We start from the raw sequence: 72,089 nt of genomic DNA on the forward strand, positions 1-72,089 counted from the left end.
TTCTCAAACGAGTTGTAACATAGAATGTCTCTTTTATTTAACATACATTGTAGTATTATAAAAAATAAACAGAATAAAATGTTCCAGAGCATCAAATATTATGCAGTTATTTTAAGTAAGATTTTAACTGTTAAGCAATAAATTCTTGCATGTGCCATAAAATACTTTTTCAAAATCAAACAATAGGTTTTAAAAGCAGCATGCCTTATGATTCATGCTAATTTTCATGAACATTTTGAAAATGTATTTTGAAGTAAAATATTGGTAAGTGAAGAAAGTAATTTACAAATTGCAAACACCACTTAAACTCCATATGAATTAATTGCTAAAAGGAGGATGAAATATGGGGAAAAAAACCTATGATGATAAATACTGTAAAATCAGTCATTAATCGTACATAATATGTAAATTATTATGTGAACCTTGAATCTTTTTTTAAAATCTTAAGTTTGATTATCTTGAAATATTATGTCTCACATGGAGGCATGCAGCTTTAACTACAGGCAGCAGACTAATACACTTTAAGAGATCTAATAAACCTAACAGTATAAAAATCAACAGTACAGAAAAGGGCAGGGGAGGTCTAGTGGTTAGGGTGTTTGCCTCTCAACCCAGGAATCAGGGGTTCAAGCCCAAATTGGGTTACACTGGTTTTTATTCCAAGAAGCGGACTTGAAAGTAATTAATATAAGTTGCAATAACTTGTTTCGCAATCGAACTTAAATAAAAATGTTTAAACTACCAACCTTGTAATTATCAGGCAGAGGTCCTTTATTAACAAGTGGGGGTTGATAAGTCCTAATGGTGGATATTAATTGATAACAACTATGTTTCTGCTTTAATCGTGTTTACTAAGGTTCCATGTTTTTCCGGAAGTCCCCGTATCATATTACATACAACATACATATATACTATGGTGGTCTCACATACATTATAACATTAGTCTATATAGGACATCACATCCCTCCTCAAGTTAGATATAAAACATCAGTTTTTAAATTGAACAATCAAAATGCTTAAATCATTAAGATATGAATTATGAAAATATTGCATTATAGCTATGTAAACTGATATTACTAAACATGATAAACTATTCTTAAAATTTATTTGATTACGATGGAATACATATAATGAATCTAACTGTAAAGTTCATCCTAACTTTTTTTTTTTTTTTTTTTTTTTTTTTTTTTTTTTTAAATGTTCACTCATGGCTGTTAACACATTCCAATCGTTTATAGGTCAGTTCTAGGTCAGTTTTACTATAGTCTGCAGTATCTAAATATATCCACTACATGAGCAATATCGAACATTTACACTATACAAACATGAATATTTATTTTGTTCTAAATCTGATAATTTGTTTATTTTTCTCTTAAACATTTGTTGTTAAATACATTGTTAATGTCCACACTATATTAGAACTTCAATGTACTTTAAAAATTGTCATTTAAATCATGTTGCCGTATATAAGGTGTCATGTTACTATTGCGCTATTACGTATTAATTTTTCTATTGAGAATCTAATTACATAAAATATATCCATGATGTATACACTTATTAAACTAGCATGGCAGATCGCGTGATCTGCTTGTTCCACTGGGTTTATTATACCCATTTTCACTGTGGAACCAATAATCTAACTTACAAAATCTTTTAAATATGCGGGCGGACGACTATCTCGTGCTGGCCTTGCCGCATAACTCGTGTTTTGTCTTTCAGCGAGTTCCTCCCCTGATAGTCCTCAATATCGCTTTCCCCGTGCTGTTTAGGCGTATTCCCATTAAGTCTGGATCTACTGTTTTCATAACAGATGAGTTCCTGGTGACACAATGTCCTTCATCATTTCGAACACTTATCATTGGTCCCTTTTTGTTTATAACTTTATATGGGACTGGATTATACATTGTACTTGACTTTCTTGGTGTTTCGTTTCTAAGTAAAACTCTGTCTCCGACGTTAATGTTTCGTTCTCGTGCGTTCATTCGCTGGTCCTCGTATTGTTTTGATTTTGCTTTTGATAACTCATCATTTCTTCGTGCTATTTCGTCTGCACGCGTGTCCTCATTTTGGTGTTGATTAATGTCTGGCATACGCGTTACCGGTTCCCTTCCGAACATTAGCCGAAATGGCGTAAATCCAGTTGACACGTGCGGTGTAGCTCTGTACTGGCGGAGAATCTGAACAGTTCTTGTTTGAAATTCCTTCCCTCCATGAATGCCGATTTAACACTCTTCATCAACGGTTTGTTGAATGCTTCTGCCTGAGCATTAGCCCTTGGCCACCTAGGCGTGATTTTTCTGTGTATAAAACCGTAAAATTTTGCAAAGTCCGCAAATGCCGTACTATTAAATGGCGATCCATTATCTGTTTTAATCACTTTGGGGACACCAAACATTGAAATTATTTTGTCCATAACCGGTATGACCATATTTGCTGAAACACTCTTTACTATTTCCACTATTGGATATCGCGAGTACTCATCTACTGCAACCAATAGGTAATCACCGTTTTCTAGAGGTCCACAAAAATCTGCACTTATATTTTTCCAAGGTCCAGATGGCAAATCTGACATTTTCAGTGGTTCTCGCGGTCTTGGTTCCCTTGAGTTGGCTTGACAGGCTAGACATTTTTGTATTGCTGTTTCAATTTCTGCATTCATGTTCGGAAACCATACCTTTGATCGTATATAGCTTTTAGTTTTAACATTCCCTGGTGCCCTTCATGTCCCAGTTTTATCGCACGATTTCGGAGTGTTTTCGGTATCACTAATTTGTCATTTCTTAATAAGACCGTGTCATTGTGAACCGTCAATTCATCTTTTACGCTTCTGAGTACCACCAGCTCTTCCATGTCGATTTTAAAATCTGTCACTGTTTTCATTTCATGCCATTTTCCATTCTTTGCGTATTCAATCGCTTTCTGTATAGTTTTATCTTTGACTGATTCTATTTTTACTTCATCTAGTGTCATTGCATTTGGCACTGCCTGTGCGGAAACGAATGCTACATATTCCTCGGCTATATTTCTCTGCTCGTCACATTTCAACGGATGACGAGACATGTAATCAGACGGGTTATCCTTTCCAGGCCTGTATTCAATTTTTACATTAAATGGTTGTAGACGTAATCCCCATCGTTCAATTCGTAGTGGTGGCTGTTTCTTCTGCCATATTTTCGTCAGTGGCATGTGATCTGTGAAGCACGTGAAAGTTGGAGCACCTCTTAAGTACATCGAATAGTGCTCACACGGACCATACTACTGCCAGAGCCTCTCTTTCTGTTTGTGAGTAACGTGATTCTGTCTGTGTCAGTGCACGAGACGCGTACGCGATAATTTTTCCTTCCTGTGTGAGTATCCCAGATATATCGACTGGTGAAGCATCTACTATTAGCTCAATTTCTTTTAATGGACTAAAGTATGTGATAACCGTATCACTACTTAATTCTCTTTTCAGTTTCTCGAACGCGACTTGCTGATCATTTTCCCATGACCAGGGTGTGTCCTTTTTTGTTAAACGCCTCAATGGTTCCGTTGTTGTCGCATAATCCTTTATAAATCTCGAGCAATACGATGTCATTCCGAGAAAACTCCTCAATTCAGATACGTTTGTGGGCTGTTGCATGTCTCTCACTGCTCGAACCTTCACTGGATCTGGTGAAATGCCGTCTCCTCTGAATACAACTCCAAAGAATGTGATTTCAAGCTTGTTAAATTCACATTTTTCTCTATTTAATGTCAGCCCGTTACGATGCAATGCATGAAAAACTTGATCAAGTGCCTTGTCGTGATCTTTTTGACTGTTTCCATACACTATTATATCATCCGAAATATTCTTGGCACCAGCTATGTCTTGAATGATAGAACTGAATGTTTTCTGAAACACTTCACTTGCAGAGTTAGTACCGAAATTCAAACTTTTATATCTGTATAAGCCCATGTGTGTAAAGAATGTAGTGATTGATCTCGATTCTTCATCTAATTCCAGCTGATTATATCCAGCTTTTAAATCTAGTTTGCTGAACACTTTTGCACCGTTCATGTCGTGTATAAGTTCATCTATTGTTGGCATTGGATGCCGTTCTCTTTCAATAGCTTTGTTTGCCTCTCTCATGTCTATGCATAATCTTACATCTCCATTTTTCTTCGGTGGGGTGACAATCGGTGACACCCATGGTGTTGATTCATTTTTAACTTCTTCTATGATGTCATTTTCAAGTAGCTTTTCAATTTCCTTTTGAACTTTCTTTCTTAAATGAAATGGCGTACGTCGATTTCTCTGCGCTACAGGTTTTACATCACGGTTTATGTGTAATTTGACTTTTTGTCCTTTTAATTTCCCAATACCGTCATAAATTCCTTGATATTTATCTTCCATATTGGTCGTTATCCCTTGGTTTATTTTTTATTATTTCTAATTCACATGATGTTTCACACCTAATAGAGCTCCATGGTTTCCTTTCACAATATAAAATGGTGTTACTGTGTATTTTCTGTTCTTTTCGACCGTTAAATTCACACAGCCCTTTACGTTTAATGCACTTCCCCCTCCGTATGGAAGTAAATTTGGCAGCCCTTTTGTTTTTATTTTAGGTTTTCCTAAGTAATCATACGTGGTTTCATCTAGTATATTCACACTTGATCCTGTGTCTATTGTAGCCGTAATCGTTTTATCGTTGACTTTTATCTGTGTTTTGGGCGTTTTTTGATCCTTTTTGTTTACCGACATTTTTCACTGTGATGTTTATAGAGGTACTCCTCTTCCGAATCGAACTGTAGCGAACTGCTGGCGTTATCGCTGACCTCTTTGACATGCTGATATTTCGGCGCTAAACAGCAGCGCGCGAAATGATTAGGTTTCTTGCATACATTGCAGGTTTTACCTGTGGCTGGGCACGGCTTATCTCTGTGCGGGAATTCATAACCACATTTTCTGCAAGTATTGGCTGACGCACCATCACGTGGTCTACTTCGTTGATTCGATTGGTTCTTCGGACCATATTTCCCACGACCTCCAAAATTTGCATACGACCCTCTACTGTTCCACGGCCATGAGGCATCGGCGCTCGTCCTCGTGTTCTACTATTGAACTTTGAAACCTTGTGTACAGATCTAGAATTTTCTGAATTTTCCATTGCGGATGCTTGCATATCTGATTGTTCAAACATACGTCCCATTGTAATAATGTCATCGAGCTTTTTATCTGGTTCACGTAACGCTCTTCTTCTGAGTTGATTTGAGCGGCCATGTTGTATCACTTGTTGTAAAATTTCATTGTCAATGTCTGCGAATGCACAGTTCTTTGCCAAAGTTCTTAACTCAGTCACATATTCATCAATCGTTTGTGCTTCTAATTGCTTGTATGATCTAAAGTTGTAAATTTCAATTTGAACGTTCTTTCTGGGAGCAAAATAGTCGCTAAGTACCTTTTTTGTTGCGTCATAAGTCGCTGCACTGTCCTTTTTCTCTACGTCATAGATGTCGTACACTTTTTCTCCGGCGTAATGTAGTAATAATGCTCTTCTCTGGTCAGCGTTTGATATTTTCATCCCCACAAATAAATTTTCGAGGCGCCCAATCCATTTCTCTCCAACGCGTGCCTGCATTGGATTTATCCGTTTCAAGATCAAAACTTGGAAATGCTGGTAAATTGTTCATGGTTAACGTCTTAATCCATCAATTAACACATGAAAAATATATCCAAATATTATATAAGTAATTCCGTTTTGTTTGTTTTTATCCTCGTCGCCAGATGATAAGTCCTAATGGTGGATATTAATTGATAACAACTATGTTTCTGCTTTAATCGTGTTTACTAAGGTTCCATGTTTTTCCGGAAGTCCCCGTATCATATTACATACAACATACATATATACTATGGTGGTCTCACATACATTATAACATTAGTCTATAGGACATCACAGGGGTACTTTATAGCTCATTTCTCCACCGTTGTATGATATATGACCCAACCATTTCCTATCCTTAAATACCTGTAAGAAAATAGCAGGGCATCTATTAGTCATTTACTTCTTGATTTTTGCTTTTGACTTACAAATTATAATGCTTTTCCTTCTCTACCTATATTATGTGATTTCCTATGTCAGACATTTTCGAAACTCTGACTTCCAAATTTTGGAACTTAATGGAAGCCCTGAAAATCACCGTAGGGAACGTGTTACAGTATCGCGTTTTTCGGTTACAGTATAGAATTTTCAAGATGGAGGATTATTTGTTGGGAAGAGAGGTAGGTGATTTTTATTCCGGTCCATACTACAAGTAGTTTAGTTTCTAAAAGATGTTTTTGTGCTTTGCTTGTAAGGAACAGAATCCGGTATCTAGTCATATATTTCTTCAGACCCTGCACCGCAGATTTATCGCTATATTGTCTCATTAATATGCATATTTGACAGTTTGAAAATTTGAATCGAGAGACCAACGCATTTTTCTGCAATTTCGACATTATTTATGCATGCCTAGAAAAAGTAAATCTGCAAAACGTTAGTCCTTTATGTTAGGAAACGTTTATAAAAGTAAATGACCAGTTGAACTTATTTTCCTGTTGGTAAAATGCGTTTGAAAAAATAAACAATGTTACAGAATAGAGCGACGTAATTTGTGCAGGGTTACAGCATAGACCTAGCGATTTGTATCCGATTTTGTTACAGTTTATACCCAGATTTCGGTTAAAGTTTAGGCTTCGATATTTTCTATATAATTATACTAGGTAAAATGTATGAATGTTACATAGACTTTTAAATCTCTGTGAGCTAATTGGCCCGATGGCTATTCGTCCGTCTGTCGTACACATGTGTGTGCAATCTCATCCGCTCATTAACTACTTGACTAAATGTGATGAAATTTACATGACTTTCTACCAATTAAGTTGTTCAAATGGTTTCGGTTGCAATCGGGGATACGAAAACCCAAAACATAGATTTTGTCAAAAGGCAATGTTTAATTAAAGACCCTTCTCATCTCGAACCAAAAGCATTCAAATCAAATCATGATCATGGCGTAATTTCGAATGCTTCTTTGTTGAAGTTACGATTATATTGTCTTTATTAAATTAAAAGTCGTTTTTTTTTCATTTCAGACATCCTGTATAGCAGATTTCATGTTTCTGAAAAAGAAAATAATATTGAAAATTATAGAGTATAAATTAAGGTCAGATAATTACAATATCTTCTCTAGTGAGCCTGATGGAGGTACATAATAGTGGCAGAGTCGGGATAAGGCCGTCGACTTCAAATTATGGAACGCCGTGACTGTCTTATGTGATCAATGTTTTTGCTATTTTGTGAAAGGATGATACTATTTTGTCGTTTAAGCATGTTAACATGTGCAATTTACATCATATCTTTTCAAAATACCACGCTCACTTGTTCAGCATGATTCTTTGACAAGACATGATGCAAATTGCACATGTTAACATGCTCAAACGACAAAATAATATCATCGTTTCACATGATAGCAAAAACAATGGTCACGTAAGACAGTCACGGCGTTCCATATCAAATCATCTTTCATTTACTGCTGTAGTCTAAATCCAATCATGACTTTGGATTCTTTGTATGTGAGGAATCTATCAAACTAATTTACGGAAGGTCGGTGGTTCTAGTCAGGCGCTCGTGTCTGAAATGTTTCACAAAGGGTATCTGGGGTCTTTCTTTACACTAAAGCAGGAATGTTTTTACATAACCTCAGTGTCGTTGAAACTTAAAATCCAAGAAAGCCAAACGTAACAAAATAGAGTTAAACAGAATTCCTAAAGAAATTCCAACACAACAAAATTGAAAATGTTCATAAACCCTTAAATTTTAAATACTTACAAAATACATTATGATAGATTGAAATTCCAACTTAAAATAGAATTTAAGGTTGCAGTTTTGCTCAGTTAAATACTGTTTAATCATCTTAGGGTATTGCCTGCTTGTTAATTGTGTCTTTTGACAGCTTATCTATGGTATGCAGGCTTCATAACCTCTGATACCCTCTCAAAATTTCATTTTGTTTAGTTTCACTCATTGTATTCTCGTTTAGGGCACACGCAATTTCTAACCTGGGGGGGGGGGGGGTGTAATATGCCGCATTTCATAGAATGGCAATAATGGTGTTTTCTTTTTGGTATTTTGTGTATCGGATGGTGTTTGAATTGTTCTTTAAATTATAATTTTTTCAACATTTTAGTATAATATAAGGTATCCACACAAGGCAGCACCGGTCTTCATGGGTCGTTGTAGAGTTTTAGTTCACTAACTGAAAGTTTAATTAAAGATTTTTCATCAATCTAATATAGAATTCTCTTTAAAACTGTTTAGATGACAACATTAATACAAAGCCGGAAGACTTAATGCGTTTTTTGTATTTTTACCTACCATTAACCTCTAAGGTGAAACCCCCACAGTTTCCATTTCTTGAAGCATTTATATTTAGGGTCATGTCCAAAACGGTATGTTGAGTGGTGTACAACTACTTAAGATCTTTGCTTCTATGACATGTCAGAAAATTCAGGCCCCCGGGATTTTTTTCCACTTAAACTATTAATTCTAAGGTTTGATTTATTTAGGACATGATTTAAAGCGGACAGGTTTAATTTTTAATACCACTGTTTCATTTAATTTAATGTTTTCTGTTTACTTCTTATTGTCATTATACCACTGCAGATGATAGCTGATTTATTTTCCGACTGTGCCCGCATATCAAACCTATTAAATTTTAAACGGATTTTTAAGAAACTATGCATATATGTTTACATATAAAACATGTATTGATTGTTCAAGACATTTGATAATGTATGTTTGGTCTGGTTGACATCGTCTTTTAACTTAGCATGTTATCATACAGGCTGAAGACATGTTTAAAATCCAGCTCCTTAATATAGCTACTGGTATCATCGTTTCTTAAGTTTATCAAACACGATGTCATCCTCAGCTATAATTGTAACATACACATTCATATTTAGTTTGCTAATTGCCACCACCAGTTAGAAACCGTCGTTCACTGTAAGAAGAATGGTCAATTTCATCCTACATATAAACTCACTAATGGGCCCCACAGAGAAGACGCAGCTATCAGCAGCCAGTGGTCATAACGAGGCATTAGCAGCTACGGTCAAGACGTATAATTGTTCTTAATTAAAGTAAAGCCTGTCGTATTTTTCACAAGTTTAAATTATTATAGTGTAATTATTTAGGACTAACAAGTGTTTCATTTGTGGATATTAATTAAGCAGTTAAGAAAGTGTGATAAGAGGTATGTTTTAATTTATTTGTATATATTTATTTTAAGTTTATACTTAAAATCGTTTAATTTTTTGTCAAAAAAAAAAAAAAAAAAAAAAAAAAAAAAAAAAAAAAAAAAAAAAAAACCTCGTATATGTTTGATGTCTGAACACCACAGGACAATATATACATTTGTAGTTATACATTTTATAAACAACAATATTTATTAGCCAATTTTGTCTGAACACTGCTGCCAAATACGAAAAAAAAAAAGAAAAAAATGTCTGAACACCACAGGCAAAACAAGATACAGTGTTCGTAATCATGCTTATCCAAACACCATGGAAAAGCAAAAATTGTCTGAACACCACAGACAAAAGACTCATTTGTTCGTAATGAAATCCATCCTTATCCAAACACCATGGAAAAGCTAAAACTGTCTGAACACCACAGACAAAAGATACATTTGTTCGTAATTATGCTTATCCAAACACCATGGAAAAGCTAAAACTGTCTGAACACCACAGACAAAAGATGCATTTGTTCGTAATTATGCTTATCCAAACACCATGGAAAAGCTAAAACTGTCTGAACACCACAGACAAAAGATACATTTGTTCGTAATTATGCTTATCCAAACACTATGGAAAAGCTAAAAACTGTCTGAACACCACAGACAAAAGATACATTTGTTCGTAATTATGCTTATCCAAACACCATGGAAAAGCTAAAATGGTCTGAACATTACAGACAAATTATATATTTGTTTGCAATAGGGCGTGTTCATGCAACATGACATACATAATAATAATAATAATAATAATAATAATGATAATAATAATAAAAAAAAAATCAGGCGTCTTGCATATCACAGAGGGACGAATTAATGATTTATGTAGATATCTATTTCACGGCGTTATTTACGCCTGACTGCGATTAAATTCTAATCGTTTATATATGTTTCTTCTTCATTTTATTGCTTAAATGGACTGCTGCTAGAAATGTTTTAAAAAACATTTTTCAGGATCATGGCCGACGATCAAGAGGTCGGAAACAACCAGTCCAATATTCCAATATATTTGAAAAATTCGGGACACTTGCAGGATCTTCTAGTCAGTTAGAAGACATCCAAAATGCAATAAAAGGTTTAACGGATTCTCTGACTGAAATGAGGTCTGACGTAAATTCTTTGAAAAGAACTGCAGTTACCTGCGAAGAAACATCAACTTCGAAACGTTTTTGCACGAGGGATGATTCAGGCTCAGATCACGAAAGCGTGGGAGATTTTTTCACCGAATCTGGGGTCACCGACGGAAATGATGATGATGATGATGATGAATTCTGCATGGTGGATTTCTTCGAGGATGCCTCAGAAACAGGAGCGGCGATAAGTTACAAACTAGCCACTTTGAGCAATAAAGCTTTGCAGGTACAACCGAAAGAAGAAAAAATAAAGGAACTTTTGGACACACACAAGAGGCCTAACAATGTAGAATTTCTACAAGTACCTTTGGTGAATGAGCAGTTGTGGCGACAGTTGCCATCTCGAGTTAAAGCACAGGATTTTCTGTTGCAGAGGACACAAAAAATTTTTTCGTCTGCTTTGGTACCGGTATTGAAGACCATGGATGAGTTAAAGACAGATGGACGACCAAAAATGAAAGAGTTGATTGGGGATACTTTCAAACTGTTAAACAATGCTTTTGTCACTACTTCTCAGATGAGACGTGACAGGATAAAGAAAGAACTTCTCCCGCTTTATAGGCCAATTTGTTCAGCAAACCAATCTGCCACTCATCTGTTTGGCGATAAAGTAGATGAAGAACTTAAAAAGTTAAGGGACAATAAGCAGCAACTTACATGTACTTCCAGGCGTTTCTTTTTTAGGGAAACGCCAGGGCATGGCGACCCTGGTACCTCAGCACAAACGGAAACATGCGCTCAATTCACAGGGCAACATGAATTTCAATCTACAGCGACGACGTCAAAATCACAATTACAGGACAAAACAGCAGAAAAAGAATACTTTCCAATCAAGAGCACAGAAAAATTAATATCCGAAGTAAGTAATCATAATATGAAATATTCCTCTACTATTATAAATACTTCACAGAATTTTCGGGCGGCGAAGACCAGAATGGCGTTGAATGAGTGGAGAAAAATAACCAAAGATAAATGGATACTAGAAACTGTAGACGGTTATCGGGTACAGCTGTCAGCAACTCCTTTTCAGTATAAAATTCCAAAACCATTTAATTTTAAAGAAAACGAAAAACATGCAATACAGTTTGAAATTACACGGTTTTTAAATCAAGGAATAATAGAACTTGCAGACGAAAACTTGGACGGAGAATACATTTCGAATATATTCACAAGACCAAAATCAGACGGACGGATTAGAATTATTTTGAATTTAAAATCTTTCAAATAGCAACTACGTCAGCAAAATACATTTTAAAAATGGAAACTTTGGGTCAGTGACCACAGCAATGAGGAAAAATTGTTATTTCGGCAAGGTCGACATTTTCTGATGCTTTTTACACTATACCTATATACGAACGGGACAGACGGTATTTTTGTTTCTTTTTCGAAGGTGTAAAATATCAATTTACAGCGCTTGTGATGGGATTTGCAAAAAGCCCTATGATATTCACTAAACTGATGAAGCCAGTTTTTTCTCATTTAAGAGCGCGGGGTCATTTAAGTTCAATTTACATCGACGACGCATGTTTGCAAGGTCAGTCATACTCCGCCTGTGCTCGAAATATCAGCGAAACAATTGATTTATTAGACAAGTTAGGATTTACAATTTCAATGGGTAAATCTGTCCTGGTTCCGTCGAAAAAGATTGTATTTTTGGGATTTGTGCTGTGCTCTAAAACAATGACAATAAGATTAACAAAGGAAAAATGTGATGATATCACAGAGCTTTGCAATAACATAATAACATGCCGGCGAATAACAATTCAAAAATTTTCAAAGATTATTGGAAAACTGGTTGCAGCATCACCGGGGGTTATGCATGCTCCGTTGTACATAAAACCTTTAGAACGACATAAGGAAAGGGAACTGAAAAACCATAAGGGTAATTTTAATATTTTTTTTACAATCACGCCAGATATTTTGGAAAATTTGCGATGGTGGATCACTCATATACATTCATGTTTCAAAAGTATTACATCGCCTGACCCGAATAACATTATGTTTACTGATTCTTCGGGACATATGTGGGGCGCGTATGATAAAACAGAAAATAGACGAACAAATGGTTTTTGGTCGGCGGAAGAACAAAATCAACATATCAATGTGTTAGAATTAAAAGCGTGTCAAGTTGGGCTATTGTCGCTTTTTAAACACAACAGAAATATCTATATAAAAATTTATATGGATAACACTACGAGTGTATCATACATAAATAATTACGGGGGAAGAATAGATTCATTGAATAAAATTGCGCGCGATATCTGGCATTGGTGTATTCAAAGAAACATTTTGTTGTCAGCACATCATATATCGGGGTCATTGAACCGCACGGCAGACAAACTGAGCCGTCCTGGAAATGAAGATTTAGAATGGAGTATATCACCTGAGATGTTCACAGCAATTTGTCGGTCTTTCCCGTCCTTAAATATAGATTTATTTGCATCTCGCTTAAATAACAAGTTTCCGACGTATGTTTCAAGACAACCTGACCCAAATGCTTTTGCTATAGCACTTTTTCATTCTCATGGCATGATAATTGTTATTATTGTTTTCCACCTTTCAGTGTAATAGGCAGGGTCCTGCAAAAAGTAGAAATAGATCAAACAGAACTACTGTGTTTAGTAGCACCAATATGGCCTGCACAGACATGGTGGCCGACATTAATACAACTTATTGTTGCACCATGCCTTCTACTTCAGCACCCTCAGGACATCCTTACGTTGTGCCATCGACCGGGAAAGAAACACCCATTAAAAAAGATGAGGCTAGCGCTTTTTCCCTTATCAGGAAAGCGCTTGAAGATAGAGGGATTTCAAATGAAGCTCAGCAGATATCATTAATTCGTGGCGGAGAACAACCAGGAGACAGTATCAAACATATCTTAAACAATGGTTTCATTTCTGTGAAAGGAAACACGATCCCTTTAAACCCCTTGTAGCAACAGTGATAGCATTTTTGTCTCACCTATATTCAAAAGGGATAACCTACAGTGCGATTGGTATTGCCAGATCAGCAATTTGTGGGTTTGTTAAGATAACTTCAAACGTAGATCTCAGCAATAATAACCTGATATCACGGTTCATGAAAGGTGTATTTAACACAAGGCCGGCACTTCCGAGATATAAAGAGATATTGGATGTGCGAACAGTTTTTAGATTTTTTATCAAAAACAGAAAATGATACATTATTATTTTTGGCTGGAAAATTAAGCATGTTGTTTTTATTGTTCTCAGCTCAGCGGTGTCAAACACTCCATCTCATTTGTTTGGAAGACATTAATATTTCAGACGAAAGATTGATAATAAACACTCCACATTTATTAAAAACATCGAAACCTGGTCGGCAGCAGACACCCTTTTTGTTTGACAGTTTTAAATCAGATAAACGCTTGTGTATTGTCAGCGTCATTAGTGAGTATTTACAGAGAACGAAAGACCTCAGAAATACCAATAAATTACTGATATCAACGGTCAAGCCTCATGGGGCCGTTTCAAAACAAACAATTTGTCGCTGGATTAAGCTAATTATGCACAGAGCTGGGGTGCATAAATCATTCAAACCACATAGCACGCGCGCTGCTGCGTCTTCAATCGCACACATGCGTGGAGTCCCGTTACAGACGATAATTGAATCAGCGGGATGGAGCAATGCTCAGACATTCGCTAAATATTATGATAAACCAGTATCAAATACCAATGGAAAATCTATGCAGGCTATCATAGATATTGCTAATTAGAGTGTATAATAATGGGACAAAAAAAAAAAAAAAAAACTGTAGTGATAATAATAATTATAGCTATATTTAATTACTTTCTATATAGTTGTGCGTGGCATTTATATTCTGTAAAAATATGAAAAACATGTGTTTTTACCGAATTGCAGAATACATAAAGACCTTTATGTCTTGAAATTAAATCGTTGTTCTTCATAATAACATGAAAGATAAATATTTACTATGGCGTTGGATGGCACGTAATGTCCTTTCCAAAATATCGCAAAAAGGACTCTAAAATCTCTGTGGGGCCCATTAGTGAGTTTATATGTAGGATGAAATTAAATGATTAAGCTAGACTTACCTGTAAGGTGAAGGTTAATCATGATTTCATCCACATAAAACTCACTAAGGGCTCACACACCCAACCCGCTACCTCCCCGTTTAAACTGATATTTTTGCGATATTATTCGGCATTACTTACTCTAAAATATGACCACTGGCTGCTGATAGCTGCGTCTTCTCTGTGTGAGCCCTTAGTGAGTTTTATGTGGATGAAATCATGATTAACCTTCACCTTACAGGTAAGTCTAGCTTAATCATTTAATTTATCTGAATTTGTAAATTTACCACTGGTAGGCATGTCAGTCGTTGAAGTCTATGATTTTGCATCGATTTCCAATGACATTTTGTCCCATATATTAGCATTCGGTCTTGTATTGTTTCTCATGGCCATGTCAAACGTTGTGCCGCTGCAGACAGCTGCTTTATGACTTTTTGTTGTTTTTTTTGTTGCTTGTCTTTTGCTTTTCATTATGCCTTTTTTCTAGACATACCAGTACTTTAACCAGTTTCTGATTGCTACTTCAAGTAACATATTGTTAGTTTGTTACCTCTTTCATCATCAGATATACTACTATGTACTGAATCTGTATGATTTGTAACGTTGGCGTTAGTGTGTTTTTTAAGTGAAACGTTAAAATACAAATGTACTGGACAAAAAGATCATTCTCACAAATAAAATATTGCCGGAATGATAACACAAAGTCCAAGGTTTCATTACAAAATAACATTTGAGCCACGCCATGACAAAACAATCATAGTGCGTCTGCGACCAGCATGGATCCAGACCAGTCTGCGCCAGGCTTAATTCTGTTCGCGTACAAAATCCTTTTACACGTAGAGAAACTGATAGCACTATGTTTGTTTTGTCATGGCGCGGTTCAAATATTATTTTGTAATGAAAGGAATTTGTTTTATCATTTCGTCAATGTTTGTTACAATGTGTTTTGTTTTGTCATGGCGCGGCTCATTTGTTTTCAGATTTTTTTTATTCCAAATGAAATATGATGTGTAATGCTTTAAAACACAGATTTAACTTTCCAAAGCTCTGTTCCATACTAATTTTTTTCTCTTGACATGCTTCACATTATTATACAACTATTTTCATGATTTTTCCGCATCAAATGTTAAATTGGTTTCCTAGTGGTTTTGCAATTCAAATGTATCGTGTAAAGGCCGGTTGATGTTAATAAAATTTAATGCGCATCCATTACAAAGCCTGAAGGGGGTTTGATTACTAGTATTTCTGTTATGCTCATTAAATATTTGTCACACCATTGTTATGTTCTGATCGTATTTCACAAATATTTGTCACACCATTGTTATGTTTTGATCGTATTTCACAAATATATAAGATTCGTATAGAGTGGCATTTTGCGTCGTGACAATAGCAAGACAAATTGTTATAGTTCGGTAAAAAAAAAAAAGAAACCAATATGTTATAAATTGTTTACAGATTGCACAGATTTAGCTGCTCAAAACATATTTGATTTGGTCTGAAGAGAGTTTCTAAAATATTCATATGAAATTATGAAACTAATAATAAAACAAATACGAGCTCGTATTTCATTATAGAATGATAACAATTATCTCTGCATTTAGTCAAGCACTTTGCATATATGGGGCGTTTTATTAGCTCACCTGAGCACAAAGATCTCAGAAGTGAGCTTTTTGGTTGGTACTGTGTCCGTCGTTCGTTGTCCGTCGTTGTCCACAACCACTTGATGGAATTTTGTCAAACTTTACTTACAGGAATGATCATTAGTTGGTCCTCTCAGAAACTACAATGCCAAGAATATAGATGTTTGGCATGTAGCATCACCTTATGGTCATGTACAATAAAGATCTTGCCCCTGGGGTAAAAAATGGCCCCGCCTTAGGGTCACATTTTTGCAAAGACTTGTATAATAAATAAATTGTCTCAAATATCTTCTCTCTGAATGAAAATTCCAAGAGCTTAGATATTTTACATGAATCATCACCTTGTGTTCCTGTACAAAAGTTATATTAATCATGCCCTTTCGGTTAAATTGGTCCCGCTCTGGAGGTCTCTTAGTTAAAATAGACTTGTAAAGGAAATACTTGTAAGTCTTCTTTTTGAAAATACAATGTCAATAGCTTAGATATTTAGAAAGTAGCATTGCCTAGTGGATCTCTACAAAGATTGTATTAGTAATGCCCCTGGGGTCAAAATTTGACGCGTTCTGGGTGTAACTTATTTTACATAGACTTGTAAAGTAAAACTGTCTGAAAATTTTCTTATTTGAAATGGCAATGCCAATATCAGATATTTTGCTTGTAGAATCACTTTGTGGTGTTCTACTAAGGCTATATAAATCATGCCCCTTGGGTCAAAATTGGCCCTGTCCCGGTGTTACTTAATTCATTTTGACTTGTTTAGGGAATTACCTTTAAGTCTTCTTTTGTGAAAAAAAAACACTTCCAAGACCTTAGAAATTTAACATGTAGCATTGCCAAGTAGACAGCTACAAATGTTGTTTATGTCATGCCCCTTTGGTTAAAAATGACAACTCAATGGGGATCACTTATTTTACAATTATGTAGTCAGGAGAAAAAAAGACAAACCCAATATGTCTTCATTACTGGCTTTATCCTTTCTAGCAATGTATCTCAGGTGAAAGATTCAGTGCCATCATGACCCTCTTGTCAAATTTTATGAACTGAAAGACTAAACACATTCACATTGCTTTGCCGGTAATAACTTGATAGTTTGTGCAAAGGCAACATGAAGAAATATTGCTTAAATATCTGTTTGTTTCTTTTAGAAGGCTTTGTTATACTTATAGCCAGTCAAAACATACAGTTTACAAAGTTTACGAAAAAAACCGATTTGGAAGGGTTTACTTGTCCCACAATGAATAAGGATTTTAAAGAAGATAAGTTGAATAAAAAGCAGTGTCTTATAACATGTGCAGATAGCTCGTCGTGTTTGGGCGTTTTCCACGATGAAGCTAATATGCACTGTGTGGGGTGCAATCACAAATTTCTTACCAATTCATCCGCCCCATCTCTGGATGGAATGAAGTACCACTTTAAGCAAAGTAAGTAATTATTAGATTTAAGTTACTTAGTGTAAGGAAGAATAAGTTTGATATTTCTAGAACTTGTAGTTGTATTCTGTAAGTTGAGTTAATGCTGACATCGTATCGTGATAAAAACGGTTATTGGAATTAGAAATTGTTCGTTGACTTTTGGTCCAAATTATTTCTTACTTAATTATAGGGGTGCACACTTACTTATTTGGGGGCATCCATGGCAGAGTGGTTAAGGTCGTTGACTTCAAACCACTTGCCCCTCACCGCTGTGGGTTCGAATCCCGACAGGGACTTTGGATTCTTTCATGTGAGGAAGCTATCCAGCTAGCTTACGGAACGTCGGTGGTTCTACTCAGGTGCCCGTTCGTGCCTGAAATAATGCACGGAAGGGCACCTGAGGTCTTTCTCCACCAGTAAAGCTGGAACGTCGCGATATGACCTATACTGTGTCGATGTGACGTAAAAACCAAAAACAAACAAAACTTAATATTTATTTATGCATTTATTTATTTATAATTTAATAAATATGTCATTTTGCAGGCTATTACAGGCAGATTTAATTAAAATCCATATCTGTCATACCAGACTGTTAAACATTTGTACGTGTTTTGAAGATTTCATTCTTATTATTATTATACCCCCGCACAACGAAGTTGTAAGGGGGGGTATACTGGAATCAGCTTGTCCGTCCGGCAATCCGGACGTCTCCCCGTCCGTCCGTCGGTTTTTCCTTGTCAGCCCAATAACTTGAGATTCCTTTGGCCCACCATCTTCATATTTGGCATGGAGGTTAGTCATGATTAGTAGATGGCCCCTAGTGATTTTGGGGTCACTGGTTCAACGGTAAAGGTCACAGGCGCCTTGACTTTAAAAAGCTTGTCAGCCCAAAAACTTGAGATTCCTTTAACCCACAGTCTTCATATTTGGCATGGAGGTTAGTCATAATTAGTAGATTCCTATTGGTTTTGAGGTCACTTGGTCAAAGTGCAAGGTCACAGGGACCTTGATTTAAAAAAAGCTTGTCTGCCCAATAACTTGAGATTCCTTTGACCCACAGTCTTCATATTTGGCATGGAGGTTAGTCATGATTAGTAAATGACCCCTATTGATTTTGAGGTCACTGGGTCAAAGGTCAAGGTCACAGAGGCCTTGACTAAAAAAACATGATTTTCACATTTGAAGCATGGATAATACATATCTTAGCAATGCACTAGCTTAGTAACCTCAGATTTGGCAGAGTGGTTGTCCTTACTTCTAAATGGCCACTGTTGATTCTGACAAAGTGGTATTCGGGGGTATTCACGCCATGACAGTGGCACTTCTAGTTCATTCAAGAAACGGTTGAAAACTTTTCTTAATCAACCATGCGTTAACTGTAACTTCCGTTGTGCGCATTTTCTTAAAAACATATTTTGTTCAATCAACCATGCGTAAATTGTAACTTCCGTTGTGCGCATTTTCTTTTCAACAAATTGCCTTCAATCAACCATGCGTAAATTGTTATTTCCGTTGTGCGCAATTTCGTTTAAACATATCTTCTTCAATCAACCATGCATTAATTGTAGTTCCGTTGTGCGCATTTCCGTTTAAACATATATGCGCTTTTTTGTTAAAATATAGTTTATTTCAAACAAGTTCACAGCACATATACAAATGATAACTTACATTATCTTATTTTATAGTTTTATTCTGCTAAATGTCTATGCCTATAGAATACGCTTTTAAAAATGAGATAGAATAAGAATAACAATTCATATTTGCTATTTACATGTCAATATAATTAAGGTGATTTTCCGGAAATTCGGTATACCCATGTCGGACCGTATATGTCACGGAACGTATATGTCACACGTGTGGGACATATTCGGCCGAATTAATAACAGATGTTTTTAATTTATGTGCCATATACGTTTCTGAAATTTGGTAGTAAATGCCTGACCGTATATGTCACACATTCTACACAGTAAACTAACATTATCATCACCGTTTTAACCTAGCTTCAACAACGTTAATAATACATCATCATCATCATCAACAACAACAACATCATCATCATTATCACCAATGATACATCATCATCGTCATCGTAAGTTTGTAATATATTTGTTTAAAACCATGCCGCCTTGTTTATCATTTTACCAGTGAGACGACACTGTGTCAATACACAGTGACTGGCTTTGTCGAAAATATGTTCGAAATATTTTGGACATTAATATTTATCGACTTGAAGATAAAATACAGTAAAGTTCCGCTTAACGACCGGTCCGAAAATACGACCAATTCGATAATACGGGCAGTTTTTGAAATAACCAATTTTTTCTCTGCATATTTCAATGGTCGGAAGGTCCGATTATACGACCGGTCCGCTATTATTCCGTATTACGACCACTTTCAAAAGAACCGACAGGTTAAATATTGTTGATTAATGTCCCCTAAATGCGACCACGTGTCGAGTGTTTCAAGTTTCAAGTTTTTATTTCAACTAGGCCCATATGGGCATCAGTTTTATAAACAGTAAAATTTCACAAACAAATGAGCATTAACAAAATAATACAGATGTGTAAATAAAGCTTGAGACAAAATAATTTGCATGATAAATACAAAAATAAGACTAGAGATACTTAAATTATGAATGACTTTACAAATGAGTGACTAGAATGAGACATAATGCAACCGCACAATGAAAGTTCCTGACCAAAACGCAAATGAAGTGATGCAGCGACATGGTGTAACCACAACATGGGGCCCATGAAGCCCCACACTGCAACCACACCACGCCGGTACAATTAGTTCCACAAAAATTAAAAAGGAAGTGTCACAATGCGATTACAAATGTCATGAGACCTTAAAGATGAAAAAATAACAAAAAATTAAATAAAATACATAAAAATAGATGATAAACACCGACCGTTATATTTTACGGCATTAGCTGTGAACGGTTTTCGACACCCGGAAGAGAATGTGTGAATTACAATTTTGGCAATTTGCACACTTACAATTTAATTGCTATCGATTATTCGTTTAATGTGGATTAAATTATTGGAAAATCAGATGGAGCTGGTTGATGTGTTGAATCGGCACAGGTGCAAATTGATAGATAACTGGAGTAACAGCAATTTGTTTTTGTTTGAAGCAATTCAAACCATTGAAAACATTAGAATGTACTGTTTAAGTAAAGAACTTACAGATGTTGTTAACTTGTTCGAAAAGGATTCAGTGAAAACTTTAGGGTACTCTTAACAAACAACAATTGACAGATTTTTTAAGTAAGGTGATGTGTCTATGACTCACATGAAATGTATAGTGATATGTAAAAGGACTGATATGAGATAAAAAGAGACTTCTGACTTTCACATGTATAATGTATATTTTCCATTTTGAATAATGTACCAGTTTTAATGGTGTTTATGTAAAATTAAAATACATCAAATAGCTTTAATTAGTTATTTATACAATGTGTCATTTATCTGCCAGTAAAACAGTTTAAAACAGTGACAAACATGTCTGCCTATCATTCTTATGTATTAACCACTGATATTGAAGGTATATGTGCCTTACTAGTGTGCTATAACCTAGGGTCTCAATAAAGAGACCGACTCGATAATAAGACCACCTTTTGCTAGACCCACAAGTGGTCTTAATAGCGGAACTTTACTGTATTGACTTTTCATGCCCCTGCTCTGAGGGGGAGGGGACGGAGGGGCTGGATTTAAACGATTTAATTGTCCGTACGCCTGTGCCTGAGTACGTGCGTCTTTGGTGTTGCCCCATTAATAATTTAGTTAGGGGTCGAACGTTGATTCAGGCAGTCATTCCAGAGTTATTGCCCTTGACTTTGTCAAATAGGAAACAGTCAACTTGTGTCGTGTGTAGCATCAACAGTATTTGAACTAGAGGCATGGTCATGAAACTTGTAAGTCTATCTTACGCGCACAAAGCGCGATTTTGACATATTCTTTACAAATGGCGTTATACCACTAAATAAAATTTATTATTTTACGCTGTGACTTAGATATGAGCAACATCAAAACTTTTTAATCACGAAAACACGATTTTTGAACATTTTCATAAATCATTTTCTTCACGCTGCAAACCAGATGTGAAATTTTACAGCGGAGATAGTATGATTGGCGTTCTGTTCACTCCACATTTATAACTTGCTCCTTAAAAAGTTATGTTTTGCCTAAAACAATCATGGCCATTTTCGAAATGACGATTGAACGCGTTGAAGTTGTTTGACATACTTTAACAAGCATTTCACCGTAACAAGTTTAAAGGGAAAGGCAATGTTAGAATCAAAACTTGATATCAGAAACAGAATACTATCAATAGTAAATCTGCAAATTTTCTGCCTTCAAATAATAATATTAAACGAATAATACAAAATTTAAATCGCTAAATCACCGATTTCTACAAATCAGTAGGCGCGGCAACAACTCAACGGTCTACCGGTCGCACCACTTCAGAACAGTGATGCCTGTTACTCCAAACAATTCTACGTTCATTAAATTCTCATCTTAATGTGATTAAACAATATTTCACATATTTAGTAAATACACATGTTATTATTTAACAAAGTTTCACAATCAAATAATGCAATTAAACAAACAAACAAACAAACGCACAATGGAATAATTTGAAAAAAGAAGATTCACAAAGTAAAACGATTTAAGTCATGCATGACGCCATGCCCCTCTTTGAGTTTTTACGAACTTCTATTTCGGAGAGGTCTAAACCCGGTGCACCGTGATTTTCTTGCCGAATATGTGTGATTTTTTAAGATAGAGGGAAAAAACTAAACAACGAGAAGTTTGAAAGAAAATTTTTAATATTTTTACCTAATTAATTTTTATTTGTGATACCAAAATTATTATACCCCCAAAAACGAAGTTTGGGGGGGGGTATATAGGAGTCACCCGGTGGTCGGTCGGTCGGTCGGTTGGTCGGTCGGTCGGTCGGTCGGTCCAGACGTCCGTTGCATTTTCCTTGTCCGGAGCATAACTTGAAAACTAATGATTGGAATTCAATATAACTACATACAATGGTCAAGCACATTGAGAGGAAGTGCAGTGCACAAGAACCAAAACTCTATCTTGACTAATTACAGAGTTATTGCCCTTTGTTACTTTTCCTTGTCCGGGGCATAACTTGAAAACTACTGGTTGGAATTCAAAACAACTTCATACAATTGTCAAACACAATAAGGGGAAGTGCAGTGCACAAGAACCATAACTCTATCTAAAGTAATTACAGAGTTATTGCCCTTTGTTGCTTTTCCATTGCTTTTTTTTTGTCCGTTGCATTTTCCTTGTCCGGAGCATAACTTGAAGACTAATGGTTGGAATTCAATATAACTACATACAATGGTCAGGCACATTGAGAGGAAGTGCAGTGCGTAAGAAACATAACTCTATCTTGACTAATTACAGAGTTATTGCCCTTTGTTACTTTTCCTTGTCCGTGGCATAACTTGAAAACTATTGTTTGGAATTCAAAACAACTTCATACAATTGTCAAACACAATAAGGGGAAGTGCAGTGCACAAGAACCATAACTCTATCTAAAGTAATTACAGAGTTATTGCCCTTTGTTGCTTTTCAATTGCCTTCTTTTTTTGTCCGGAACATAACTTGAAGACTAATGGTTGGAATTCAATATAACTACATACAATGGTCAAGCACATTGAGAGGAAGTGCAGGGCATAAGAACCATAACTCTATCTAAAGTAATTACAGAGTTATTGCCCTTTATTACTTTTCCATTGCTTTCTTTTGTCCGGACCATAACTTGTGAAATAATTGTTGGAATTCATTATAACTTCATACAATGGTCCAGCACATTGAGAGGAAGTGCAGTGCACAAGAACCATAACTCCATTTTGACTTATTACAGAGTTACTGCCCTTTGTTTCTTTTCCTTGTCCAGAGCATGACTTTGAAACTACTGGTTGGAATTCAAAACAACTTCATACAATGGTCAAGCACAATAAGGGGAAGTGCAGTGCACAAGAACCATAACTCCATCTTGACTAATTACAGAGTTATTGCCCTTTGTTACTTTTCCATTGCTTTCTTTTGTCCGGACCATAACTTGAAGACTTATTGTTGGAATTCATTATAACTTCATACAATGGTCAAGCACAATAAGGGGAAGTGCAGTGCACAAGAACCATAACTCCATCTTGACTTATTACAGAGTTATTGCCCTTTGTTACTTTTCCTTGTCTAGAGCATAACTTGAAAACTACTGTTTGGAATTCAGTACAACTTCATACAGTTGTCAAGGACATTCAAAGGAAGTGCAGTGCACAAGAGCCATAACTCCATTTTGACAAAATACAGAGTTACTGCCCTTTGATACTTTTCCTTGTCCGGAGCATAACTTAAAACGTACTGGTTGGAATTCAAAACAACTTCATACAATGGTCAAGCACAATAAGAGGAAGTGCAGTGCACAAGAACTATAACTGTATCTTCAGTATTTATAGAGTGTTTGCCCTTTGTTCTTTTTCTTTGTCTTTCTGGACTTATTACAAATTAATTCAATTAAACTTCATCAATGGCCAACCACATTGAAAGGAAATGCAACATACATGAACCACAATTATCTTTAATTGCCCACAACCATAACTCTATGTTTCAATTCTTTTACAAGGTATTCTGTTACTAGTAACATTCTCATTTCCGAAGCAGACTTGTGGGGGTATTAATCACATTTGGTGATAGTTCTAGTTATTATTATTTTTTTAAAATATAAGTTAGAATTATTATTATTATTATTATTTTAAATATAAGTTAGAAGGGACGCCGTGATTTCCTTCACTTTATTGAGAAATACGGGAGAGAGAGAGAGAGGGTTTTATACATGTCCGTACATTTCCGTAACAGAAGTTCGTAAATACTCAAAAGAGATGAGGGAGCGTCATGCATGACTTAAAATCGTTTAACTTTGTGAATCTACTTTTGTCATATTGATAAACATGCTACTGTTTTAACGTACTGTTGTATTCTACAAATGGAAACACGTTTTCTTAAACTCTATTTTCTGTATTCGAGTTTTTCATTTCTTTTATAAATATATCACAGGTACAGATAGATATCAGATAAGTGTGCAAACGTGCTTATGTATTGTATGCAATGGAAGATACGAACTTGTAAATTTGTTGTTGTTTTCCATGTTTAGTCGGTTGTTAAGATCTACGTGTAAACGTGTTATTTAAAAGAGGGTGCCTTCAATTAAAAGATTGGATTAAGAGGCATATCATTTGCTGTGCACGAATACAATTAAAAAAGCTAGACAAACATGTTCGCATTTTCAAAAGTAGATTTCAAAAGGAACACTTTACATATCTGGAATATTGGCAACGAACGCCCTCCATAGGGTAGTGGTGATCAAATGGTTAAGATGTTTGCCCAAGGATTGTGGGTTCGAGCCTTGCTCAGGTCATGCCTATGCTTCCTAATTTGATACCAGTACTGTTTTGTTCCAGGAAGCGGTCTCAAAAGTGATTAATATAAGTTGCAAAAACATGTTTCGCAACCGAGCATAAATAAATGTGTTTAAACAAATAGCTTGTAGATTTGTTAAGGGCCCTTGACTCTTTTTTTTTTGGTCAGGCAGCTAGAAATAAAAAAAAACAGCATTTTTATGCAAGACGAATGCTCTTGTTTACAGGGATATTGAAGTACGATACTCACAAAATATGTTTTGCGCTTATTTGGTGTATATTTGTTTATTTTGTATTTTTTTAAAAATTCGATGAAATATTTGTTTATTATACGCTTTTAAAATATTCTGTGAAATGTTTGTTTATTAAACACTTGTGATGATGATAATGATAATGCTGCTGCTGATGATTGTGATGAAGATGGCGGTTGTGGTATTTACGATTCCGTCATTAGGTATTTTTAAAATAAACAGTATTGTGCAAAACGGATTTATTTAAGTAAAGAAAATGCTCATGTGACGTATACGTTCGTATTTTCATTTTTATGTTCATTTTTGATGAGTGACAAATACGTTTTGGTGAGCATAGAAAAACTCAATCCAACCGAATAAGGCACATTTAATGTTCCATATTTGGCTCAAGAGTGTGCCATATTTGACCGAATATGTCACACGTCTGACAGATTGGAACCGAACATGTCACACGTGTGCCATTATTCGGTCCGTGACATATACGATCCGACACACCCACACAGGAATGTTTCATATGTACGTGTATATTTTATTTCAGGGTACTTGCTAGTCACTGAAGGGAAAACACGGGGCAATGCAAGTGTAAGCATAACTTCTCTAACTTTGTATTCTTAAACGATTACTAAATTATGTTCGCTTGTTGAACGATTTCAACCATGTCTGACTGACTTCAGATTTGGATTATTCAGTTTCGGCCCTTTTTACAAGAAAGTAGCTAGCTCCCATTGTCTCTTTATTTTTTTTAGGTAATTTAGAAATGGGCCTTAAGGTCATTCTTGAAAATCGGGCCACAAAACATGAAGTGTCTAGGCGACTGTGTAATACCGCACTTTGGGGTCAAACGCACTTTGGGGTCCAACCCCAGAGTGCGATACGCACTCTGGGGTCCAATTTCGACCCCAAAGTGCGTTAAACAGGTTCATACGCATTATTTTACATCAGATAAACGACAGCACTTTGGGGTCATACAAATTATTTTTCATTATGTTTTAAATAATATATTGTAGTCAAATCCAATGGTAAACAAACTTCAAGGTATTAAATAGACGCAAAACATGTGTCCTGAATTATAGTAGAATCAATAGGGATTTAAATGGTCTTGATCAGTAAGTGAAGAACTTTCATCAATTATAGAATTTGTATCAATTATAAAGCTCAAAATATATTTTTCCCATTTTTTCCATTTATTTTAAAAGAATGTACACCTTTCATTAACTCCATTGTTTTTAGTTAATTGCATCATTTTCCCGTTTTTATATTTACACATTTTATAGAAATATGATAGAGTTAGCATAGACAAAAGTATAAATTCTGGAAAATGTTAGAAAGACATTTCAGTAAAAAATGTGTCTGATAATATGTTAAAAGAGCCATTTATTTAGCTAAATGTAACATATAAGAAACTTGACTAGATGTAGATGCGGCTTTAAGTAGAAGTCCGCACAGGCAGTACTAAAAATATAAACTATTTTAGAAGTCGCATATTAAGAGCGGAGCTTCAGAATAATGTAAAATTCTCACTGGGGATATAGAAGGGATTGTGGGGTATCGATCCCCCGGAGGGTTAAAAATAAAAACTCATTATGCTTTTATTTGGTTTTCTTAAAAGCTTTTTTATTTTGAAGATCTTCTATAATATCCAAAAAATACGCATTGGCCAATTACCTGAACCATCGTTTTCATCTGTTGCTTTTTGGCAAGGATGAGTACAGTTATAGTGAATTAGTATTTAATATAGAAGTCTAATACTACATTGTTTTGACTACTTTATGACAAATAATTTCACATTTATTTCGCTACTTTATTCAGGTAACGAGCATCTTACATTCTCTGATACCATTATTTTAAAATGATAAAATTCATGTTTGCTCTTTCTAAAGAAGTATGTAAGATTTCCCATTTAAAAAAGCCTCTGGCGAACGGTTGTTACGGAGCTTACACAAAAAAACCTTAAGTTTGTTGATAAGCTTAATAATGTATGTGTAAAAATAACTATTTATATTTCCGATCGAAAAAACTTGATATTTAACCAGAACATTGCAATAGAGTATATTTATAGTTCTTTAGAAAAAAATTACTGCATTTTATTTCATTCCCGTCATATCTAAAATGGGCACCAAAAGTTATCAAGTAAATGACTGACAGAACGGGATATTTTTCTTTAAACCGTTACGTCAAAATGTCAAAATATTGTCAAGGAAATGGCGCCAAGATCAAACAAAAGTGCTACAAAACACTGCAAAATAGTATATTTATCATAATTTGTGTACAATTTGTATACGTTTTATCTACCGCGTTCTACAAAAAAGAAAGAAAGAAATAGTCCTCAAAGTATCTCCGCTTCGGTTTGTTTAATGTTTCTGCTCTGATGGGTCAGTAAACTAAAAAAAATAGTGGTAGGAGATATGGGAAAGTATTGTGTACAATTCTTAAACAATAAAAGGAGTTTTGTAGAGAAAAATCAATTGTTCAAAATATAAATCTAAAAATAGTCTGTTGGTGTCATGCTCGTTCTGTAAAATGTACGTCACGGTTATATTTATCACTTATATTCATTGGGCCGATAAAAAACCCATAATAAAGCCTTCATTGGTGGTATCCTAAAAATGTGTATTATTTTAAGGTCAGCTGACACTGACATCAAAAAAGAAGAAATATATTTGTTTATATTATAATACCAATGCCAATATGGATACTTAAATAAAAGTGTACTTTGCAAGACTGCTTTTGCTATACTGTATGTTTTAAATCACCGTTATATACTTATAACTTGGGTGTAGCATTGCATTTAAATAGCATACATAGAGGATATTGAATGAGTGTAGTTAAATAAATTTAGTATTGATTCTACACGAATATAATATTCCATGATATTCTATTTATCACATATATAAAATAAGAACAGTGTAACGCTAACATTAGCGTGCTTAAGCGCTATGTTTCTATATAGCGCAACTGACGTCACTTCAAAGTGTTATTACACTAGTGTAATATCGTTTTTATTTAATGGTATTATTACACTCCGCGCGCGCGGTTTATGTGATAAACGTATATACGTATCTATTTGTTAAAAAATAAGATTTTTTATCCCCTTTCGCATAGCGGTGAGGGAGAGGATTGTAGGAATGGCCTCCGACTGTCAGTCCGTCTGCCTGTCCGTCCGTCTGTCAGTCTGTCTGTAACACTTTCGTGTCCGCTCCATAACTTTTAAACTATTGAATTTTTTTATTACTTGGCACAAGTGATCACCATTATGAGACGTTGTGCGGAGCGCAATAATTGGGTTGCTACCTCCAAGGTCAAGGTCAATTGTTAAAAAGTCTACATTTCATGATTATTCATAACATTTAAACCTTTGTAATGTTTTTAAGACTATTTGGCAGAAATGATCACTATAATGACATGATGTGCAGAACCCAACTTCCAGGTTGCTATCCGCAAGGTCAAGGTTAAATGTTTTCCATAACTTTTTTACTTTATGGAAGACTTCCGTAAACATGATCTAAACATCCATTTCTTCGCAGATGACTCACAACTCTATCTATCCTTCAGACCAGTGACTAATATTTCAATTCAGGAGAATATAAACCGTATTGAAAGATGTCTTGAAGATATTGTAAGTTGGATGAATGCCAACATGCTGAAGCTAAACGGCGACAAAACAGAGTTGATCATCTTCTCATCTGAACATAACGCACAACCTGTTTCAGATGTTACAGTAACAGTCGACGGTTCGAGAATTAGCCAATCATCTAGTGTGCGCAATCTTGGTGCATTTCTTGACTCGAACATGAGGATGGAACAACATGTAAATAATGTCTGTAGGAACTGTTATGCACAATTAAGACAAATCGGTCACATCAGACCCTATCTTACTGTTAAAGCAACCAAATCTCTAGTAAATTCACTTGTTACTTCTAGGTTAGACTACTGTAATGCACTGTTATATGGAGTCTCTAAGCAGTCAATGACCAAGTTACAACATGTTCAAAATACAGCAGCTAGAATTGTGACCAAAACACTCAAATATGACCACATAACACCTATCTTACGTGAACTTCACTGGCTTCCGGTAGAGTATCGGGTCGAATATAAAATTTTGACTTATACATATAAATCCCTCATCGATCAATCACCAGCCTATATAAAAGACATGATAGACGTGTACATCCCAGTCAGAAATCTGAGGTCCCAGAATAACTCAATGACATTAGTTGTGCCTAAATCTCGGACAGTACGATATGGTGACAGGTGCTTCCAGACAGCCACAGCGAAATTATGGAACGCGTTACCACCTGACATTAGAGATTGTAATACCTTGCCATGTTTTAAGAGAGCTCTCAAAATACATTATTTCATAAAGTTCTATTGACGTTAGTTCATAAATCATCATACATGTACTACTTTTGCTATATTATCAGTGATAATTTTAATTGAGCCTTGATTTTAAACTAAATGTGTCTGTATTTCTTACCATCCTTTACTGGTTTTAGATTATCATTATTGTTTAATAGGTTTACTTAATTAATGTTGTACATTATGTCTTATATATATATATATGATTGTGTTTTATCGGATTTATGTAAAGCACCCTTGAACATTTATTATTTATGAAAAGAGTGCTATAGAAATGTGGTATATAATAATAATAATAATAACTTCAAATAACTTGGCACAAATAATTACTTGCTTATAATGTGCATGGTATACATCAATGTTATGGTTGGCTAAAAGTCAAGATCATTTCAGCTGCAGAAGGGGATTTAGCTGCCTTTCAGAGTACCTTGTTTTATTTAGTCGTCACTAAATGTGCATGTGTTAAGGGGAAAGTTGTATTAAATTGCTCAAACATTGAAAATTAAACAATAAAGATTTGTATTAACACGAGTATTGTTTTTTTTGTGATGGACTTCAAATGCATGGTATTCTTCTCTTATTTAAAAATCATTTTATCAAAATACTAGTAATTCTATTAAAATTAAAAATGCTCTTTGGGGTTTTGCGAGTGGCAATGAAAAACGTATCTTTGTAGGTAAATGTTCATTGCAGTTTCAGTAAACAAAGGCATATAATTAGCCTGGGATTCAGGCGTTGATATTTTTTGCTTATTTATAAAACACGCGCTATTTCATACTCGATCGTCATAGATAACGCACAACATCTCTGGTTTTGATAGTATCAACGTCGATTTGCCGAACAGAAGCACATAAAAAATCGACAGACTGGAACCCAGGCTAGCATATAATATGCAACTGGTTATAACAAACAAACGGCCGGGACACAAGAGAATTGATCGGGACACAATTCAATTTATTATTTATGTAAACGCTTTATTTACGCGAACTTTCATCTCCAGTTAAATGAATCAAATCATTAGATTAAAGTGGAGTAAGTCATGCGTTTGAAACACGAAACGTTTCTTTCTTTCTGTATATGTTCATATTTTGCTGGTTTTATTGCCTGCATGCATACTATCATACGGGTTACTTGTCTAGCAAAGTAAACTCAACTACATCGTCGGCTTACTCTTAAAATGTCCTAACTGCCAAAATGCTATTTTGAGAAAAACGACTTTAAACATTTTGCATCTTAATATTTTTTTCCACGTGACCCCACTGAATTGAAAATTTTCACACATCTATACTTAGGATTTTAATGCGCAAAAAAAGTGTTTATTTTTCTTTCTGGAGAAAGACTGAGAGTAAATATGAAAAAAACAACAAATTTGAGATAGAGCAAAAGGTCAAAATATTTCTTAAAAAGTCACTCTAAAAGTGCGTCATTGGAGATAGAGCAAAGTAATGCCAAAATTAAACGAAGGAGCCAGAGATACGATACTTTAATGGTAGAAATTATTACATACACAGGCTGTTTTAACATTTAAAATGCACTTATTATGCTTGTCCGTATGTGCAATTAGATTTTATTGTAAATCATTACAAGCCGTCGCAATAATTTTTCAACGCAAATGAGCGACTGGATGTTTCTTTGTATAATAGTATAAAACTTGCTGTATAAGTTATGGGAAAATAAATTCAGAAAACCGACCTAAACGTAACGTAATGCATCAAACTTAAAGTGTTACGCCTTTATGATATTGGTCCCCAGATATTTAGTCACAACAAGATAAACAATTTATAACTGTTTATCATAACTTTTGTATCATTTATAAATATGACTTCTTGTCATGACAAAAAGAAATTGATATCTTAAACATAAATACGTACTGATCGTAAGTTGCGTAACAAAGAAACATATCTTAATTATAGACAAATACAAATATAGTATTATCTAACATTTTTTCAATGGACTAAGGTTAACATTATTAAATTGTTATTTACTTTCTTTAACAATGTAAGAAAACCTGTTGCCAAGGTACTTCATTAAATCTGCCATGTAGTAGTCATTAATATTAAACGTAAATCAGCTATTCATGTGGCTTGCAGTTTTAAACATAAATGCATCAATAACATGATTCCAAAGTACAACATCAAAAAAGAAAATATATTCCAATGTCTCTTCATAACATTGAGTTTAGTAAATTTCTCAAACATAATATTAATCACCTGTAGATGTAGATGAGTATTTGATAAATTGTGTTATAGAATAATACCATGATCAAATTCCTATGATGTCTGTTTACGTAATACTATAGCACTTGCACTTATAAAGGTTTATATTTTGCACAGACTATTCATGAACATGCGATCCACTGTCGGTATAAATCGTAGCATGGTTTCTGTATCTTTTTTCTTGTCATCAGACAAACCCTTTCCACATTTTAGAATTTTAGGCAAAGGAAGTAGGTCTGCTTTAAAAGATAATTTGTTGTCCTTAGCATTGTCGCCTCTGTGTACTGGACATCAAATGACTCTTTAAAAACACTTGAAACGGCAATCCGTTCACATATTTCAATGCTTTAACTCTTATTAATGGGACAGAGTTTAATGTGAATTTCTCTGCAACCGTTTGATAGTCAAAAATCACGTCATTTTTAGTTGTATAATTACGGTTTTATCCGGACGGACTTGATTATGTTTTCTAATTAGACTTCGAGGAGTGTAAATTTCAGAAACTTTCAGCTTTTTCTCTGTATGTGAGTGAATGTTATCAATTTCCTGAAGACTGGAATGTCCACGAGTACAAAATTTCTGAACAATTTCAACCACTTCAGGATAATTTTGTTGAAATAGTTATAAAGCAGGTTGGTCATCATGCTGTTCCGGTTTTGTGGTACACAACTATCAGACCACAACGTTATTTTCTTAACAATGAGCAATGAGCCTTCAAAGCGTTTTTCTAAATAACAGTTACGGCACTAGCAAGTTCATTAGATCCTCGTCCAGCGACTTGTTCATATCATTTAACATTATATCCAACTTTTGTCCAGAGAGCAGTGACACAATAGGATAATCAATCTCAAAATCACACCAAAGTCTTGACAATTGCTTATCAAATCGTTAAATTTTCTACAAACTTTGTTCACTTTTGTCAACAGATCTTGAATGCCGATATAGCCCAAAATGTGTTATAAGGACGCGTCGGGCAACACCACGAGGTTAACTATAATGAAATTTAAATTTAAGTAGATTATAATATCAATGATTTTAGCATAGCTCACGATAAAAATGAAAAGGTAAAGTTTAACTTTAATTTACTAATTTATGTATCCGAAATATTGTTTATCCGAATTATATTTACTAGGTTTTGCAAAACTTCTTAAAATTCTGAGATTACAGTGCATTCGACATTAAAAAAGCAAATTGCAGTTACACATTCGGAGATTTTAGTTTAATATACTCACATATTATTACTTTATCTTGCTTGGAAACACAATCAATGGCATTACAAAAAATATTGACAAGAAAATTCTCTACCGGAAGTTTTGACTTAGCGCACTATTATCGCGAAAACGACCAAGGTCACCTGACCATCAGTTTGTGTTTTGATTGGCTTATTTCAGGTTTCACTATAAAATTGTCCTAAGTAACGTACATACCCTACTATAAGAATAAAACAATCATGCGAAATGTGGACATAGAGCAAAGTTCATACTCGATAACTGCGTTCCTAGGTCATCATAACCTTGAACCCAAAGCTTAAAAGATAGAGCAATGTAAGGTAAAAAGAATGGTACATTTATCTCAAATTTTGCAAAAATGGACATAGGACACTTTAAGAGTTAGGCGACGACATGTCTAGATTAAGATCTTATAATAACACTAATTCATTGAATCACACACACACCGTGTACATAACACAATTGTTCATAATTATTTAGATAGTCCATTAAAGTGTAAACTTTATAAACTGTCGTATTTTTCCGGTCTGAAATGATTACATGAATCGAGCATACAAGTGTGTTTTTATCTGTTCTACTGAGTTGACTACAGTCATAATCAATTGTTCCTAGTCATTATGTCATTTCTCTTATCTCAAAATCGGCTGATTGTTTTTTTCTTTTTATAAATTGATTTGATGGATATGTTTATAATTATTGTATTTATTTAGCATTGACGACAATAATTAATCAAAATTTAATGCTGGTAATGACTTGTATGGTATTATTTTCTAGTTACACTGTCAGACTTTAGGTGGACATTTAGCAGACATAACATCAGAAGAGGAAGAAATATATATAGAGGATCAAGTGTTCGACAGTGGTAAGTTCTTTTTAATATCATGCATGTTTTTATTATTCATGTAATTGACCAGTTAAAGTTTTAATATCTTGGCTCCACATTTTAACACACGTGAACCAATGGTCAGGGTCACAGGCCGTGAGTCATTTGCTCATTTCCAATATGGGCTCGTATTTCACTTTAGACATTGAATCTCTTCAGTAATGAAACCATTCAGCTACCCTAGAGAGTGTGAATGGATCCACCAAAAGAGCTTGCCTGGGAGTAAGCATGGAGTGGCTTTCAAATCATACAACCATGCGTAAAAGATCAGTTATATGGAAGAAATAATAACTAATTAACGCATTAAATTCAAGTAATCTTTCCGAACAACGTTCTCCAGTTCTGCATTAAACATCGGTATTTTGTGATGTTTTGGCTGTAACCTAAAAGCCCATTATGCCCCAGAAATTATACCATTTTTATTTCTCAAAGGCTTTGTACTTTTTATAGTTTTTAACCTGTTACTCGTTGGTCAATTACCTGAACGAACATTTTCTTCTGTTGTATTTTGCTAATTAGAATAGTTATAGGAATTTAGCATTTTGTATGGATGTCAAAATAATTTGTTTACATTTTACTTCTTTTATTACAAATGTTTTAACATTTAGCGCTATTTCTTTTAGGTAACAAACATCTTACATGCTCCAAAACCATTATTAAAACATTCATGTTTGCCCTTTCTAAGGAGGTAAGAATTTGTTCGTTTCTAAGGCATAATATGCCTTTTCTTAAAACACCTAATAATTTTTTAATATAGATTTTAAAAATGTAAATTTTTATCGTTTCAGACTATAATAGTTCCACCTGGATAGGAGCATCGCGCAACACAAGTGGAGGAATATTTTACTGGGAAGATGGTACACCAATCTCTGACTATTTCGTGAAATGGGGACCATTTCAACCATGGGACGACCCAAACGAGAAGTGCGTAGTGCTGCTGAGTTCGGAGAATGCATGGTCTTGGCACGATTATGGTTGCCATAACGTTTTCCGGAGCTTGTGTGAATTTGACTAGTTTTTTTTTTTGGACGAAGTCCGTCTGATATCGGTTTGACTGCCTGTACAATTTTACAGAGAAGAACTAAATATCCAAAGGATTTTAAAATCCAGGAATCTCATTGTCCATTCTATAATTAGTGTAATTATCTAAAAGGTCTTTCTGAAACATATATATACATGTCCAAATTATAGAGTACTCTAAAGGAGTATCAGAAACAAACTTTCTAGTTAAATGTCTCGGATATTTGAAATCTGTGAACTTCCTCCCAAAAAATATTTAACACTGCTTTAAAAAAATCAGTTATTAACTCGTGAATATCTTATTCAACATATGAATTTACCGAGTTATAAATGAATGACATTCTAAAATGAGGAGACTACAAAATTGAATAATGTCCACGATCCCAGAAAAAATATGTGCATACCGAAATAGACCATATAAAAGCAGTTTTACCAGTTTTTTTAAAGATACTTCTTGTTACAAATGTACGATAACTAAAAAAAGTGTTCTTGCAGATTGATGCAGCTATATTGAATTTGTGTTGTTGGTTTTTTTAATCATATTCTTTAGTACCTGTAAGTTTGCTCCATTCACTTTACGTACTATTTATAGTGACAAGTTCGGACAGAAAGAACAAAAATGTATTTTATATTGTGATTCATGTAAAACCATTACATAATTAAAGTGCAAATATTCGAGAAGACGTGTTATAAAATGGTTAAATGTTAGAGTACATGTACCTTAATTACAATGTAATTGGTTATACTTGGTCTCCATTAGATCTTAATAAGGTGGATCCAGTGTCTTGTGAAGTCCGGGTTATGTAAAATATACCCAGATGAAATACAGTGTCCGGATTAAAACACTCTTAAATTTACTGTTTTTGTCTCCTCAATAATTAAATTGACGATATCTGGAGAGGAAATGATATAAGTATTGTTTTACTTGCTTTCAAATCCAATCTGAACTTCTTTGTTGTGAAATGTTTGTAATGTACAACTTATTCAATAAATAAAGTTATCTAAATTGACGATATCATTCAGTAACTACACTGTATATTCTTTGACAATGCTTATCAATTTTGGGTCATCCCTTAACAAGAAAAATAGTCATTCTGGAAAAACGGAGTGAACGAATGAACACAAGTTATGTGTCTAGACGTACATCAAATGAAATAAAAAAATGCCAATCCCATCTTGTAAAAAAACTTAGTTGAGTCCCTATAATATACAAGTGTCTACATATTTTACAACAAAATTCAGGCTAAATACTTGCAAGATAGGGTTTAAAATTCTAGTTGATATCTAAAAAAAAAATCAAGGGTTTCAAACACGTCTATATAGTTTCCAGGAAAATCTCAGTCCTTAACACATGCAAAAGCGTTAAATGAAAGTTTTTCTTTGAACATTACTTCTGGTTTATTTTTGGGTGCACATTTTATTATACACGTTTCTACAAGTCCGATAAAAAACATGCACTTGATTCCCATTAAAACCATTGCTTAATTTATGTTTGTCACCAAAACATCAGTCCAAATCCGTATTTTACTTGCATGCACGAATAACCGGGGCGGTATAATCGATTGTCCAACTAATTAGACTTTTCAAACAGACATTGAGATATGTTTTTGATGGATGATGCCTTTTCAGTAGGAAAATAACAGTGTTAAAAAAGACTATGGTTTCTGATTATATGATTAAATGTATTATGAAAACCTAGACGTGTTGATACGAGCAAATAAAATATTTACAATCCTCCAATTCAGAACAACTAATGCGTATTAGATGAATTGACAACAACATCACATTAAAAGTGAAACTGAATTTTAAATGCATGCACATGCATACAGTCTATTTACACGATGACAAATAAAATATGGGGATTCGGAAAAGGTTATCTTATTACGAAAGTAGTATCACATAGAACATTTCCGAAATCATTGGCCCAAACATAAGCTTGATAAATTAAGCCCATATCATTCTAAAGCTTCGATTTCAAATTTTAACACAAAGTCTTAATTTACAGATAAAAAAATCTATTAAATTATTGATGGTCCAAATAATTATTCTTCATGACAGATCTGACATCAGTGTTGTATGCATCAAATCAATAAATAATAGTTAAGGCTAATGCAATAATTTATCATAAAGGTTATTGTCATATAAAGGTCAGATTAAGTTTAACGGTCTAAAAGGCATTTTCCAAAGGGTTATTTTGTCAATGAATAAATACAATTAGGAGCACTTTAAGAATCTGTCCACAGGACAATCCGTGCTATAAAATCCAAACCCTAGCCACATAACCCCATAACCTATAACCCAAGAAGTAATCTGAGTGATTTTGTAGAAATAATCTGATAGTATTCAATACATGGGTAAAATCATACTGTCAAGAATTGCTGCGGACAGATTCTAAAGTGTAGCCTACAATTCATCTAATTTTTACCAATTTACAACATTTTTAGCAAAATTAAAGGATTTGACCTTGTAGGTCAATGTCATTTAAAGGTCTATGTCAAATTTAGACATGTGCAAGTAGATTTCATGCTTATTAAGACCGGTCACTTTTTTATCAAAATATGTGGAGGTTTCTGAGAAGCACACATAATAAGTGTGTCTACAGACACCCAAAAACCAGTTTTACCATCCAACCCTGCCTCACCAACCTTACAAATTTGTTTTGCAAGAGGTATAGCAAACAAAACATAGAAAACTTTTCATATAAATAGCACATTTAATGGTCATTTCAATTTTCATACAAACTGAATTAATATCAGGATTTAATCCTATACATAACTACAATGCTTTATAGATCAGTAATTCTACTTACCAATGCTTTCTAGATCTGTTATTGAAATTATAAATGTTTTATAGATTTGTTATTCACATTATCAATTCTTTATAGATAAGTTATTCTAATTATCAATGCTTTATAGATCTGTTATTCTAATATCGATTCTTTTTAGATTTGTTATCCTAATTATCAATACTTTATAGTTATTCTAATTATCAATGCTTTATAGATCTATTATTGTAATTTCCAATGCTGTATAAATCTGTTATTGTAATTATCAATGCGTTATAGATTTGTAATTCTTATTATCAACGCTTTAGAGATTTGTTATTGTAATTATCAAGGTTTTACAGACATGTTAATCTGATTATCAATGCTTTATAGATTTGCAATTCTTATTATCAATGCTCATTCTAATTTTCAATGATTTATAGATATTTTATTCTAATTACCAATGCTTTATAGATTTGTAATTCCAATTATTATTACTTAATAAATTTGAAATTCCAATTATCATTGTTTTATAGATTTGTAATTCTAATTACCAATGCATTCTAACTAAAAGGGTTTTTGTCACAAAAAACATATGTCTTTAGTTCCGCGACCCCGCCGTTTTATTTTTAACTCCTACGTAGGATACATATCAAAGTGCTGAAAGCACAGAGTGCGACTAAAATGTTACAAATATATGCTAGAGTATAACCTAGGATAGTATATTATGTAGGAAAATAAATTATATGTGTCAAATTGTAATTGTGGCAAGCCGCTTTAGTAAATACCCTTATTCTGTAGCCAGAGATGATCTTGAGTGAAATAACCAGAACTCAATAATCTGAATTATTTTGAGCAATACAACTAGTTCCGAAAATTGAACTTACTAAAGATGTTATACTCTACAAATGATCAATTCATCTTTTAAATGATGATTCTGTATTAAGTACGTTAGTTATGTTGATTATACAAAAATTCATGGGTGAAGCTTTGTTCACTTTTAAACTTATGCATGCATATTGCTCCGCAAAACGCATTTTTTCGGAGCTGGAAAATGACACTTCACATCCCCGCCCCTATAAAGATTAAATTTTTCGAAACGGTTGAAAATGGAAAATTGCTCGTTTAATTCAGCTAGTTCGTATGGAAAATGTTATCTTTAAAGCCTTTTAAAATTTTGATGTACGTGTATTAATATCTTAGACACGTAAATGCTTGTTGCCGAGTAAATTTTTGGAAGAGCTGTGCTGTGAAGCAATTTTTCGGGATAGATGCTTACAAAGACACTTCACACTCCAGAAACCTGAGGGTGAAGTGTGGCGGCATGACCAAGTGGTTAACGCGTCGGACTTGTCATCTAATGATCGCTAGCCGCATGAGTTAAACCCCGTCAGGGGCAAGCCGTAGTTACCCTGATCAAGAAACTTTACACTCATTTCTCAGTACTAGTTGGTTCAAGAAACGGATTCGAAAGTGTGTCTATAAGCTTATAGCTTCCTACACAATCGAACTGAAATAAATTCTGTATAAACCAAAGGTGAAGTGTCCTCAATATTTCAGATTTGAAATTTCGGCGGGGGATTAAGTATCTTGTTCCATCGCCGATATACCGGTCCGTAATGTTGAGATTTGCAAAGCATTCTGTATGTATTTCTTATAAAGTCATAAAGTCCTATATAGGAGATACAAACTCCTAACTCCCATTATTTAAACATAATAAAACTCGTGTTTGTCATTTCAAAAGAACGAACAATTTATTCGTTTCTGGGACATAATGTGCCTTTAATATAAAAGAAAACAAAACAAATATGATTTTAAATCTCCGTTTGATAAAACAAAAGCATGGGGAGAAATTGAAAGATAATTCAATAGTTTTAAGTTATTACAGAGTAGCAAAACAACTGAAAAAATGTTGGAAAACCTGGAAGACAGGACGAAAAAAGGGAAGCTTAAGAAAGAAGTGAAAGGCTTCTGACAGGCATTTAAAACTAAACAAAATGTAAAATTTCAATAAGTAAACTTTAATTTGAAAGAAGCATCCAATATTTTACGTCAATGGAAAATCTTTTCAATACATATTTACGATTTTTTCTTAATCATATTATACCATTTTATAGGCTCATTATGCCTCAGAAATGATATAATTTGTATTTCTAAAAAACAATATTTTCTTTGTATCTTGTTTTAAAACATTGTTTTTTGTTGATATTTTTCTTGCAAAGGGTATAATCGTAGTGCATTGCCATTTCGTATGGAGATCAAAATACTGCAATGTTTACATTTTTTCTACAATAACAATACATTACTGTAATAAAGTGCAAATTTATAAAGTTGTTAAACATCTTACACATGATTATTAAACCATTGTTACACCCACTTTTCTAAAAAATTAAAAAAAAATAGTTCTGAGGCATAAGTGCCTTTAACAAGACTGTTCAATTTAATTTATTTAAACAGTGTGATAGAACTTGTATCTAATTACCATTTTTCAATATTTCATAAACAAAACAATAAATTACTAAATGACATTTGTTTATATTTACATAAACAACATTTATATAGGCCTATATTTAGACGCATACGACAAATCATCCGGGGATCATCGACAGAAACATCGACGGTCACATTGACAAACACAGCAAATTTGCATGGATAAAACTATTTCAAGAAATTTCCAACTTGAAATCGTAAAAATTCACTTCTTTATTGGTACCCCGCGAGCTGAATACACTCTTAATAGTTTATACTACATGTATATCATTCCGTCTATAAAATGTGCACACTCCTTCGATAGTCGAAACTTTTGATGAAATTCAACTTCTGAAATAAATTTAATGGGACCATCTCTATCGCTAGATATCTGTTTTTCAACATTTATTTTCTGAAATACTGCCAGTTCCTGTATATGATGCACTTAAATGTACATGTGTATGGGACCAAAATAATTCAAAACTAAATGGTATTCAGTATACTTTTATTGAGGACACTTCAAGGTAGCCCCCTCCTAATCTAACAAATTCTCAACTTACCTTAGTTTACTCGAAACTGACTGTATCACGGTGTCGGAACCATATGTGGATCTTATAATTGAGCATCGGGAATTTCCGCTGCTCCAGATGTGCGCTTTAAATAACTCGAAATGTGAAAGAGAAAATAGTTTAATCACAGGGTAAGTTTCAACATTTTAAACAAATAAAATTCAAGGTTTTTATAAGAAAATCGAAATGTGATTCTACCATCCTGGATTTTCTTTATATTTGCCTATTTTCGTTTGGATTTTATTTTATTTATCGAGATATATTTCCGTAGTGGGTTCTGGTGTGTCCAAAATATGCAATACCTATGAAAAATATATCGCTCAACGGACTCAAAATACAGAGTGTTCACAAAATCTTACCACCAAACAATGATTAACATTCAAACAAACACTTATTGAGATTGGTTTCAAAATAAAGGAATTGCTGGTCAAAATTTCATCTGAGCTCCATATGTGCTATAGAGATCCATAGGTAAAACCATTTACAAAACTACGGATCACTTTCATATAGTAATTGAATAGCATATTTAAAGCAACAAGTCAAGTTCCGTATCTTTGCCTGAAAGTGCATTAGTCTGTGTGTTTGGTTATTTAAAATCACTACATCAATAGGTTAACTATCTGGTGCTAGCAATATACATTAATTCGAAAAACCTAAAAACAAATACCGAGTATATAAGCGAATGCTTCTGGTATGACAAATAATTTCCCACTTGGACAAGATTAGACAGCTCTCTGTTAATCTATTGTTTCATATACCTTTCCCTAAATTATTTAAATTGGTATAGATAAAACTTCACTTCAAGATTCCGCAAGTGTATTTAATAGAATTTCATTGACAGGTACAAGTATTTTCTTATTGATTGCCATGCAGAGAATTGCAAGTAAACCTCTTCATAAAAACTGTTAAAGGGATATTCAGGCAAAATAATGACAAAAATATTAAAATGATCTTATGTACTCAAATCACGCTAAAATGACTTTTCTTGAAGTTTCAGCGTGAATTTCTGTTTAAATTCTATATATTCTGGGTTTGAAGCGTAAATATATCTATATATGTTGAACAAAATTTATACGCCAATAGAATCACCAAATAGTTTTTAAACAAGTCAGGTGACTTGAACAAACCAACAGATATTGTGGATATTGTATGACTGAAACAAGCCTAAGTCATTCATTTGACATGTTCTTTAACGTTTCCAGAGTTCACTTTGACAACTATTGTGAAATGCTAGCGCTCTAACCTGACCCACGCGGGTCAAGTTAGGAAACCACCATTTTATTCTTAATATGGAGCAAAGACCTTCTAATATATTCATTTTCAGGGCATTTACAGAATAATGAATGAAAAATTCAAAACTAAGAAATGAAAATTTTGCCTGTGTCTCCCTTTAAAAACTGTTTTGAATTAATAAAATTCTAAGCCTTCCAAATATAATAGCGCCGAAATGAAAGCAAATCATTTGGATACAAATGAACACTAATCTTAAACACAAGCAATGATAGTTCGACAAATAACGAATGAAAAACAGACAAAAAATAATTTAATGTGTATTACGTTACCTTTTATTCGTAGTTTAATGAGATGATAGCTAAGAAGACTACATGTACATCATTCATTTTTTCGCCTTTTTATATTTTTTTATACTTTGCCTGACTTTTACATTAAAAGATATGCGGAGATGAGATCGACTTTGTTAATTAAAGTTCTAATACAAATCTTATTGACAGTTTTTGTCTTGTAAAACTGCTGCCATAAGACAGGTGTCTCAAATATGGTCAAATAACAAACAGTTAACATGCTATCAAGAAAGGTAATTTATACTAACTCCAATAAACAATATAACTTGTGTTGGGGAAGTGGTAATAAGAGAAGCAATATTTCAGATAACAAAAATGATGCCATGAAATACTAAAACAAATTTAATATGTAAAGAAAATTGCACTCTTCATATGTGTTTACAAAATATAATAAGTAATTGGTACAACAAGAACAAATATATCAAGTTTCATTCAAACACAAAAAATATCTGTACATTATTATACATGTTTATCAAATAACATGACAAGAAAATAAATGTTAGGAAAAAGTCCATTTAAATAGAGAATATTTTAAGTTATGAAAGTAAAATGTACATTACTTGATTGATGATTACACTACTATGTTCTTACAAAGCAAGAATGCAAATACATGATTTTTATGTTATTTCTAGTCCTTTCATTGTAATTGTATGCTGGTGGGGGGATTTACATTGTAATTGTTTATTTATATTCAGAGACGTCTTTTGAAATTATTATTACACTAGTCACTGAAATACACTTAAATTTCCTATATATGTAGGAATTCTAATAAATATGTTTATTACTCCTTGTCCTCTTCATTTGTTACTTTAAAAAAAGACATAACAGAACTTTTTGCAAGAGGATTATAGGTATACTGTTATTAGCAAGGTGTTCTGAATGTGTCCCCTCATTCAAACTGAATAATCAACATAATCTCTAACAAGGAGATTCTGAATCCATTTGTTGATTCATAAAAAATACCATAAACTAAAAAAATGTCAAAATCTCTATAAGCCTTTGATGTATGGTACAATTGATTCCTTGCAGAAATGTCTGACAGGAGGTTGTAAGTTAAAGTATGTGTTAATTTTTGTTTTGTAAAGTCTTCATCAAGTTGCACATGTCTCCAAATTCTTGGATGATATTGACATCCATCTTGCGTAATCAGGTCCCTGAAAAATACAGAAGAATTGGTATAAATGTTGAAATTCTAAACAAAAATGCAATAAAGTCTGAAAGTCAAAAAATATGTAATGAGAAAGCCGAGTAAATGTAAAATAATTTATCTTTAGTTATAAAGTACAAATAGCAGATGTTGTAAATATTAATGTTAACACCAAATACATATGTTCATATAAACACTAAAACAAACATTGTTCAAAACAGAAAGAAATAAACACAAGTATTTCCTTAAATATATGATCATTCAACATGTTTAGCATTTTCGCATTTACTTTTGAACCACCACATTCTCTTTTTATTTGTTTTTATTTGGTTTTACATCACACCGACACAGTATAGGTCATATGGTGATGTTACAGCTTTACTGGTGGAGGAAGACCTCAGGTTACTACTCTTCCGTGCATTTTTTTCAGGAACAAACCCATACCCGAGTAGAACCAATGACATTCCATAAGCTAGCTTGATAGCTTCCTTACATGAGAGAATTCAAAGTCCCTGTCGGGACTCGAACCCACAGCGGTAAGGGGCAAGTGGTTTGAAGACAACAACATTAACCACTCGGCCATGGACACTCATGCCACATTCTCTTGTTACAGAGGAAATTATCTGAGAGGGCATCTTACTTCAAAGAAAAATTACGACATACCTGCTTCACTTTTACCTCCACAGTTCCCACAGTACAAATAACCTGCTGGTAAACCTCCTTTAAATTTGCTGTATATCATTCCCCCACCATTCTTGAAAGAACTTGCCGTCACATATGTAGGACCTTGCATTGTACACAACACATTCTTTTATCTGTGTTTAAAATTCAAAAGTTAAATATCATTAGCATTACGCAAAGAATTTTTAATTTGTAAGAGAATTGCTCACCTTGAACCTATTTTGATTCTTCAATGCAGATGTATATGTAGGTCATTGATATAGAGAGATGGGCTTTGAAGACATTTTATCTTTTTATGGTCTCTGTAAGTTATAGTGCAATGCCATCATGCATCATTTAATTTGGACCAAATATGAATGCCATGAGTATTGAATATAATACTTATATTGAGTAATGAGCAACAGTATTTGCACAACAATGCCACTAAATTGTTCATACAAGTTAACTTATTTTTCCAAAAATGACGAGCTATAGATATGCAGAACATACCATATAAGTGTATATATAATTAGTTATAAAGATCGTTGACAGGTTATATGGCCCTATATAAACGGCTATTTGTAAATATAACCCAAGCCGTTAGGCGAGGGTTATATTGCAAACAGCCGTTTATAAACAAGCATCATGTTTATAGAAAAAAAGTAAGATTTCTGCATGAATCAACAGCAGCTGTGTATATAAAACTATATAAACGTCACGATTATCCAAAGAAAAATGACGTTATAAACGTGCAGTATTATAAGTATACATATAAGATGCATATATGGCATGAAGGACCAGAACCAGGGTTTCAGGTTCGATTTCATGTGTACCGAAATTCATTATCAAATCTTTTACAACCAAGGCAGCATTTATTATAGTCATTCAATAGATTTAAGACAGTTCACCCCTCAGACACTTCATCCTAAGCCATTTTTTGCAGACACCCCAACCTTTTTTGTTGGAATTTGATTGAAAAACTTCAGTCACCCCTCATTTTTTTAGTGTTTAACATACATGTACATTATAAAGTGAAATATGGAGATATAATCAATGGTGATTAAAAAAGGTAATTAAATATAATTTGAAAGACCCTGTGTGCAGCAACAAGAGCAGCACTACCAAATCACAAATGAACTAGTTATTTAGTTTGCTCATTGCTAGGCCTAATATAATATGACCTACATGTAATATTCTCACAGATAACGCAATTGTATTTTGTCTGGGACTAAAAATACAGTTAAGTTCCAGATTTTTTATAAAACTTCAAAATAATCGTCATACCCCACCCACTACTTTGGTTCATTTTTAATTAAATTAAGCAAATTACAAATAAAGAAATTATGGATACTCACTTCCTCATGTGTGATAGTTTTAGAATAAAAAAACTTCTCTCTTCCTAATGTGTAATAATTAAGAAACTTCTGACTAGATGTTTGACAATTCCCTAACACTTGTTGTTGTTGTTGTTATTTATAAATGTAAACTTCTGGAAGGAGGAGTGACATTTGCATTGACCAATGAAAACATTTTACAAATCCCGCTCTTTGGATATGAATATTAATGAAGCTAACGACGGAAAATTGTTCAATTCAGTTCAATTCTGTCACTTCACCGGTATTGTATCTATTTTTACACACCTCCTCTATTGTTTGTGACAGGTCTATATTTTTCGGATAGACCTGTTTAAACAAAAGAAAGTCCGTTATGAGGTCTATCTTTTGCACGTGCACAGGTCTGTTCTAGTCAGACAGACCCGGTCATGAAATACACGTGAAAAAATAGACCTGCAATGCGCAGACAAAGAAAACATGAAATGCAATCAAAAATAAAAAAATGAAATAAATTGTAAATGATTGTCATAATATTCCTGTCTTACAAAATCGGTGAATGCACTAAGCAATTATTCCAGCATCCCTATATCAAATCTTTGACTAAAAATAATGGATAGCATATCAAAGTTAGGACAAATTTTACATTTATTTAATCGCCTCATTTTTCAAAGAAATAGTAATCTAAGTGGTTCTTCTGTCATTAAGTTCACAAATATAACAAAATGGACGCTTCAAGTTCATATCTATGAAACTATATAGCAGTAATCACAGCATACTTATAACGATTTTAAAAATGTTAATAAAGTTATAAGTGATTTACTGTACGAATTTTATCATGAACGATCATATTTTATTCTAGAACACTATATAATCTGCTAAATAAAATATAGTTTCGGTTCATGTATCTCACACTTGCCAACAATATACATATGTAAGTCTGTCGTGGTCTGCTGGGTATCCGGACATTGCCCTTCGGACAGTTGCCCGCTTTTTGCAGTGGCGGTCGTTTTCCCACATATATCTTTGGAAGGGACGGACATTTGCCCCCCCCCCCCCCTCATCTTGTTTTAAAAATGTTAAAATATTTTATTGTTTAATTGTTTGCTACATGTAACAAAATTCATCGCCTATTGTCGAAATTTCATTGTGCTTAAAAACACAAAAAACTTTGGTGCAAATTTGTGAAGTTCAAAAAAGGATCTATATATAAACGAACTATAATGTTTCCATTGGCAAACAAAAAATCTATACACGAGATGACAAGTGACAAGTCACAACAACAAAAAAGGGACAATCGTCCGGCGGGGGCAACTGTCCGGGGGCAAATGTCCTAGAATCTGCATTGTCTAATACTATCAACATAACATTCATTCTATAACACACCTTCCACTACAGTTCACTTTATTATTGACAAATTGCACATTTAGCTTTTTTATTATTTTTATTATTTAAACTATATATTGTATTTAAAAGCTTACCTGTATATGAATAATATTTGTGCATTACATCAAATGCTTCGGACCAGCCATTGCCCTAGCCAATATAGTTTTGCGGTGTGTAAGTTGGATATCGGCCTCGTACATAGGAAAGACCTGGTCACGCATTTCATGAAACACCTCGAGCGCTACGCGCTCTCGGTGTCACATAATATTCGTGACCAGGTCTTTCCTAAACAGAAAGACCTCGTACTCGGTCGATATCCTATACTTAGTAACTTTCCGGCCGAATGAAAGTTTTCATTCGGCCGGAAAGTTACTAAAAATAGATACAATACCGAAGTGCGTATTAGAACAGAACAGAACAGTTTTCCGTCAGGTAGTTTATCTTATGGCGGGTTTTCTAAGGGCGGTATAGCGGAGTAGTGTTTACTTTACAATGTAACGGCGGGTCAATTCGGCGTTAATTAATTGAAAATTAACAGCGGATTATGGATTGATCTAACGGCGGGGCGGGTATTTATAACGCCGGGGCGGGTATTTAAACGACAGATTTCCGTCAGTTTCATTTTAACAGCGGAATCTTTCGGCCGGACAAGTATACCGGCGAAATAGATAGCTTATGGCGGAGCGGGTATTTCTAACGGCGGATTTCCGTCATGAGACATTTACATTGGATTATATAGTAACGGCGGAAGGGTCCCATACCGCTTTCCATAATTTAAACGACAGATTTCCGTCAGTTTCATTTTAACACCGATTTCCGTCAGTTTCATTTTAACAGCGGAATCTTTCGGCCGGACAAGTATACCGGCGAAATTGGATAGCTTATGGCGGAGCGGGTATTTCTAACGGCGGATTTCCGTCATAAGACATTTACATTGGATTATATAGTAACGGCGGAAGGGTCCCATACCGCTTTCCATAATTTAAACGACAGATTTCCGTCAGTTTCATTTTAACAGCGAAATCTTTCGGCCGGACAAGTATACCGGCGAAATAGATAGCTTATGGCGGAGCGGGTATTTCTAACGGCGGATTTCCGTCATAAGACAATTACATTGGATTATATAGTAACGGCGGAAGGGTCCCATACCGCTTTCCATAGTTCTTTTATATAGAAAATCCATTGAAGCAGAAAAAATGCGCCGTACGTTCTCAGATATTTTGTGCGCCATACGTAATCATTTCCGAAAAATGTCCCGGCAGTCATTCTAGCCAGAATGGGCATGAATGCTTAGATGACGACATATTGCAACTTTTTAAAGTCATTGGTTTCAGTTAATATATATACATTTGTGTATATGTAAAAAAACAGTGAATTTTAGAGAAGCCGTACGTTACCACGATCAAACCGTTGGAAAATTCTCTCGCCGCGCATTTCGGATGAAGTACGGGACAAAACATCATTAAATAAAAGCCCGTGTGCCCCGAAAGTTGTGAAGGTTTTTATATGTACTTTTACGCTAGAACGCCAAGAATTTCGGAGAAAAAAAGGGAAAAACTTACTTTTCGACCACATCCGCCATCTTGTTTGTTTGGTTTACGAACGGCGTGATTCTCTATTTGTGTCAGGCAAAAGGCCTTTCAAAATTAATTCATCATTTAACACATTTGATGTGGGGTATGATGTATAGGATTCACTTTGTCGCGTTAAAATTACCAAACTTTCAAATTCTTACTTAAACTAAATATTTATTATTCTTAACACACTTTAAATTTTACAAAATACCTACCATTAACAGTTAAACTTGAATGTACACATATACGTTTAACGTCGTTTCATATAAAAAGGGAGAAACATTACCTACATAAATCATTTTAAAACATTTTTATCAATTTTTACAATTAAAGGGAGGTAATTAGTGGCGAGGTCGAAATACTTGTCAGTATTTCAGTCATATAGGCGGGTAGTTTCCTAACCATCGTTCCTGGAGAGTTACACCAGTACAAGACTACCTTCCTCCGCGCTAAACTACCAAAGCTTCTCCCGGGGATCGAACCCACGCCAGAGAGGTAACTGAATTAGAAGTCATCGACTCTAACCCCTCGACCACGGAGGCGGTACATTTTATAGAATGCAAGGCTAAAGTCAAAATATATTGACTGTATGGTGGCTGATTTGGAACGTTTTTGTGCATCGTGTTGTCGCTAGCGACAGAACGACAAAGCGCCAACCGGCGCGTTGTCGGGCTTTCGTCTTGTCGCTAGAGACAGGACGACAACGCGACAAGACAAATTAATGTACACTATTCTGACACTCGAATTAGAGCGAACAAAATGTGTACATTAACAAGCGCGTCGTGGAGATTAAGAGGAGACGACTTATTACTCGTGGCCACGACATAGTAGCTCGTGCCCACGACTTAATTATCTCGTGTCCACGACTTATTAACTCGTGGCCACGACATAGTATATCGTGCCTACGACTTAATTATCTCGTGGCCACGACTTAGTAACTTGTGGCCACGACATAGTATCTCATGCCCACGACATAATTATCTCGTGCCCACGACTTCACGGTGTCAAAGGTATACGCATCATTTTTCCGCGTACCGTCGAAAATTTATCATCCTGCGCGCAGCACCGTATCATTTTAGACAAAACTACTCTCCTGCGCATCGGTCGAATGTTTCACTAACGCTCACTAAACACGTAAACATAACATGCATGATGGAAAACGGCCTGAAAGTCACATTTTTGAAGTAAGTGTATTCATAAAAGTGTGTCTACGGAATATTATGATCATTGAAGCTTATGTCTTTAGCTAGTTTTTATCAAAGACTTTTACGATTTCTTTGTTTTAATGAAAACAGCTAGAGCTGGCTTGGGAAAAATGAGCATTTGAAAAACTTCTAAAAGAGATAATTATGTTGTCACTCAAAGTATTTATTTAATATAACTGATAGCGTCAAAGATATATATACACAGACTCTTGCACACAAATTTAAGCTGTTTAGTTTCTTAAAAAAGTCATAAAAGTGTGACAACTGACCGAGTTCTTGGTACCGTATCATGGGTCCGCACCGAAAATTGTGGCACCGTATACATTAGCGCTAGACTTGCACCGCATCATGATGATTAACCTAATGGTGAAAAAATCTTATTTGTATTTATTTATTGTTGCCCATCTGGGCGAGGCCTGTAGATGTATATTTATTATTTTTGAACCAGTAGAAGCAAACCTGTTTTTTTTGTGTGCCCGGCGTAAACACGTGCGTTTATTATAGTGGCAAATTGTTAATGGCATACATTTTTTTAAGTCATTTTGTAATTTACTTTGTTTTTTTTTAGGTTAAGCGATTCTTTTTTACCAAGTTAAAATACATGAAATTAATATCGCTTATCATATAAATAAATATCTCAGAATTTCTAAAAACCACATTTACTTACTATATTACCATTAAGCCAACAAGATAGACCTTCAGGGAAGGACCCTAGATAATGTGAGTATAACTTTTGGTCCAACCCTTTTGTATGTACATTATATTTTAATATGCTTAAGATATTGATGTTAGATTGTGTAAATTAATCATGTACAAAATATGCAATAAAATATTATAAAACTAAAACACGTGGGACCGCGGTCATATTCGAAAGAATTCGAGTCGATACTTTATTATTAAGATCGGTTCGATTAACACAACCAGAGTGCAAATTGCTAACATTTTTGTACATGTAAAGAAGCAAGTTTTTAGTGAAAATGTTATGTATATTTACCACAAATATAGATATTTAATTGTCACCATTTCATACATACTCTTTGAGATAGTGCTTACGGTGAGAGTTTCTAAAAAACAAGATTTTCAAGCTTTCTACTCAATCCGTGGGATTTAATATTTGTCAGTTATCATGTAAATGAAATATTTATAAATAAAATATTGTTTAAGTAAAAGAATTTGAGTAAATACATTGGAAGAGTAAGGAATCGAACCCGTGACTTTTAGACTGAAACGTCGGACTTGGAATTCTGGCATCGCTTGTCAATGCGTGAGCTCGAACCCCGCCAGCGGCCATCCCATGTTTCATGAGCGTTGTGCTTAAAGCTATCTATAAGTTTTATAAAAGTCTATCAATAACTGGAACTACAAGGAAAAATTTAAGCATGCCGACACAGATATGTAATGGATACAGTAGGAGTTTTCCTTCAAAAGTGCCTTCTTACAGACATAAGAAGACAATTTGAAGAAAATATGAGTAACTGTATCTGAATTATACGACATTAAATTGTAAAGAACCGATAAATTAATAACTCATTTAATTATAAATAGAAAACACATTTGATTATAAATAGATCTATGTATGTTCACGTTGAAAATATAAAGCTATAGAAACTATTTGCATGGCCTTTAAGCTTTGGGCAGTGAAATGTGTAGGTAAATTGTATTCGCACGGAACTTTCGTGCACTTAGTAAATCGGACATAATTCACTTTCATTCATGTTAAACAATGTTAAAATGGCTGCCATCAATTAACAGACTGTCACATTTACTAAAATCGATTACTAGTATGTAATTGTCTCTAACTTGTTTTGCGTCAATGTTATATGGATTACGTTTTGGACCCCAAATTTAGTAAGTTTCCTTATTCACATGATTACCTTAACGCTAACGCAATGCTCGCCGTTTATGGCAGTTGTTTTTTATGTGTGTGGGGCGGTGGGTACAGTACATTGTAAATGTCTCTTTAAAGGGACTCCACTGAGGTTTTTTGATATGATCGGACTGAATTTTTTTTCCATGTAAATGTACCATTTGGTGTAGGTTTAGACCTCTAATCTTTGTGCAAAATTTCAGATCATTCGCGCACTTCGTTTTTCCAGAAGAACTATTCACATTGTAAATAAATGTCACAAAATGAAAAGCGTTTAAACGCTTTTCACTCAAATCGGACTAAGAAAAGCATATAAATACAATTTTCAATTATTTCAAAGCATATTTCTTAACTATATTTGCATATATTTCTGTCTAAAGTGCCCCAGCTCATTTATGTAAGAAATTCGAATGTTATGATTTTAGGCTTTTAAACCTCAGTGGAGTCCTTTTAATGTTTTTTTTTTAAAAATGTCAGACGATATAAAAAACAACTATGTGGTGTACCATCTTCAAACGAACAACTGTTAGTTTCGTCAATGCTAAAATCAACAGTTACTTTGTTCCTGGAAATGGCCATCCAATTTCACGATAAACTGGACTTTCTCATGAGATGCGCACTACTTTCCATCGGTTTCTATAGTGTCATGTTTGAGACAGTTAAAATATCGCCTGATAAGATTGACTTAATCTCTTGATTTAGCTCAACTATTCGAAAAATTGGGAGAGCTATTGTAATTGTGAATTTTGACAGAACTATCGCCCTTATTTAAAAATCTTAAGGCTTTTGTTTTACTATCAAGCAGCGCACTGGGTCTTCTTAATAGATAAGAAGCGAGATTTAACTCTCTTTTTTCGTGGACTTTCTCTATAGTCACTGGTACTGTAAATAAGTTACAGTTCTCGAATAAAACATGCGAAAATTAAGATTAATCGCGAAAATTGTTATATTTCGATTCGCAAGAGGATTTAAGTAACGGTTATTTAAAAGTATCTTCTTACTATAATGGCTGATTTGGAATTCTTTTGTGCGTTAACACCCTAGCGCTAACACGACAAAGCGCCAAACGGCGCATTGTCGGGCTTTCGTCTTGTCGTCATGTCGCTAACGATGTACGCCAAACGGTGCGTTGTCATGCGGCGTGTTGTCGCAATGTCACATTGTCGCTCGGTTCAAATCGAAGGATTTGCTTATAAGCCAAGCGACAGGGCGTCATCACGCCACATGTCCACGCGCCGTTTGGCGTGCTTCACTAGAGGCAGGACGACAAGACGAGAGCGCGACAATGCGCTGTTTGGCGCTTTGTCGTGTTGTCGTTAGCGACAAGACGAAAAGGCAATAACGATACCGACAACGCAACGCGCAATGTACCAAATCAGCCACCATATATTACAGACGTAAGAAGACACTTTTTGAATAGCTCTGCTGGGGGTATGGTCGTATAATAAATAATACAGGGAGGATAAATCAAGCACATAGTTGCCACCTTTCTTAAATTCAGTAACATGCATAAGTTACGTTGCCCAGTCAATTAGTAAGGTAACTAAAATTCAAATGTAAAAAATAAATACTATTTTAGAAATATGAGCTTTGGCTTGCTTGTGTGTTGTATTAACAAATTTGAGAGTAAAAGTTCAATTACTGATATCAGCAAATATTATGCAATTCCCAAGTCCAAAGAAAAGTTAAACTCCACAACAGACATAAAATGCAACTGCTACGAAAGCATAGAATTTTGATAAGAAATTATCTTTAAAAAAACAATAGAGGTCTAGATTGCTTTCAGGCCCAGGTAATCAACTGCCCCGCTTACCCTAACCGATAACCAAACATTTACCTTTTCTTGTCAATCCTACAATAAAAAGTAACAATACCCCCTCCAAAAAAAAACAACAACAAAAAAACAGTTAAACACATTTTTAAGTACATGTATGCAGTATTACCGCGCAAAAAGAAACGGTGCCATGGTTCTGCATGATGCGGTACCATGTTTATCAAAGTTTTCTTGATTTTACAACATTATTTTGCATTATTTGTATAAAATTGGTATGTAATCAGCTCGTATTGATGCTTTTTGTGATCATTTGACATATGATACTTCTTCCGACAACTTTACTTTCGGAAAAGGATGAAAAATGTTCGCATCAAGAACACAAATGTTTCACATGTATAAAAGTGTTTTCATTAGTTTTAGGTTATGATAGACAAATAGTGTTGCAAAATATTTTGCACACATAGATGAATCATTCAAAAGTTCCGTGGTGTATGCAAACTCTCTAAATAAAATAAATTTTAGTAAGAAACTGTCGCATTTTTGAAGTTACCTCTTGAACTTTTCAGAAGATTACGTAAGAATGATACGGTGCTGCGCGCAGGATGATAGATTATAGGCGGTACGCGGAAAAATGATGCGTATACCCTTGACACCGTGGACTTAGCAACTCGTGGTTACGACGTAGTATCTCATGCGCCCCACTTAATTATCTCGTGCGCGCGACTTAGTAACTCGTGGCCACGACATAGTATATCGTGCCTACGACTTAATTATCTCGTGGCCACGACTTAGTAACTCGTGGCCACGACATAGTATCTCATGCCCACGACATAATTATCTCGTGCCCATGACTTAGCAACTCGTGGCTACGACGTAGTATCTCATGCGCACCACTTAATTATCTCGTGCACGCGACTTAGTAACTCGTGGCCACGACATAGTATATCGTGCCTACGACTTTATTATCTCGTGGCCACGACTTAGTAACTCGTGGCCACGACAGAGTATCTCATGTCCACGACATAATTATCTCGTGCCCACGACTTAGCAACTCGTGGCTACGACGTAGTATCTCATGCGCACCACTTAATTATCTCGTGCGCGCGACTTAGTAACTCGTGGCCACGACATAGTATCTCATGCCCACGACTTAATTATCTCATGCCCACGACTCAGTAACTCGTGGCCACGACATAGTACCTCATGCCCACGACTTATTTATCTCGTGCCAACGACTTAGTAACTCGTGGCCACGACATAGTATCTCGTGCACGCGACTTAGTAACTCGTGGCCATGACATAGTGATCACTACTTTATTATCTCGTGCCCAAGACTTATAAACTCGTGGCCACGACATAGTATCTCGTGCGCACGAGATTAATAAAACACACACACATGTCACCTCTGTGCCACCGTAGTAATTGCAAAATGTCAAGTTATTTTAATTTTTTACCTGATTACTGACCATTTACATTTGGATAGACATAATGTCACTTTAACTTAAGTAATTGATTGGCTTTACTGGTTTATTTCATAATACCGTGTTATATTTATATGTGTGAATGAAATATTTCAAAATACAATTTGTTCAACAAGACATTCCATGTTTTTCTTGATTATTTAAATGGACTCCATTGATGTTGTTTGAAATAGTTTCCCGAGATTTGTGTACTATTTCATGTAGGTATGGTCGTGCACATTTTCAGATCATTTTCTCACCTCATTTTTTTCTGAATGACACAAAAATTAAAGTCTTTGCCACGCGTTTCACACAAATCACAAAAGTCGATATTCTGAGTAAATTTCTTTATTAATCTTTGCAGAATTTTTCCATTAAAGTGCTTCAAGAATTGTTTATCTCTTAATTAGGAGAAGTAGAAAAAAAACAACAACATTAAAACAATTACAAACAAACAAACAAACAAACAAACAAACAAATTAAATAAATAATAAATAAATAAATAAATAAAAAAAAATAAAATAAAAACTTTCAATAGTTTAAATAACGAACAATTAATTAACGAAAAGTGCTGACCATGTGGGAAAATTACGGAATCGTCCTGGTGCCAATTTAACATGTTCTATAAAAAAAGATAACTCCTACGTAGGACTTTGCAACTCCTACGTAGGACTTTATAACTCCTACGTAGGAGTTTATAACTCCTACGTAGGACTTATAAAGTTATAAACTTCTAATTAGGCTTTTTTATCTCCTACGTAGGAGTTATAAAGTTGCAAAGTCCTACGTAAGAGTTATCTTTTTTATAGAACATGTTAAATTGGCACCAGGACGCTTCCGTAGAAAATGCTGGGAGTTGTTGACAAGTTTTTTTTCCAATATATCAAGTAAAAGTCCACCTAAAATAAGTGGATACATAGATACAAAAGCAAACACTTCATTATGTATATATTTATTATTATGGTTGTAGAAACCGAAAGTACAAAATGCCAACCTGTTGACATTAAGTCGGATTTGTTTAAAACTGTACACCAATTGTCATATTTAAATCAAAAATGGTTGTTAGACATATTTTCAATCACTATAGTACGGCATCGGATGTCAAATATATACTTATACTTTTTCAAAACAGAGTTTGAGACTGAAAAATATGTCTCTTTGAGTATGAAAAGAAACGAACGATCACTTCTTGCCCAGTTAAGATGTGGCATTTTGTAATTACGCGTTGAGACAGAACGTTACATTGTTGAACGTTCTGTAGATTTTGTAGACATAATTTTATACGTTCTGAATAGTTTATTTGATGAATAACAAATCTAGAACTTTAGCTAAATACATTGTCAAATCATACTTGTACAGACGTAAAGGCATTTACAGATAAATTTATAGAATAAATCACATATCTTATGAACTATTAATTAAACAAAGATCATATACGATACTTCTATTACGTTATAGCACAGGAACTTGAAATTCTATCAAATAATTATTTGATTTAATTTCAAGTTCCTGTGGTTATAGCTACGATTTTTACAAATGAGTTTGTTAATATAATCACTTGTGACTTTATGTAATTTTTTTTGTTTATTGAAGATGACTTATAGGCCCATTGGGCCGGGTGTATTTAATATGTTGTATAATTTGATTGGTAAAATATGTTTACACATATCACTATAATAAATTAATTACTTACTATAGACTACATTCGTTTTATAGAATCGAACTTGGTTTCTGTTAGACGTGATAGAACTACTTTCAATCCGTATTATTACTCCGAGGTTGTTTTATTGGTAATAGCCGTTGTATAATTTACAAATTGCATAATTGACAATGCTCGTATCATGAGCACTCCAAATAATACATTAACTATGTCAAAGCATCAGGGAGCTAATGTAATAGTTACTAGTTTGTCCTTCGGTACCACACAGTAAGATTTCGATTATAAACTTAATGCTTTATTATATTTACCACAGTTTAAATTCGTAGATACACCCTTTAAGTAATAATATAAAGAATACGAAAATATTATGATAGCATTTTATGTGTAATCAAGTGAATACATTGGCCCTTCTATATCAAATGATTGTAACTTTTATTTGATCTGAACAAATAAAGGGAGGTAATGATAGAACAGACGGTGAAATCCGCCCCTGTCCTTTAAGAATCTGTTGTTAACCAGGCAGTGCTACACCGCTCATGCTCAATTAATTTTGTAATTACCTGAACCATCTTTTTCTTCTGTGCTTTTTAGCTATTAGTACAGATATGTATAACTTGATTTAGTACCTGTATTTTGAATGAAAGTCAAAATAGTACTTTGTTCACATTTTACTTCTTTTATGACAAATTCTTTCACATTATCGCCACTTTCTACATGTTAGTAGCATCTGACATGCTCTAAAATCATTATTAAAATGTTATAAAATTCATGTTTGCCCTTTCTAACGAAGTAGAAAAATGTTTCTTTAGGCATAATGTGTCTATAAAATTTGTCTGACATGCCGTTACTTTCAACAAACGAACGAACGACATGATTGACAAAATGACTTTTAGATGCGGGACCATTATTAAGTCCAACTAATTGTACTGCGCGACGAGATACTGTGTTATTTTCGTGTCTGGGCAATATCTCGCCGTAAAGATAAAAATATAAACAAAGTACAAAATATGATTTTATATGTGCGTGAAAATAAAAGGGAGAGAACTCAATAACTATTTTGGATTTCATCGGTTTGGATGATTTCCCTTTTTTGTGTGTATGTGTTATTTTTTTTTTACTGCTGTTCAGGCAAGTAAGTTACAGTGTTTGGGTTATATTCCCGGCTACTAATTGTAGCCCTACAACCACCCCGTGTGCTTTGAATAATACTTGATATACCTGGAAATTCGAAAAGTACTTGATGGTACCCTGTAATTAATACTCAAAGACCCCCTCATGCATTTTTCCCACTGTTTTTTTTTGTATATCTTTATCAAAATTTTAAATAGCACAGTAACAATTTCTTATAAAACTCGCTATTTTTATCAACTATTTAGCGCAATGTGCATATATAAAACATATATACAAGAAAGAGGAGGAAGTGTCGCAGGTCATATTTTTTAATAAACGTTAACTGTTTATTCACATTAATTTTGGTGATGGCCGGAGACCTATGAATGTTTTTTTCTGTACGAAATCTGCTGTGGTCATAGTATTATTTTTACAATAGCTTTAATAGCACTCCACACTAAATTTCAAGTTTCTGCCGTCAGTGTCCTACAAGCAATATGTCTGATAAATCTGATCCCAAACTACACAATCTGGAAAAAGAAAACACATTTTGTTAAGAACATATATGTCATACCATTGCAAATTTATAATGAAATCATCCCATGTGCAACAGTCAGGCAGTTAAAACAATTCCAATTCATTTCGTAAAAGCCAAAAATCTATAGTGGTCCGAGACCCAAAACAACATATTTCGTCCCGCCGGCAAAAAATACCTGCAAATATACGGGCTACAGAAACTCTGTCACTGCTTTAGCAACTCCCTATACTTGCAAAATATCACAAAGAAATAGGTGCTTGGCCTTGTAGATTTTTTGCTATTGCTGAAAGTTTGTACCCCCCTGTAAAATTACTTGTTTTCACCGAGCATGCTGTTCAAAAGCAGTGTTTACAAACAATGGCGGCCTTGACATCTATAATTAACAGCATGCGATTTCTAACCATGTTTTCGAATTTGCCAATGATCATATTACATGTCACAAAAACAAATTTCATGCTGAAAATGCATTTTAAAGACAACCAGTCATTTAAATCCACAATAGTCACTATATCCATGAAATCCTCCCTGGCCATTCGAAGCTGTGGCTTAGTTTAGTGTGATGTGCTGCCTTAGTTCTTACATTTGGTTTGCTATTGCTAATCATGGTCATGCAACTACATAGTTTGGTAAAGAAGCAGACGCTTGTTTTGGTTGAGTCTATTATGTTTTGTTTAGGGGGTGAGTTGTCATACACAAATTTACAATTTATATGCATTTATTTTTTTCCAATGATTGTTATTATCTTATTAATTCATTTGTAAACAAGTAGAGATTTTGATGCTAAAGCATCAAGTCGCCGGATAGAAATATGATTGTATTATCATAAATAAAAGAAAATATCAGTTTAATGGTTCGAGTATAAAGAAAAGAGGAACAATAAGTTGAGTAATGTTTATTCTTAAACACTTTTTCATTTACTTCCCACAATTATATCTTTCTTGCTGAGAGTTTTATGCAATAAATTTATGTTATGTTATAATAAAACATCATATTTGGAGCAAACTTGCTTAGCAATTTTGTCAAGAAACTGTTATCATTATTAAATAAGCAAGTATTGTTTGGCAATATTTACCCGAGACTCAATAATTTTCGGGAGCTGTTTCGTTTGCTTACATAACTTATTATGATTAATGTTAATGATTTTATTGTAAGTATAATTACATGTATAATTATATCAATTAATACTGCTCGATGGCCTAGTGGTAAGTATGACGAAGTTGTAACCTACATGTAGTACGCGCAAGTTCGAATCTCGGACAAATCCTGTGTGTAATTTTCATAAATTGATTTCTATTATATCTTTTAACTTTATGAAACATAAGTTGATAAATCGTGTGTTTCATTTCTAGCATTTTTTATTTCATAATTTTGATAAACGGTCAAGTTTTGCAAAATACAAAAAAGTATTATGAAAAGAAAACATAAAAAAATCACTTTATCCTACAGTCTTCAATTTGAAACTAACTTAAAATCTAACACCTTGTCATCGAGGCTTGTAAAGCAAGTGATATGATTATAATTCTACTTGTAATTCTACTTTATACATATACCGTTGTACGTATGGTTTTCTTCAGCATACGATAATTACCGACAAATTATTACAGATCATCGAATATTTGCAAAGTGACTATGAAAATATATATGCTTAATTATTGCATAAAACAATGCAATTCTACTGTAAAAGTGGTGTCTGCATAAAAAAATTATTCTTATGCACTATCGAAAAATATATTATTTAGGCTGAAATCAATATTCCTGTCGTTACATACGATAAAGTTAACGTTTAATTGCCTTTCAGTGCAATAAACTATCAAAACAAAGATAGTTTATTAGTTTTCTCTGTGTACTCAATACGATTCCGGCCACTACTGTCATACCGAGATTTTTCATACAAAATTACTTTGATTTGCACTTTATCAGCTGCTTACCTGTGTGTCAGTCTTATCAGCCATTTGTTACTATTAATAGATTTTATAACAATAACATACAACGTGTAGTCACGTGATTCTGGGAGAAACTGTTTATAATAAATAAGATAAAAAAATAGAATAGGTCTCATAAGATACAAACAACCAGATAATTTAAAAGTGTCATTTCAAATATCATGCATGATTTATTTATCATAAAATAGCAACGCTTGACACTTTAAAAAAAGTAAAAGCATCCCTAAATTCAATGACTGGTCCATAGGGATACGTCATTAATTCATTTTATAAAAATTGTAATGTTGCTTTTTACGATGTCAATATTTGAATATTTCATTTCATTGAGCAACATTATTGTATGTTTGAATTTTTGAGATTACTGAAAACAATTGTAGTCTTTAATTGTTCAGTAATTGTTATGCTTTTATTTACAGAAATTAATGCCTTCTCCTACCATAGGTATAATATTAAACTGTTACAAATATAGTCGCCGGTTTCTACCGGCGACTAATAAGATTGTTATAATTCTGTTAACGGAATAATTTTAATGAACACGAAATTAGTTCACATTTTTATGTGTATTGATAACGTGATGGTTTAAGCCAATGAAAACACATCAATATTATTACAATCAGGTGCAAAAAGTAAATCGATAATCTTTATGTAGCAAACAAACTTTGAATTGCAAGTATTTTTTCATATCTTTTCGGCAGGATAAACTGTCCGAGGAGGGCCAGGCATTTTCGTATCGTAAAATGGCTGCCATTTACAGTATCAAGTGATTATCCCAAGCTCCACCGCGACTTAGCGCGAGAATTATAAATATAGCTAACCTCGGCGCGTCGCATAGGATGGAAAATACCTTTTTCATATTTTATTGTTATAAATATTTACAAACTGTGTCTTTCGGGTTTTTTTTATCAATATATAACTAATAATGATGTTAATATGAATAAATAATCATATCTCAAATCTGTGACTATGACTTACAATGAAATTCTACCTTAAGTGTATTAAAAAGGTTTTTAATTTCCTGTAATTTTATTCTGTGATTATGCTTCAAAGCAGTCAATTGACCGTGAATTTTCTTTTCATATTTTGATTTCCTTGAAATCATTTTTCTCATCTGAAGGCATGCAACTTTAATATGATGATACATTAATTACATTCCATGAAAATGTTTAAAGATATAAAATATCTCATGACATGTTTGTTCATTTTACATTACACATATATTATGCAGCAAACATAAAAGTCTTCACAAAAAGTAGTATGCAATCGTACCTATATTACATACGAATGTATGTAATATTTTTCTTGTTTCCATGGGTGGGTACTGTCTACTAGTACTTTTTGTGTAAATTGTGCTCTTTACAGAACAGAACAGAACAGAACAGAACATATCTTTATTCAGACTTGTACATAGTACATCATCTTCAACACATATATATTTAACAACTAAATATTCTGCACATGATTAAAGCGTTTCAAATCAATACAATTTTATTTTCATATAAACTGATCTACAAATAACAGGAGAGTGAAAGTATATTACAATACAACTTATCATAGTAAATACACATGGTGTAACGGACTCCATAAAACACAATTTGCACGTGACATTATTGTACTACCATATTTATATTATTTCTATGTTTAAAAGCTTCTTTTAGGTACATTGCTAAATTACATAGTTCTTTTTTGTCATTGCTGTTTAACAATTCATAAAATTTGAATACAGATGGTCTTTTATATATATTATCATTGACATACTTTACTCTAAGATTTCGATAGCAAGGACATATACATACAAAGTGGTAAATATCTTCTATGTCATGTAAGTTACAGTTTAAACAAATTCGTTCATGTCTAGGTATTCTATTTTCCCCGAATCTTCCGGTATGAATGCGAAGAGAGTGAGCAGAAATACGTAACCTGGTAATGAAAAATCTTAAATTAAAGGGTACTATGTCTAAATAGTTTTCATATGTAAAGGATCTTTTAAAATGTGTGTATTCATCAAGGATACCATTTCTGCTAACTGCTCCAAACCATTCTTGTTTAAAACAATCAATCATTCTAGTTTTAAATACAACTTGGAAATGTTTTAAAGATAAACTATCATAAACTATTTACAAAAATATTAGAAAATCCATAATCGTCTAGAATCTTTTTTACTCGACTTATCCAATTCGTATGACCTTCTAAACTATCTTGCACCGCTAAATTATACAATTTATTAACAATAATATTTTCAGAATTAACAATTTTACACCAAAATCTAATAATCTTACAATAACGTAAAATATACAAAGGATATCGCTCAAGCTCACCATATACAGCATTATTGCTCGAATTAATAGGTACTTTAAGTATACGTTTACAAAACTTTAAATGTAACCGTTCGATTTCCTTAGACTTGCTAAAACCACATACTTCACTGCCATACAATAATATCGAACCTACAAAAGAGTCAAACAATTGACAGAGTACTTTTAATCGTAGCGGTAATTTTTTACAATTATATAATAACACATTTAAAGCTTTTAATGCTTTGCCAGATAAATATTCATTATTAAGGTCAAAATTACCATTGTATGAAAATAACGTTCCTAAATAATTAAAACTGTCTACAACTTCAATGTCTGCGCCATTATATGTCCATTTTTCATCTCTTTTTAATCTTCCTCTTTTTCTAAATACCATAATTTTTGTTTTTGACACATTAACTTCAATGCTCCATTTAGTACAATAGCTATATAGTAAATCAAGATTGTGCTGCAATTCTTCAGGTGTTTTTCCAAAAATAGCCATATCATCAGCAAATAACAATAAAATAATAACTATGTCATCTATTAACAAACCGCTGTTTATACTATCCTGTAAAAATAATTCTATATCGTCGAGGAATAATGATACTAAAACTGGTGACATTATCTCCCCTTGTCTTAATCCAATAGAGTATTCAAAAAACTCAGAAAAAGAATTGCAGTGTTTAACACATGACTTTACAACATCATACATATCTTTAATTATTCTAAGAACTTTACCTTGGACTCCGGATTTAAAAAGCTTAAGCCATAGTGCGTTTCTGTATATAGAATCAAAACATTTCTTTAAGTCGATAAAACCTACGTACAACCTTTTATTATGATTAAGATAATGCTCAATTAGAGTGTATAAAGAAAATATTGCATCTATAGTTGAACTACCTTTTTTAAAACCAAATTGTGCATCTGTTATTCCCTGATTTATTTCACAAAAAGAAACGATTCTATTATTCAATACTGATGTAAATAGCTTTGATAAACAACTTAACAGTGTGGCACCTTTATAATTATTGACGTCATTTTTATCACCTTTCTTGTAAATGAGTATAATAATTCCTTCTTTCCATTTTTCTGGAAATACTCCAGATTCTAAAATAATGTTAAAAATATCACATATGTACGGCATCAAAATATCAATAGTTTCTTTAAAAGACAATCATTTCCATACGCTTTATTTGTTTTCAATTTTCCAACAGCTTTCATAATTCGTCAGAACATATTGGGCGGTCAAATTCGACATCAACAGAGCAACTGTCGAAATCATGAGTACCACTAAACTGTTCAGCTTCGTCATTTTGACATGAAAAAATGTCGCCTTCAAGTTTTGAAAAAAAAATGAAAAATTCATCTTGCGTAATTAAATTTGCTGACTTAAAGTTCTTCTTTTTAATATATTTCCAAAAAGCTTTTCAATTTCTTCTAATTTTCTAATCTTATACTGAGTTTTCTTTTTTTTTGTATCAACTTTTTCTACTTTTGTTTACAATCACAATAATGAATTCTACTAATATTTGATTTACAATTGTTAAAAACCCTTAAAGCCTCTAGATAACAGTTTCTAGCGCTAACACATTCTCCATCAAACCACTCAGCGTTACTAACAGAAGGCGAATCTATAAAACATGTTGTTTTTGATTCTTTATAAGTTTTCAAAAAATATTTGTCAGCAGCATCTTTAACAATATTCGTAAACCCTGATACAACTTCATTTATACAATTTTCTGTTGGTTCAATACCATGTACTAATTGATTTAATAGTGGCAATTGGCCAATAAGACTGGCTCTAAATGAATCCCTATGTACCTGTGACCACTTATATTTAGAAACATATATATCATCATCATAGTCGATAACATTATTACAACTGAGTGAAAATGTAATTGGTGCATGGTCACTCCATTCATTCATAGATTTAACGGTAAAACACGTGATATTAGAAAAGTTACATTCTTTACATAATAGATAATCCACCACCGACGCACCGTTACGGGACACATATGTAAATAAACCTTGATCATTGCCAATTCTACCGTTAACAATTCTCACGCAGGAGGATTTGCAAACATCGAGAAGTCTTAACCCAAAACTATTACACTTTGTATCAAAAGAGGCCCAGCGCTAGTAGGGTTTCTTAAATTGATTTGGTCCATACTTTATAATGGGAGATCTGTAAAACAGATATCATAATGATTATGTTGATAGTATTTAGTGTACTATGTAAAACAATTATATCAATGTTAATTGTTGGTATGTGGTACATGATCCGATATTACATATCTATAATATATACATGTATAGAACATGTTATAGACTAAAATATTAGTAGATCTGTTCATCATATAAATGTTTAATCACTTATAACTCTATCAACATTTCTCAAGATACTTCAGGATAACTCTGTTTCTAAATTTATAGCCTCCCTTTATTTGTCAAAAATTCAAAAAAGCAAAGGATTATTAAAATAGTTTATCACATTTTATTGTATAAATATATAAAATCCATGATATTATATATGATAGTTTGTTATTGATTATGTATAGTAGATATAGTTTTGAGATTGAACTGAATATACTGCAAAAACTATTTAGTTAATAATTGAAAAACGATATAAAAGTACTTGACAGACAACGGTGCGATTATTACATTAGCTCCCCGAAAAGGTTTAGTTAATGTATTTTTAAAGCGCTTCACCGAGGCGTATTATATATAAAAAGTGTTGGCCTAATCAATTGGCAGATAGTCAACATAGTGGGCTTTTTCTCCACCGTATGAAGTCGGTCACTTGCTGGGTAATTGTCAAGTACTGCAGGGATAGTAATCCGTGAAAGGCAGTAAGACCGCCAGGTAACGACGAGATAAAAACAGGCAAGCAAATAGAGCTATTTAGGTCGCAATGACCTGGAAAATCAAGGTTTTGTCTGAATTTCTGTGCTCTTGCTGAAAATTTGCAATTCAGCGTTTGTTTATAAATGCATTAAATATAATGAATCAAAATCTAAAAGGCGGCTAACACCTTACCAGATGAAAAGGAGATGGGACATGTCTCAGAGGCAGGCTGCCCGCGACTTAAATGATTGTTCTTCTTTTTGGGGGCGCATGCGCAATGCGCCCCCAAAGGAATAACGACAAATTCAGATTTACACAATGTACTATGATATGACCACAATTAGTCAGCTACCTACGCTAAGCAAAATAGTTCCAAAACTTCGCAGTAACTCCAAAAATCATAGTTCCCTGTCTATTTTAAAATTAACTGGCCAATTATGTACTAAATTTTGCAATCGTTTTTTAAAATTGTATGTATATTTTTGCTTTACGCGATTTTAATATTACTACACCAGCGGTCGATGGTAGCCAAAGTACTTGCATAAATATAGTACAAATTACATGTAGTCACAAGTTAATTAAGTGTCTTAGAACTCAAAAATTTAGAAATTAATGGAATACGGATTTCAGATCAGCTAACTTTAAAGCTTAAAATGCTTCATAAGTGTAAATTTAAGAAAAACATTGCATGCGTATGAATACGAACTATTTTCGCCCTAGCGTCATTTTCCCGGAATCGCCATTGTTTACATGTTCATCCGTGAAAGATTGAGAAGTTTTGCTGTTAATCAAGAAGTTCCACGTGTTAAAACGAGTTGTAATATTTATATTACTAACACCTTATCTCCCTTTTACCTAACTGTTGAATAACTTTGCTTGTTTTGCATTTAACATCGGCGAAATCGTCGTCAAATCGTTGCAGGAACATATTCGGCGATTCTGGCTGCTTACAAAAATACAACGTTATTCAAGATGACTGACGTTCATTGTTTATATTTCATAACGTTGATATTTAAGTTGCAACCAAAAGCTGTTTTTTTTAACAAATTTTCTTCGCAATCAGCTGGGACATATAGTTATCGTATGTCCCAGCAATCGGCCATTATCGGGTAAAGTTTTTTTGTACTGAATTGACCTTATCAAATTTTAAGTTTAGCAGTTCCTTCCCTCAAACCATTTCCTACCAAGACAGTTTTGACCCATTTTTTTTGTTATATTTTTTGGAGGTGAGTTATTTACATCTAGCGTATACATACTGTTGATGCCAACCTTACAGCCTTTTTTAAATAAAAAAATATACAAGTTCAGTAATGATGTCTTATTACATTTTCTCATAGAATGAACTGGATCCACGGTGCATATCCATATCGGTACCGACTACCCTCTTTGCGAAATCTGCTGAAACGGTACCCTATTTGCTTATGCACAGGTCATTTATTTACTGCTTAAAACAAACCAGCAATGGATAAATCATGTAAAATTTCATTGTAATAAGGAAAGGATGGATGACACTTAGAAAACATGTAAACCACGGAACACTAGAATGTTTTATTTATGAGCTGATTTGTCATGTGCCCGTTTTTCATGTACTGCAACTTCATAATAAGCTACAAAAAATCAACATGTCTTGCCTCGTCCATCAACTTGACATACTTTTCGGGCTGCAATGAACCTGTGGCTTGATTATATATGCATTATACATATTTAATATGTTCATTTATACATACATGTATCATCTTCGGACAAATGGCAGTATATTGTCAAAAATAAATGTGAAATTCATAAAAACACCCTACATATATATATATATATATATATATATATATTTATTTTTTTTGACAATATACTGCCATTTGTCCGAAGATGATATGTAAATGAACATGATTGACAGCCACTGAACACAGAAAAAACTAAATTGGCCATATTTGTGGCCATCCATGTTTGATGATTGTCCATTACCAGTATATATTCTTCCAGAATAATTTTAATGATGTTGGTTCAGCCATAATGGCATTTATATTGAGTTTTTTGTGAGTCATGGAAAATTCTATTTTTTTTATACAAGTAATGATTATTAAAAATGCACTGACATAATTACGCAATGCTGAAAAAATTTACCCACATACTTTATTGTTAAGTAAAGTCTGTGATTATCTCGATACCTGGTGGGATGCATCTTTCAATGGTGAGCAAACAACCTGGGGTGAGTAACCAGAAGCATTCGTTAGAGTTACGATCATCGTTAAGCCTTGGTTAAGCTCTAGTTAGTAATTTGCCCTCTAACCCAAAACGTTCGTTATATCAGAAATTGTAACGAAACTGTCGTTAAATAACGAATACCTCGGAGTACACGTTAGACCTTCGTTGAAGGAAAAACAACGGATGAAGCTCTTTCAAAAAACTTTTTATGAGTATATATTATTTCTTAAAGCGTATTTTCTTTCTATTTTCCGGATAATAAGTTTTTGATATGGTGTAACAATCTGTATATGTCTTAATGTGTAATGTTATTATTATTTAATTATTTATTTATTTATTTATTATTATTATTATTATAATTATTATTATTATTATTATTATTATTATTATTACTGCATTCATTTTCAAAATAATACGTTAAAGTGACATTATGCCCATCCAATGGTATGTAGTGAGAGAACGGATGAAGATCAAAATAAGTTTTCATTTTGTCATAATTCCTTTTAATTTTATAATTTAGTTCACATAAACAATAAATAACTCACAGATCCAAACGAAATTTCTGTAAATATCCATTAGAATTTACCTTTAACGCTAAGTTTAACAATAATAATAAATGGCACATACCGTACTCATTAAACTTGAGTGAGCATTTCTTTCGTAAATGATTTTTAGAATAGTTTCAAATATCTTTATGCAAATGATGTTGTTTTTTCATTCCGCAAACAATTGCCGCCATGCTGCTAGAGTATTTAGATAACTGACATACTTTGGACTCTCAAATATTTGAATGCTTCTAAGGAGGTTGATTTATTTCATTAATACACGCCTTCGCTATCTTATGTGATAGTATTTTTTCTTATCTGTGTCATTTCCTCATATTTCCTTATTTTTCTAAACAAGCTAACACTATTTGTATTGCATGTTTAACTACGCATAACATTCTTTCATGTATGGAATCAAATATATATAATATTACATTAAAGTTTCAAGTTTTTAATACTTAAAAGACTTATACCGTATACTAGTTCTATGTACAAAGTGAAATTAAGGAATTAAGCATAAACACATTCATGTATTATGAAAGAGCGTAACACAGTATATGGATAAATTTTGACGTTTTTGGTTATAATGAAATTCATCTGAGTATATTAATAAAACCATTGTATACGTTTCATATGGTTTAAATTAATGGTTTACATCTATTTTCATGAAAAGTAAAGATAATTAATCGAAACTTGCTTTGTTTCCCAATGTAATTTTCAAATTTTCACCAGTGTGTAACAAAGGTTATGTAAAGAACGTTTTGCAGAAAAAGCAGTTCATTCATTAAAATCAAAAAAATTACGTAACTATTAATTTTAGCGTCAATATTTTTGAAAGAGTGCTTCGCAAGCATCGATTAAGATATGAGCGAAGATATTTTTGCCATTGGCCAATAATCATAAAGTTTTAAACTATTTTATTACCTTATTCTTAAAAAAAAATATTTCACATTTATTAAAAAAATGATACTTTGTCTTTAAAAGGAAATATTATTAACAATTTCTCTTAAATTGTGTATAAATCTTTATTTATGTACATTTCATCACAAAAAATATCAAATCATATATTTATATTATTTATTTAGCAGATAAGAGATTATTTTACTTTTTTCTATCATTGTATATTTATCTCGAAAAGTATCCAAGTGTTATTGTTTTTTATTTACTTTGCACTTTAAGATTTACTCTTAAATAGTGTACTCCTCTTTTTCATCACACACATATAACCTGTCAAGACCGAAATATTCTGCATCTTTAAGATGAGGCAATGAACTTATATCTAGTCTCTCCTTTTGAATTTTGTTGCAAATCCAAAATGTTCAGTTGTTTCTTGTCTATATATTTTGCTAGAGCGTTGTATAATGTTAAACTTTATTGTATTGTATTATATTGTATTGTATTGATAAATTTAGTTAATCTGTACATCTGTATTAAAGAACATACAAATTCCATTAAACAATTTTTATATATATTGCAGATATTTTCTGATGATATATCTGTGATATAAACATGTATATTTAATTACGTTTTAAACAGTTTATCATCAACATTATAATATCATTTTTTTTGTTATTTGAAATAACGTTCTAGTATAATTACCCGTGCACGTACTATAAATGACGTCATTAAAATGTAACGTGACATTATCTTCAAAGTTTATTTTAATTCATTGAAAATTTGTATTTAAATTGTCTTGTTTATGCATATCAAAATAAAAAATGTTCTGTTCTGTTCTATTCTGTACATACATACATACATACATACATACATACATACATACATACATACATACATACATACATACATACATACATACATACATACATACATACATACATACATACATACATACATACATACATACATACATTCATACATACATACGAACGAACGAACAAACAAACGAACGAACAAACAAACATACAAACAAACAAAAATATTCATAAAGAGTGTCAACTTTTTCTTTGAAGCAGTTGTGCGTTCACAGATATATGGTTGTACATTTGTGCAAACATTTATAAACAATTTATAAACAATTTATAAACAGCAATGTAATCTATGCAGGAAAAGCTAATAACAGGTGGTGCCAAAATGCTGTGTATACCCTTAACGATTACACAACGATTCCGTTAAGGGATTTTACTAACGACTGATTAACGATATGGTAACGATGCTTTCTGGTTATGTAACAAAAGCAATCGTAAAAATAACTAACGTGTTCGTTACGCGATCGCTAACGCTTTCGTTAGCGTGATTTTAACGAAAGCTTCTGGTTACTCACCCCAGCTCTATACAAACAACTGATATGAAGTTCCGAAAATCGATGACAGTCAGATTCAGACCCACAATCCTTTGCACGATTCAGTGATTATCGGGTTTTCCTGCTAGTCTCTGATTTTCGCACTGCTTTAAACATCTACATGTATATGCAGACAGTTTTCCCCCACAATAGGGGGATGGGGGCAGACAGGAAGGAACTGGTAAGGGAGAGAATAGTCTGACAACCAATTGGGTCAGACTTTCTAAGATAAGGTTCAACTTAAGAAGTGGAATATGACCTACCAGGTTAAATGTCAAACATGGGTTACCAAATATTGATTTGAATTTTGAACAACATAAGTAAAACCTTAACTATACTTATTTTCTATGGCCAATATAGATGTAATCTTAAGTAATGTATGTATGTCAAATAGACTTACTCTAGAATAAAGAATATTTTTAAACAAAATTTTTCAGTTACAGTTTGATGATAAGCACAACAGGTTTAATCAATTGTGGTCAGTAGTGCACCATGAAGCTATAAGGTTATAATTATATATACACTGGGGGATTAGCATGGAAAAACCCTGACATTTGCTTAAGTTCCGGATAACATCTAAACAGTAGTCATAACTGACAGGTATTCATGCCACATGGTTAATTTTTAATTTTATCCAGGGAGACATGAGAATTATGCATAATATTTATACACATTTAAAGTTAAACCATGCATAATATATTTCTAGGGTTGACTGCAAAACTGTTGTAAGTCCTTCTTTATTTCATATAAGTTACTGCAGTCTTGCGGTCAAGCCTCGATTTATTTTCCTATTGGAGTGAAAAAAATGAGTACATGTATTTAAATAATGTTCAGAAATATATAATGAACTAGGTACAAATATTGCTCTGTCAGATGTAGTTATACTTGGTTTTTATCACATATCACTTATCATTATGAAATCATCCATTACTGTTCTTGTTTTTATATATGCCAATTTTGGATGGGAATTTTGACAGTAATTTTTGGAATTTAAAAATAAGAAATTTGAAAATTTGCTGTCTTTTTTTTGGGAACGGAAATAGTTATAGAAGGGAAAAATGCTGTTCTTTTACAAATAGGATAGATAATAGTACAAATACTACAAATAATATATCATTGATTGAAAAACAAAAAACAACAACAACAATGCTTAAAAAATATAGATTTCTTACATGTTCTGACTCATTTTACTTTTTTGAAGACACTGTTTAACTTACTCCTTTCTGGCCAAACATTTGCCAAATATTGCATTGTGACATTTTGAAATATTTTGTGGAACATACTGGAATCGCCGCACGGGCTTTTAGTAAGTTTTTACAAAATAAAATCAGACAGAATTAAGCGTTGCATTCAACAAATCAACATCAGTTTTGCCCATCAAACACACGGGAATTATTTTGTGCTCTGTTTTACTAGTGAAACTTGAAAAAAGGTTTCATAAGAATTGAATTGAAATTTGATTAATTTATGCGTCCTGCAGGACGGGCATTTCTGGGAGATTAACTTGTCCGGAGTCATTTTTTACTCGTATTTATGAGCGGACAAGTGGATTTGTCGAGCCTTGATTAACTGCAAGTGATTAACCACATTATTACCATAAAACTTATACTACATGTAATTGCATTGTATGAGATAATAAATCATTTGACTTAGTAGTGAAGTAAGTTTCAGACTGCATAATATTGATATAAAAGTGAATTCAGTTAGTGGGTTCCAAACTATTTCTATTCAAGTTTATTTTTGATGAAACATAACTTATTTCCTGACAACAGTTATATATGCTTAACAATGTTGTATTTTGATTCTTTTAAAATCTGTAAAAAATATTCATAAATTCATGAAAAGATGTTAAAAAAAAGAGAAAGAAATGAGATTTGGGCATGAAGAAGATAAAGATACTTCAATGAAAAAGTAAGATAGGTAACAAAAATCAAT

At 33.5% G+C, this 72,089-nt stretch overlaps 3 protein-coding genes and 2 long non-coding RNA genes across 5 annotated transcripts in view; 3 read left to right on the plus strand and 2 right to left on the minus strand.

The window, feature by feature from the left end:
* Positions 1-2,116: 2,116 nt before the first annotated feature.
* Positions 2,117-2,659, minus strand: LOC132754352 (uncharacterized protein K02A2.6-like). Its single transcript, XM_060744968.1, has one exon. It carries the CDS (start codon positions 2,657-2,659, stop codon positions 2,117-2,119), a length of 543 nt encoding a protein of 180 aa, XP_060600951.1.
* Positions 2,660-9,446: 6,787 nt separating this feature from the next.
* On the plus strand, positions 9,447-14,160 carry LOC132754353 (uncharacterized). Its single transcript, XM_060744969.1, has 3 exons — positions 9,447-11,283; positions 12,988-13,291; positions 13,712-14,160. The coding sequence occupies exons 1-3, from the start codon at positions 10,390-10,392 to the stop codon at positions 14,158-14,160; spliced, it is 1,647 nt and encodes a 548-aa protein (XP_060600952.1). The 5' UTR covers positions 9,447-10,389.
* Positions 14,161-17,235: 3,075 nt separating this feature from the next.
* Positions 17,236-38,167, plus strand: LOC132754356 (C-type lectin domain family 4 member D-like). Its single transcript, XM_060744971.1, has 4 exons — positions 17,236-17,540; positions 25,771-25,814; positions 33,808-33,895; positions 34,705-38,167. The coding sequence occupies exons 1-4, from the start codon at positions 17,354-17,356 to the stop codon at positions 34,929-34,931; spliced, it is 546 nt and encodes a 181-aa protein (XP_060600954.1). The 5' UTR covers positions 17,236-17,353; the 3' UTR covers positions 34,932-38,167.
* A 4,425-nt stretch (positions 38,168-42,592) lies between these two features.
* Positions 42,593-45,754, minus strand: LOC132754357 (uncharacterized). Its single transcript, XR_009629074.1, has 3 exons — positions 45,481-45,754; positions 44,129-44,280; positions 42,593-43,472 (listed from the first exon to the last, which is right to left on the minus strand). It is a non-coding gene; the product is annotated as an uncharacterized LOC132754357 (long non-coding RNA).
* Positions 45,755-65,459: 19,705 nt separating this feature from the next.
* Positions 65,460-72,089, plus strand: part of LOC132754358 (uncharacterized) — a 12,006-nt gene continuing 5,376 nt past the window's right edge. Inside the window, exon 1 of the long non-coding RNA XR_009629075.1 lies at positions 65,460-65,928. This is a non-coding gene — a long non-coding RNA (uncharacterized LOC132754358). The remainder of the gene's footprint in view (positions 65,929-72,089) is intronic.

This window comes from Ruditapes philippinarum, unplaced genomic scaffold (assembly GCF_026571515.1).
Source record: "Ruditapes philippinarum isolate M1 unplaced genomic scaffold, ASM2657151v2 ctg3136_1_1_1_1, whole genome shotgun sequence".
NCBI lineage: Eukaryota > Metazoa > Mollusca > Bivalvia > Venerida > Veneridae > Ruditapes > Ruditapes philippinarum.

Excerpts from the sequence above, each read along its gene's own strand:
- LOC132754352 (XM_060744968.1), bottom strand. The coding sequence starts at position 2,659 with ATGAATGCAGAAATTGAAACAGCAATACAAAAATGTCTAGCCTGTCAA.
- LOC132754353 (XM_060744969.1), top strand. The coding sequence starts at position 10,390 with ATGAGGTCTGACGTAAATTCTTTGAAAAGAACTGCAGTTACCTGCGAA. Across the intron at positions 11,284-12,987 it reads CAGAAAAATTAATATCCGAA|TGTAATAGGCAGGGTCCTGC; the intron begins GTAAGTAATCAT and ends TCCACCTTTCAG. Across the intron at positions 13,292-13,711 it reads CGGAGAACAACCAGGAGACA|ACGAAAGATTGATAATAAAC; the intron begins GTATCAAACATA and ends TTAATATTTCAG.
- LOC132754356 (XM_060744971.1), top strand. The coding sequence starts at position 17,354 with ATGAATAAGGATTTTAAAGAAGATAAGTTGAATAAAAAGCAGTGTCTT. Across the intron at positions 17,541-25,770 it reads GAAGTACCACTTTAAGCAAA|GGTACTTGCTAGTCACTGAA; the intron begins GTAAGTAATTAT and ends ATTTTATTTCAG. Across the intron at positions 33,896-34,704 it reads GGATCAAGTGTTCGACAGTG|ACTATAATAGTTCCACCTGG; the intron begins GTAAGTTCTTTT and ends TTATCGTTTCAG.